The sequence below is a fragment of the Cucurbita pepo genome, chromosome 17, assembly GCF_057944985.1.
Source record: "Cucurbita pepo subsp. pepo isolate OVF chromosome 17, ASM5794498v1, whole genome shotgun sequence".
Lineage (NCBI taxonomy): Eukaryota > Viridiplantae > Streptophyta > Magnoliopsida > Cucurbitales > Cucurbitaceae > Cucurbita > Cucurbita pepo.
The window spans coordinates 9,704,303-9,774,039 of NC_141814.1; the positions used below are offsets into that span (position 1 = coordinate 9,704,303).

The 69,737-nt window shown below is 39.3% G+C and overlaps 31 non-coding genes and 1 pseudogene across 31 annotated transcripts; all 32 read left to right on the forward strand.

Annotated features, from left to right (window-relative positions):
- Window positions 1-9,596: 9,596 nt before the first annotated feature.
- On the forward strand, window positions 9,597-10,235 carry LOC147787543 (uncharacterized; annotated as a pseudogene).
- Window positions 10,236-14,448: 4,213 nt separating this feature from the next.
- On the forward strand, window positions 14,449-14,520 carry TRNAD-GUC (transfer RNA aspartic acid (anticodon GUC)). The gene has a single exon. It is a non-coding gene; the product is annotated as a tRNA-Asp (tRNA).
- A 941-nt stretch (window positions 14,521-15,461) lies between these two features.
- TRNAD-GUC (transfer RNA aspartic acid (anticodon GUC)) lies at window positions 15,462-15,533 on the forward strand. The gene has a single exon. It is a non-coding gene; the product is annotated as a tRNA-Asp (tRNA).
- A 1,953-nt stretch (window positions 15,534-17,486) lies between these two features.
- Window positions 17,487-17,558, forward strand: TRNAD-GUC (transfer RNA aspartic acid (anticodon GUC)). Its single transcript has one exon. It is a non-coding gene; the product is annotated as a tRNA-Asp (tRNA).
- Window positions 17,559-18,499: 941 nt separating this feature from the next.
- Window positions 18,500-18,571, forward strand: TRNAD-GUC (transfer RNA aspartic acid (anticodon GUC)). Its single transcript has one exon. It is a non-coding gene; the product is annotated as a tRNA-Asp (tRNA).
- Window positions 18,572-19,512: 941 nt separating this feature from the next.
- TRNAD-GUC (transfer RNA aspartic acid (anticodon GUC)) lies at window positions 19,513-19,584 on the forward strand. Its single transcript has one exon. It is a non-coding gene; the product is annotated as a tRNA-Asp (tRNA).
- A 1,954-nt stretch (window positions 19,585-21,538) lies between these two features.
- Window positions 21,539-21,610, forward strand: TRNAD-GUC (transfer RNA aspartic acid (anticodon GUC)). Its single transcript has one exon. It is a non-coding gene; the product is annotated as a tRNA-Asp (tRNA).
- A 941-nt stretch (window positions 21,611-22,551) lies between these two features.
- Window positions 22,552-22,623, forward strand: TRNAD-GUC (transfer RNA aspartic acid (anticodon GUC)). The gene has a single exon. It is a non-coding gene; the product is annotated as a tRNA-Asp (tRNA).
- A 941-nt stretch (window positions 22,624-23,564) lies between these two features.
- Window positions 23,565-23,636, forward strand: TRNAD-GUC (transfer RNA aspartic acid (anticodon GUC)). Its single transcript has one exon. It is a non-coding gene; the product is annotated as a tRNA-Asp (tRNA).
- Window positions 23,637-25,590: 1,954 nt separating this feature from the next.
- On the forward strand, window positions 25,591-25,662 carry TRNAD-GUC (transfer RNA aspartic acid (anticodon GUC)). The gene has a single exon. It is a non-coding gene; the product is annotated as a tRNA-Asp (tRNA).
- A 941-nt stretch (window positions 25,663-26,603) lies between these two features.
- TRNAD-GUC (transfer RNA aspartic acid (anticodon GUC)) lies at window positions 26,604-26,675 on the forward strand. Its single transcript has one exon. It is a non-coding gene; the product is annotated as a tRNA-Asp (tRNA).
- A 941-nt stretch (window positions 26,676-27,616) lies between these two features.
- Window positions 27,617-27,688, forward strand: TRNAD-GUC (transfer RNA aspartic acid (anticodon GUC)). The gene has a single exon. It is a non-coding gene; the product is annotated as a tRNA-Asp (tRNA).
- Window positions 27,689-28,629: 941 nt separating this feature from the next.
- Window positions 28,630-28,701, forward strand: TRNAD-GUC (transfer RNA aspartic acid (anticodon GUC)). Its single transcript has one exon. It is a non-coding gene; the product is annotated as a tRNA-Asp (tRNA).
- Window positions 28,702-29,642: 941 nt separating this feature from the next.
- Window positions 29,643-29,714, forward strand: TRNAD-GUC (transfer RNA aspartic acid (anticodon GUC)). Its single transcript has one exon. It is a non-coding gene; the product is annotated as a tRNA-Asp (tRNA).
- Window positions 29,715-30,655: 941 nt separating this feature from the next.
- TRNAD-GUC (transfer RNA aspartic acid (anticodon GUC)) lies at window positions 30,656-30,727 on the forward strand. The gene has a single exon. It is a non-coding gene; the product is annotated as a tRNA-Asp (tRNA).
- Window positions 30,728-31,668: 941 nt separating this feature from the next.
- TRNAD-GUC (transfer RNA aspartic acid (anticodon GUC)) lies at window positions 31,669-31,740 on the forward strand. The gene has a single exon. It is a non-coding gene; the product is annotated as a tRNA-Asp (tRNA).
- A 941-nt stretch (window positions 31,741-32,681) lies between these two features.
- Window positions 32,682-32,753, forward strand: TRNAD-GUC (transfer RNA aspartic acid (anticodon GUC)). The gene has a single exon. It is a non-coding gene; the product is annotated as a tRNA-Asp (tRNA).
- Window positions 32,754-33,694: 941 nt separating this feature from the next.
- TRNAD-GUC (transfer RNA aspartic acid (anticodon GUC)) lies at window positions 33,695-33,766 on the forward strand. The gene has a single exon. It is a non-coding gene; the product is annotated as a tRNA-Asp (tRNA).
- Window positions 33,767-34,707: 941 nt separating this feature from the next.
- Window positions 34,708-34,779, forward strand: TRNAD-GUC (transfer RNA aspartic acid (anticodon GUC)). The gene has a single exon. It is a non-coding gene; the product is annotated as a tRNA-Asp (tRNA).
- A 941-nt stretch (window positions 34,780-35,720) lies between these two features.
- On the forward strand, window positions 35,721-35,792 carry TRNAD-GUC (transfer RNA aspartic acid (anticodon GUC)). The gene has a single exon. It is a non-coding gene; the product is annotated as a tRNA-Asp (tRNA).
- Window positions 35,793-36,733: 941 nt separating this feature from the next.
- Window positions 36,734-36,805, forward strand: TRNAD-GUC (transfer RNA aspartic acid (anticodon GUC)). The gene has a single exon. It is a non-coding gene; the product is annotated as a tRNA-Asp (tRNA).
- A 941-nt stretch (window positions 36,806-37,746) lies between these two features.
- TRNAD-GUC (transfer RNA aspartic acid (anticodon GUC)) lies at window positions 37,747-37,818 on the forward strand. The gene has a single exon. It is a non-coding gene; the product is annotated as a tRNA-Asp (tRNA).
- A 941-nt stretch (window positions 37,819-38,759) lies between these two features.
- TRNAD-GUC (transfer RNA aspartic acid (anticodon GUC)) lies at window positions 38,760-38,831 on the forward strand. The gene has a single exon. It is a non-coding gene; the product is annotated as a tRNA-Asp (tRNA).
- Window positions 38,832-39,772: 941 nt separating this feature from the next.
- On the forward strand, window positions 39,773-39,844 carry TRNAD-GUC (transfer RNA aspartic acid (anticodon GUC)). The gene has a single exon. It is a non-coding gene; the product is annotated as a tRNA-Asp (tRNA).
- A 941-nt stretch (window positions 39,845-40,785) lies between these two features.
- Window positions 40,786-40,857, forward strand: TRNAD-GUC (transfer RNA aspartic acid (anticodon GUC)). The gene has a single exon. It is a non-coding gene; the product is annotated as a tRNA-Asp (tRNA).
- Window positions 40,858-41,798: 941 nt separating this feature from the next.
- On the forward strand, window positions 41,799-41,870 carry TRNAD-GUC (transfer RNA aspartic acid (anticodon GUC)). The gene has a single exon. It is a non-coding gene; the product is annotated as a tRNA-Asp (tRNA).
- A 941-nt stretch (window positions 41,871-42,811) lies between these two features.
- On the forward strand, window positions 42,812-42,883 carry TRNAD-GUC (transfer RNA aspartic acid (anticodon GUC)). Its single transcript has one exon. It is a non-coding gene; the product is annotated as a tRNA-Asp (tRNA).
- A 941-nt stretch (window positions 42,884-43,824) lies between these two features.
- On the forward strand, window positions 43,825-43,896 carry TRNAD-GUC (transfer RNA aspartic acid (anticodon GUC)). Its single transcript has one exon. It is a non-coding gene; the product is annotated as a tRNA-Asp (tRNA).
- A 941-nt stretch (window positions 43,897-44,837) lies between these two features.
- Window positions 44,838-44,909, forward strand: TRNAD-GUC (transfer RNA aspartic acid (anticodon GUC)). Its single transcript has one exon. It is a non-coding gene; the product is annotated as a tRNA-Asp (tRNA).
- Window positions 44,910-45,850: 941 nt separating this feature from the next.
- Window positions 45,851-45,922, forward strand: TRNAD-GUC (transfer RNA aspartic acid (anticodon GUC)). Its single transcript has one exon. It is a non-coding gene; the product is annotated as a tRNA-Asp (tRNA).
- A 941-nt stretch (window positions 45,923-46,863) lies between these two features.
- TRNAD-GUC (transfer RNA aspartic acid (anticodon GUC)) lies at window positions 46,864-46,935 on the forward strand. The gene has a single exon. It is a non-coding gene; the product is annotated as a tRNA-Asp (tRNA).
- A 941-nt stretch (window positions 46,936-47,876) lies between these two features.
- On the forward strand, window positions 47,877-47,948 carry TRNAD-GUC (transfer RNA aspartic acid (anticodon GUC)). The gene has a single exon. It is a non-coding gene; the product is annotated as a tRNA-Asp (tRNA).
- Window positions 47,949-69,737: the final 21,789 nt, after the last annotated feature.

Genomic DNA, 69,737 nt, shown 5'->3' on the forward strand with positions numbered 1-69,737 from the left:
ACTAACAAATAAGACATGCAAAGTTCTGACTCAAACCTTGCCTGACTAACAAACAATATAGATATAAATGAATCCGTAAATCCTTAATCAAATAAAGTTAGGGTAAAACGCCCCAAGACAAATAATGTACTTGTCACCACTGTGTTAGAGTTTTCAACGTTTCTATTGGTGAAAGTGTTGCCTGGGAACGAGTCTATATAGGCCTTCCTATACTACTTGGGCCTCATGTCGGGTTAACCAAGTTTTCAGTGTTCTTTTCTAGACAGTTCATAGCCATGTGACCCTCTTGGCCGTACCTGAAGCATGCTTTAACCTGGACTAGGCACCATCTCCAATGTTTCCTTCCACACTTGCTGGATCGAGGTCTCTCGTCTCCTCTGACTCCCTATTGACTCGAATGCTCACCGTCCCTAGGTCCCTATGGTTACTGTCTTCCTTTTGTAGTTGGTACACAAGTGGTTGACGGTGCAGTTCTCTGATTATACCTTCAGTTTTGTCCAATGGTGATTGACGGTGTTGTTGGCCCTTGGTGTTTTTTTTACTGCTCTCTCCATAGCCTTAAATGCTCTCATAATAGTAGCATAGGTGGTAGGAGCTATGATGTCCAGGCTTAGAAAAAACCTCTAAGCCATCTTCAACTCTATGTCAACCAAATCAAGGGCAAACTACTTCAATCTCATGAACTCTCTTCGGTAGCCAACAAAAGATGTCTATTTTGTGTTAGCTACGTGATTTCTTATCGTATTCAAAGTTGGGCTACATCCGAATAATATTCCCCCAAAAAGCCTCCTTGAATTAGGTCCATGGTACTACAACTTTGTCGGGGATAAGGATCTCTCAAGTGTTCTCCCAAAATATCTCTGCATCGTGCTGATGCACAAATGATGCACATGACATTCGGGTAGTTCATTAACCAAAATATTGTCTCCATCAATGACAACCATAGTTGTGCCACCATCGGATCCTCTGAGGTCCAATTAAAAGTACGAGGGTTGTACCTCCTAATATCCTGCAGGTACCTCGCCTCTCTTATTGACATTGCATTGTTGGCCTGTTGAATGGTCACCATTGTTTGCATCATGACTTGAATGACTCTCACATCAAAGTTACTGTGGGGTCCACTCCATTCATAGGCACCATAGGAGGTGCCACTACTACTTTTGTTTGAGTCATAGATCCCTCGCGAGCTGGACTTTTTCTACTTGCAAGGTGTTGTCCTCCTCTACATCCTATAGGTGACATGATCTAGGACAAACAGACATATAACTCATGAACATACTATACAAAACATTATATCACACATATAACTCAATTATTAATAACATTCGACATAATCATTTATTATCTTTCGTATGACATACCTGATGGCGACGGAACATCAGTGGTAAGGTCATGGAACAAGTTTAGCCTATCTCATAGGCTAGTCTATAGAATCTATAGCCTTCGAGCTCTCTTACTAACTGTAATAACTCTATTTTTCTACTACAATAAAGTCGTTACTAAATGCATGACACGATTATTAAATTCAGAAACATTCATTTAAAATAATTCAAGAATGATTTCATGAACTTGAACATTCGTAGTAAAATCTTTAAAACGATGAAGAAAACAATAAAGAAAAAAATAAATAACAACACATTTGAAATAGATAAGAAAAATAAAACAATGCCCTGGTCTATCCTAAGGGCTACAAAATACACAAAATGCAACTATTGTAGCACTGCTTCTATGCCTTCCATCATGATGCCATCATTTGTATGTGAGTGCCTTACCTTTACCTAAAAATAAGAGTAGCAAGTGTCTTGAGTATTTTAAGAAATACTCAATAAGTGTTCCTAATGTTGGTATCGGGGAATGGAAACACATGGCATATGGTGAGACCTATCATTTTAAAAATATCATGGCTGGTCTTAGACAGCTTTCTAGTCGAGGCAAGGTTTGATGTGTAGTACTTCTCTACACACGGCCCACACACGCGAACATTGTCCTACGGGTAGACTCGCATACCCTTAAGTTAGGCTCGTCGGGCTAGCACTTGTTAATGGGATGCCATAAATAACGAAGAGAAAGGGTCTGCATAACATCATAGAGAGAACAAATATCGCAAGTCGTAAAGTACACATTTGTAATAATCATAACAGGATAGTATCCCGATGCATATGACTTAAAAAAATGCATGAGGTCCCCATGGTTTAAAATCATGGCATAAATTTATTATGCAAATCAAACCTCCATTTATCTATAGCATAGTTAATCAAATTATGCATATACAATTCCTATCAAATCTTAAATACATAGCATAACATACATGGACGGAGCTGATCGCTTGAAGCCGTCAGAGATGCCATAACGACCACAAGAAGAGCACAGAGATCGAGCCAAGGCACGAGTTGGACGAAGCTGATCTGATATGATAAGGAATCACTATAAGGGGAGTAAGATTCGGATTATCTTGTTGATCGAATATCTCAAGACAAGAACATTGTTTGAAATTCGAATCACTCCACAAGCAAGATCGAATAACATACATGGACGGAGCTGATCGCTTGAAGCCGTCAGAGATGCCATAACGACCACAAGAAGAGCACAGAGATCGAGCCAAGGCACGAGTTGGACGAAGCTGATCTGATATGATAAGGAATCACTATAAGGGGAGTAAGATTCGGATTACCTTGTTGATCGAATATCTCAAGACAAGAACATTGTTTGAAATTCGAATCACTCCACAAGCAAGATCGATCATGTCTAACTTGAATGATTCTTGTTGATCAAATATCTCAAGACAAGAACACTTGATTGAGATTCGAATCACTCCACAAGCAAGATTGATCATGTCGAGCTTGAATGATTCTACATGCAACCTAAACTACATAGAATTGCAAAGAAACTTAGTCATTGGCTAAAGAAAAGCACAAATGCTTCTTTTAATATGTTTTCCAAGTCTTCTTACAAATACAACATACATGGCTTTATATAGCCTCAAAATGAAACTATTAAAGACATTCCAAGAGTTGTAACATTCATACTTAATGGCCATAATTAACCATTATGTAATTATAACAAGTAAATAAAAACTCTTAAAATACATTAATGAAATACAATAACTCTAAATTCTAATCCACTCAAAATTTATCACATGAAACTCCATTCTTCCTCAATGTGGTATGAATTGAAATATCTTTTGATAATTTCAACAATATTTTCTTCACATCTTCATTGAATCATATTGTATGATTGATGTCTCTTGGTTCATATCACGATCATTTGTCGTTGAGCCACAGTGGGCCAAGTACCAAAGATGGCTCGTCACGCACATTTCACGTGGCAGGAAGGGACAGTCAAATTCTTGAGTCAACGCACGGGTAATGGGTCAACACATGGGTCTTGGGTCGCCCTACTATAATCACAAGGTGGGTCATGCCACACTGGTGTACTACGTTTGGGGAATGGGGATGTATGGGCTATGTTTTAGACTTGGGCCGCACAAGAACGGGATAACTTCTCTTTATCCTGCATCTAGATCCAACCCGAAATTTGACCTGCAGATTCCTTCTCTTTATCCTGACTTTGGGGGTTTTGTTTTCCTCCCCAGATTTCTCTCTCTCTCTTCCTCCACGCCTTTTGTGTTTTTCTATGGCCTAGGTGCACATCTTACTCACTACTTGCTCCAGTGATCTTTCTCTTGTGGTCGTGACTTTACGGAACTTATACACATTGGTAATTTTGAGAAAAGACAAGAACCTAAAATTCTTTTCTTAAAATTGAAATCAGATAACTTAAGAGAACAAGTTCTTACTAATCGTTTGCGTGTCTTTGTCGACTGTCTCCACCACTGTGACTTCCCTCTCGGTTAGTAATGTCCATGACGCTAACGAGTTGCAGGGAAAGGAAAGAAAAACAAAACAAATCTATTGGAGTTCCTTCTTTTGAGCATGTATGTGTTGTAGGGTGGGAATAGAGGGTAAGTTGGGTGGTTGAGGTAGTGAATGGTAACGGGCTTAAGAGGAGGGAGCGTGGGTAGTTCCATCGCAAGATCTCCGCTGTCTCGCTGGAAATCTCATGGTTTTCCAGATATGCTTGTGAATACCTAATTATTGGACATTGATTGAAGATCTCCTATTGAAAGTCAAAAGTATTGTGGATGTTATTCTTCCTCGTCAATTTCCTTGACAATAAGTTCTGTTCAAATTCGTTCGAATACGATCACTTATTCGAAAATCTATGTGCCACAAAGAAGAAAGAAAATACCACAAGATTGAAGATGGAAGTTCACTTACAAGATATTTTTTTTTGTTTTTTACCTTTGTGAAATATGAAAGCCGAGTAGATACAAAACTGTTATTTATTCTCTTTTTCATATTATTAAAATTTCACCAAGTGGATAAATTTGTAAAATCACGTCTATCATTGTCACAATTTAGATTTGAGAAATCTCACCCAACCTTCTTATAACAATAAAGAAAATTTTATTTGATGGATAAGATGTGGGACAAAGTAGAAGAAGACTACACAACAATGTGGTATTTGCTACCTACTTTTCCATTCAAAAGAAAGTTGGGATTGATAGATGTCAAATTTAATTTGAATCCTAATCTGTGTCCTGGACATGGGACGTTATGACCATATCATAGGGGATGCAAGGAAATGTTAGAGCAATTATGGACTAAATATGGGTTCCAAAGCCTAATCCCAATCATGGACACAGGTTTTACTAGGTTAAGGAAGTTAGTATTGACCACCTGACCTAGTAGTCTATCGATCATGAGATTTCTAGTTAAGACTAGAACTATGTCTTGCATGTGAAAAAGGAGGTGGACAGGCTCATAGGATCTAGTCTCTTTGAAAACGCCTTGAGAAGGATGAAAGACCACGTAAGTACACAAGTCAAGGCTTAGGCTAAATAGACTAATTAAAGCCTCAAAATTTAGACCCTTATAATACAACCCATATTACCATTTTAGGCAATTGATTAGGCGGTAATCAACCTCGAGAGTGGTGTGGAGGAGACGACATAGAGATAAACTTAGGTTCAAGAGTCTCCTTGTATTTTGTACAAACACTTTTGTCCCGATCTTGTCTTTTGTATTTAAACTCAAACTCTGTTTTGTATAGTCTAGATATATATTATAGGTACATTTGTCCCAACGTGGGACAACTTCCTTTTTTTTTTTTTTTTTTTTACTATTAATCTCCTCCTAAATTTTTATTGAATCTCCTCCATAAAATCTTCTTAGCTAAGACTCAATATAAAATCAAGAAAATAAAATCCCTTAAGTGATTTGGAGGAATAGAGTTTTAGAGAGAATTCCACATCAGAGAAAGCGTGGAAAACATTTTAACTCACTCCAACATTTATATTTATAATATATATAAATATATTAAGTGAATTCCATCTAATAATATATTTGAATATTTAATATATTAGGATATGATATATTATTCAAATTATATTTAAATGTTATAAGATATTATATATATATGTATACTATCTATCTTTCTCACCTGTCAATACCCATCATGATTTTTGCGATTCCCTTTATCTCCCGTGACGTGTCTTGCCTTCTATTCCACAATTAACACGATGAAGGTTCCTCTTGTGAACGATTATAATTACTTCCTCATTGAGGCTGACTGAGAGAGGAAGAGGTTGGAGTCGTCTGTTGAGATCTGCGGTGAGTAAGTTTTCCTTCTCTCTGTCTTTCTCTATCTATCTCTTACTCTCACGGTGCTGTGTATTACTGGCAAAAATGAGAGTTAAAATAGTTGTGTGAATGAGGGGTATGAGATGTACGTTTTAAGGGGAAGTGGGGTTGGTTACTGACGCAAATCTCGCCTCACTAAAAACCTCGAGATATATTGTGCAATATCCGGTGAGTTTTTAAAATTTCTTCCTTTTTTTTTTTAAGAGAACCATTATAGGATATATTGTTCAGGAAATTCAACTAAACTATCAATCACACAATCTTAACTGACCTAGGCCTTGCTCGACGGCATTGGTATTGAAGTGGAAGCTCTTTTGACAACGTATGAACTGCTAACGGCCTGGAGGCTACCTTTGTCTCACTGAGTTGATACAATCTTTTCACTCTTTGACCTTGGCAGTTTACTTTGCTTACGTAGTGAATGTTCGACGATGTGAATTGAGGCGAGGCCTCATAAAATTATGTTGAGACAATATAGTGATTTCTAGTCTTAACATCATCCAAGGTAGGTTGGTTGACCCATCCCTCGGGACCATAGAGTCACCTAAGCTTGGGGGATGCGATCCTTGTGTCCTAGCCAACTACTAGGCTATTTGTCATGGTCCCACGCTCCCCTATCACGAATGGGTTTACGACACAATGATCCTGTTTTGGAGACCACTGGTCATTCCATGAAACTTAAGTTCACACTACCCTAGCCAGTTTATGCCTAGCTCATTACTAGAGTGGAAAGGGTAGTGGAGGGTCTGAAGACTCCCTCATACTACTATTAGCCTAAAGAACTACCCTGGTCGTCCTTAGTTTCCATGGAGGCCTACTAGGTGCTTAGGAGCTTCTAGATGGTTTAATCTCATCTCTCATTTTCAAAACACTCAGTGTTAGTTCATCGAGGCTAATCCAAGTCTCTAGGTGCACTTAGATATAGACCTCTGATCGTTGGCTCACGATCTTGGGGTATAGGGTTTACAAAAAATATTTTAACCTAGGTGAACATGTAAAACACACTAGTTGTAGTGCTCTAATCTTAACTGAGTTCTCTCTTGTATGTTTGCTAGATAGATATACCTATTAATCACCTAAGCTTGTAAGCCATAATTTAAACTTCGTCTTGGTCATATCGGTGGGTTGAAGAAGTCTATTGGGTTCTAGGGTGGCTAGGTGACTTAATGCAGACTTCTGACTCCAGGCTGTTCTATTTTGACTCATTGGGTTTTTCTTAGTTTCGGAGCACTAGGGTTTGGACCCTCTAACCGTGACCCATGATCCTAAAGTGCTTAGTCTACTGGAGATGTCCTGACCTAGCGCATCATCTAGCAAACCTAAATTTAAGGCCCTAGCTTTGTGTAGATAAACACGCAACACATGAAGAACATACAATCAAACACTCGAAGCTAACACATACTATATCATGCACACATACAAGTAAAACAAGCTCAATGGGGGAGATAACATCTATTAATCACTCAGAGCACAAATCAAAATAGCCCATCCTTCTTTCTACACAACGGAAAACATTTAAAACATCATTCATCACAAATCTCATCATTGGGGCATTTTTGTATTTTCTTATATCATGCATACCACACTCATTCATGTACCCCAACTCATATACTAATCAAGCATATTTTCTTTCTAGCCTTATATAATACATAAAACATCATGGTCCTCGAAAATCTTAACAAATGGAGCATAATGGTAATCTACCATAACAGATTATATTTTTCGAAAGTCATCGTTCTATAGTGGTGAGTATTTTCTTTTGGATAGTTTTAATCACCCGCAGCGACGATTTTTCTTTTCTTTTGGATAGTTTTAATTGAATTCGAAATTTAGTTGTGGTGAACCGGATGATTTGGGTTTGTTCTCCAACAACGAAATTCGAAATTAGATTCCTTTTTCTCTCGTGTGTTAACAAATAATATATTTTTCAGAGGTCGATATCATACAGTAGTGAGTATTCCCACTCGCCACTCAAGAGACCTGAGTTTGAACCCCGACAATAATAAGTTTAATTTTCTTTTGACAATTTTCACTGAATTTGAAATTGGATTACTTGTTCTGAATCTTCTATTGATAAAATCTAGAGCGTTAACAATGGATCACTTTTTCTAAAGACGATTGATAAAATCTGGAGTGTTAACAAATAATTATTTTTTTATGAGTTGTTGTAGTATATTGGTGAGTATTCTTGCATGTCATGTAAGTGACTCGGGTTCGATCCTTGGCAACGGCGATTTTAATTTTATTTTGGTAGTTTTAACGGAATTCGAAATTGGACAGTGGTGAACCTCTCATGCCGATAGTTTGGGTTCAATCCCCATGTGACGAAAGTCGGAATTGGATTGCTTTTCCTAAAAAAAATGGTTTATAAAATCTTGTGTGTTAACAAATAATATGTTTTCAGAGGTCGTTGTAGTGGTACAGTGGTGAGTATTTTCACCTGTCACTCGAGTTATTATATAACAAAGATCATCGTAGTACAAGGGTGACCATTCTTGCTTGTCACTCGAGTGACTTGAGTTTGATCCCCAACAATAACAAGTTTAATCTTGTTTTGACAATTTTAATCGGATCGGATTCAAAATTGGATTACTTTTTGTAACAACGATTGATAAAATCTAATGTGTTAACAAATATTATATTTTTCGAAAGTCGTCATTGTAGAATGGTGAGTATTCCCGCCTGTCATGCGGGTCTGTAGGTTTTCGGGTCAGTTCAGTCTTTCCTTTCAGTTTCAGAATCAAGAGCAGTCAGACCTACAGGTTCAGTAGTTAAAGATAATGAATAAGGAGGTAATCCAAGCCTAGTTACCGAGTCTTTGAAGGTTCAGTAGTTCAAGTTAATTAATAATGTAATCTTTCGTCTTGACTTTGAGTTTCAGGCCAAACACCTATTTACCTTGTTCACGAATAAATAGGAAAAGAAAAGGGCGAGACCGAAGGGAGAGGGTTGAGGGTTCTTCTTCTTCTCATTTACCTTTGTGTTTTAAGGAAAAGGTGAAGGCAGACTAAAAGAGTGAAATCTGCTTCAGGAGAAAGAACCAAACAAATAGTAAACCTTGTCTTTGAGTTCAAGAAAAGGTTTAAGGTTGAGTCTTAGTTTACAGTTAAAGAAGAAATAGGTTCCGGCTCTCACAATTTGAAAGTAGTAGGTCCAGCAAAAAAAGCACTTTTCATTAATCAAAGAAAGGCCCAACAGATCCACACGTCTCTATTGTAAATATGATGCGGTCACAAATAATCCAGCCAAAGGAATAGGAATTAGACCTAATACGATTCCAAATAGAAAAACAGAAATCATTTCCATTTAGTTGAACGAGGAACAAGGAGATGGGAGAGGGAAAGGGAATATCTATCCCGCCGCAAAATCTTAATCGTGCCCATGAATCTCACCCGGAATTGGAAATTCAATTGACAAGGTAAGGTAAAGAACTCCACAATATATAGAATATATGGAATACCACGGAAACCTTTCCTCCCTCTTTTGAACATTCAATTAATTGAAAGAAAAGAAAATAAGTCGTATCTTATTCAGACCGATAAATAGAGCTGAGGTTAGGGGGAAATCAAACTGCTAGTAGAAAACCGAAATAACTAGTTATAGTGGGTAGGCATGACGAGGCTAAATGAAATACGTTCTTTTTATCCATATGTTTATAAAGCAATCTACTACTTCCCTAAGTTTCTATTTTTGAAAGATATGCCGATGGATAAGTCAAAATACCAATTTCACTTGTGGACTATGAGAATCCCTTTCCTCAATTATTAGAAACCAAAACCAGTCTCACATTTGACCCAATCTTCGCTGTCTAGCCCGAAGCCAATAACCGAGAGAACTCTGACTACTACATAATAGTACATACTGGAATTTGCATCATTTTCTATTTCATGGTACATGATTCTACATCGACAAGCAAGAAGAAAAGAAGAAGAAAGAAATTCTCTAGCGCTGAATTTAGAGACGGATTGTGAAATTGCTTTATTGTCTCAAAGAAGGATACTATACTCGGTATACTCTCTCTGAATCAAGACGCTCTGGGTACTAGATTGACGATCACCCAAAGATGCCATTTTTCGTTCATTTTCATTTACTTATCTCATCCTTTATGGAATCCCTCTTTTAACTGTACAAGAATATGTAGAGGCATGTCTGGAAGCACAGGAGAACGTTCTTTCTATTATTTATTATCAGTAGAAGAAAGAGAGAGACTGCGTCATTCATTGCATTACTATACTTGTTCTATTCATTGCAGGTTGGTTATTCGTCAACACGGGGTTAGCTTACGATGTCTTTTTCAGCTCTCGTCCAAACAAACAAGTATTTTATAGAGGGGCGACTAAGGAATTCCATTAATCATTGGCCGGAACAACTCGATGAATTTAGTAGATCTTGTTAGGAGGAACAAATGATGATAGAGAAAACCTATCCCATTTTGACAGGGCGTTGGCTGTTCACGGACTAGCTGTACCTACACCTACCTTTTCCTTTTTGGGGTCAATATAAGCAATGCAGTTCACGAAAAACCTAATCTGAATGAGAGAGCTACGACACAATCAAGCCCTCCACGAACAAAATGGTGAATTGAATCCCTTTTGGATAGTTTTAATTGAATTCTAAATTCGGTAGTGGTGAACGAGATGATTTGGTAATAAGTTTAATTTTCTTTTGACAATTTGAAATTGGATTACTTGTTCCAAATTTAGATCCATAAAATCTAGAGCGTTAACCAGATCACTTTTTCTAAAGACGATAGGTAAAATATGTTCCGTTAACAAATAATTTAGTTTTTATGAGTCGTTGTAGTATAGTAGTGCGTATTCCTGCCTGTCACCTAGGTGACCTAGGTTTGATCCACAATGGCAATTTTAATTTTATTTTCGTAGTTTTAACGGAATTTGAAATTGGGAAGCGGTGAACAACCTGGGTTCGATCCCTGACAACGACAATTTTAATTTTATTTTGATAGTTTTAACAAAATTCGAAATTGGACAGCGGTGAACTTGTCATGTCGGTAGTTTGGGTTCGATCCCCAACAACAGTAGTTTAACGAAAGTCGAAACTGGATTGCTTTTCCTAAAAAGTGGTTTAAAAAATCTTGTGCGTTAACAAATAATATGTTTTCAGAGGTCGTTATAGTGTTTTCCTAAAAAGTGTTTTCAGAGGTCGTTATAGTGTTTTCCTAAAAAGTGGTTTAAGAAATCTTGTGGTGGTTTAAGAAATCTTGTGTGTTAACAAATAATATGTTTTCAGAGGTCGTTCTAGTGGTACAGTGGTGAGTATTTCTGCTTGTCACTCATGTTATTATGTTCCAGAGGTCGTTGTAGTGCAAAGGTGATCATTCCTGCTTGTCACTCGAGTGACTTGAGTTTGATCCCCAACAATTAACAAGTTTAATCTTGTTTTGACAATTTTAATCAGATCGGATTCAAAATTGGATTACTTTTTGTAACGGCGATTGATAAAATCTAGTGTGTTAACAAATATAATATTTTTTGAAAGTCGTCATTGTAGAGTGGCGAGTATTCCCGCCTATCACGCAGGTGACCCGAGTTTGATCTCCCGTAGCGACGATTTTAATTTTCTTCTGGATAGTTTTAATGAATTCGAAATTTGGTACTGGTGAAGCGGATGATTTTGGTTTGTTCCCCAACAACGAAATTCAGAATTAGATTCCTTTTTCAATTCGGAATTGGATTCCCTTTTCTCTCGTGTTTTAACAAATAATATATTTTTCAGAGGTCGATGTAATACAGTAGTGAGTATTCCCGCTTGTCACTCGAGAGACCTGAGTTTGAACCCCGACAATAATAATTTTAATTTTCTTTTGACAATTTCCACCGGATTTGAAATTGGATTACTTGTTTCAAATCTTCGATCGATCAAATCTTGAACGTTAACAATGGATCACTTTTTCTAAAAACATTGGTAAAATCTGGAGCCTTACCAAATAATTTATTTTTTATGAGTCCTTGTAGTATAGTGGTGAGTATTCTTGCCTTTTACGCAGGTGAATCGGGTTCGATCCCTGGCAACAGCGATTTTAACTTTATTTTTATAGTTTTAACGAAATTCAAAATTGGACAGCGGTGAACCCGTCATGCCGGTTGTTTGGGTTTGATCCCCAAGAATGGTAGTTTGACGAGGATTACTTTTCCTAAAAAGTGGTTTATGAAATCTTGTGTGTTAACAAATAATATGTGAGGTCGTTGTAGTGGTACAATGGTGAGTATTTCCACTTGTCACTCGAGTTATTATGTTCCAGAGGTTGTTGTAGTACAAGGGTGAGCACTCTTGCTTGTCACTCGAGTGCCGTAAGTTTGATCCCCAACAATAACAAGTTTAATCTTGTTTTGACAATTTTAATCGGATCGGATTCAAAATTCGATTACATTTTGTAACGACGATTGATAAAATCTTGTGTGTTAACAAATATTATATTTTTCGAAAGTTGTCGTTCGATCCCCAGCAACAGCGATTTTAATTTTATTTCTATAGTTTTAACGAAATTCGAAATTGGACAGCGGTGAACCTGTCATGCTGGTTGTTGGGTTCGATCCCCGGCAACACTAGTTTGACGTGGATTGCTTTTCCTAAAAAGTGGTTTATGAAATCTTGTGTGTTAACAAATAATATGTTTTCAAAGGTCATTGTAGTGGTACAGTGGTGAGTATTTTCGATTGTCACTCGAGTTATTATGTTCCAGAGGTCCTTGTAGTACAAGGGTGAGCATTCCTGCTTGTCACTCGAGTGACCTGAATATGTTTTCAAAGGTCATTGTAGTGGTACAGTGGTGATTATTTCCGCTTGTCACTCAAGTTATTATGTTCCAGAGGTCCTTGTAGTACAAGGGTGAGCATTCCTGCTTGTCACTTGAGTGACCTGAGTTTGATCCCCGACAATAACAAGTTTAATCTTGTTTTGACAATTTTAATACGATCATATTCAAAATTGGATTACTTTTTTGTAACGGCGATTGATAAAATCTGGTGTGTTAACAAATAATATATTTTTTGAAAGTTATTGTTGTAGAGTGGTGAGTATTCCCTCCTGTCACGCGGGTGACCCGAGTTTGATCCCCCACAACGACGATTTTAATTTTCTTTTGGATAGTTTTAATTGAATTCAAAATTCGGTAGTGGTGAACTGGATGAGACCTGAGTTTGAACCCTGACAATAATAAGTTTAATTTTCTTTTGACAATTTTCACCGGATTTGAAATTGGATTACTTGTTCCAAATTTTCGATTGGTAAAATCTAGAGCGTTAACAATGGATCACTTTTTCCAAAGACGATTGGTAAAGTCTGGAGCGTTAACAAATAATTTATTTATTATGAGTCGTTATAGTGGTGAGTATTCCTGCGATGACCCGGGTTTGATCCCCGACAATGACGATTTTAATTTTATTTTGGTAGTTTTAACAAAATTCGAAATTAGACAACGGTGAACCTGTCATGCCGGTAGTTTGGGTGAACTGGATTGCTTTTCCTAAAAAATGGTTTATGAAATCTTGTGTGTTAACAAATAATATGTTTTCAGAGGTCGTTGTAGTGGTATAGTGGTGAGTATTTCCGCTTGTCACTCGAGTTATTATGTTCTAGAGGTCGTTGTAGTACAAGGGTGAGAATTTCTGCTTGTCACTCGAGTGACCAGAGTTTGATCCCCAACAATAACAAGTTTAATCTTGTTTTGACAATTTTAATCGGATCCGATTCAAAATTGAATTACTTTTTGTAACGGCGGTTGATAAAATCTGATGTGTTAACAAATATTATATTTTTTGAAAGTTGTCATTGTAGAGTGGTGAGTATTCCTGCCTGTCATGCGGGTGACCCGAGTGTGATCCCTCGCAGCGACGATTTTAATTTTCTTTTGGATAGTTTTAATTGAATTCGAAATTCGGTAGTGGTGAACCCGATGATTTGGGTTTGTTCTCCAACAACGAAATTTGGAATTGGATTCTTTTTTCTCTCATGTGTTAACAAATAATATATATTTCAGAGGTTGATGTAATACAGTAGTTAGTATTCCCGCTTGTCACTCGAGAGACCTGAGTTTGAACCCCGACAATAATAAGTTTAATTTTCTTTTGACAATTTTCACCGTATTTGAAATTGGATTACTTGTGTTCCGAATCTTCGATTGATAAAATCTAGAGCGTTAACAATGGATCACTTTTTCTAAAGACGATTGATAAAATCTGGAGTGTTAACAAAGAATTTTTTTTTTATGAGTCATTTTAGAATAGTGGTGAGTATTCCTACCTGTCACGTAGGTGACTCGGGGTTCGATCTTCGAAAACGGCGATTTTAATTTTATTTCCGTAGTTTTAACGAAATTTGAAATTGGACACCATTTCAAGCCCTTAGTTGTAACACCATCTTCAAGTTTCATGTAGAAATCGAGGGGAGAAATCCCGTGATCGGATTTGTGGAGGAGAATTTTCAAGTGGCTGCATTATGCGTTGCGCGCGTCTTCTTGAACATTCGTGTGTGTTAGCGAATAATATATTTTACAGAGGTCGATGCAATACAGTAGTGAGTATTCCGGCTTGTCACTCGAGACACCTGAGTTTGAACCCCGACAATAATAAGTTTAATTTTCTTTTGACAATTTTCACCGGATTTGAAACTGGATTGCTTGTTCCGAATCTTCGACTGATAAAATCTAGAGCGTTAACGACGGATCACTCTTTCTAAAGACGATTGGTAAAATCTGGAGCGTTAACAAACAATTTATCTTTTATGAGTCGTTGTAGTATAGTGGTGAGTATTCCTGCCTGTCACGCAGGTGACCCGGGTTCGATCCCCGGCAACGGCGCGCGATTTTCATTTTATTTTCCGTAGTTTTGACGGAATTCGAAATTGGACAGCGGTGAACCTGGGTTCGGTCCCCGGCAACGGCGATTTTAATTTTATTTCCGTAGTTTTGACGGAACTCGAAATTGGACAGCGGTGAACCTGTCATGCCGGCAGTTTGGGTTCGATCCCCAACAACGGTAGTTGGACGAAAGTCGGAACTGGATTGCTGTTCCTAGCCTAAAAAATGGTTTATGAAATCTCGTGTGTTAACAAATAATATGTGTTCAGAGGTCGTTGCAGTGGTACAGTGGTGAGTATTTCCGCTTGTCGCTCGAGTTATTATGTTCCAGAGGTCGTTGCAGTACAAGGGTGAGCATTCCTGCTTGTCGCTCGAGTGACCCGACTTTGATCCCCGACAATAACAAGTTTAATCTTGTTTTGACAATTTTAATCGGATTCAAAATTGGACTACTCTCTGTAACGGCGATGGATGAAATCTGGTGTGTTAACAAATATTATAATTTTTCGAAAGTCGTCGTTGTAGAGTGGTGAGTACTCCCGCGAGTTTGATCCCCCGCAGCGACGATTTTAATTTTCTTCTGGTTTGTTTTAATTGAATTCGAAATTCGGCAGTGGTGAACCGGATGATTTGGGTTTGTTCCCCAACAACGAAATTCGGAATTGGATTCCTTTTTCTCTCGTGTGTGTTAGCGAATAATATATTTTACAGAGGTCGATGCAATACAGTAGTGAGTATTCCGGCTTGTCACTCGAGACACCTGAGTTTGAACCCCGACAATAATAAGTTTAATTTTCTTTTGACAATTTTCACCGGATTTGAAACTGGATTGCTTGTTCCGAATCTTCGACTGATAAAATCTAGAGCGTTAACGACGGATCACTCTTTCTAAAGACGATTGGTAAAATCTGGAGCGTTAACAAACAATTTATCTTTTATGAGTCGTTGTAGTATAGTGGTGAGTATTCCTGCCTGTCACGCAGGTGACCCGGGTTCGATCCCCGGCAACGGCGCGCGATTTTCATTTTATTTTCCGTAGTTTTGACGGAATTCGAAATTGGACAGCGGTGAACCTGGGTTCGGTCCCCGGCAACGGCGATTTTAATTTTATTTCCGTAGTTTTGACGGAACTCGAAATTGGACAGCGGTGAACCTGTCATGCCGGCAGTTTGGGTTCGATCCCCAACAACGGTAGTTGGACGAAAGTCGGAACTGGATTGCTGTTCCTAGCCTAAAAAATGGTTTATGAAATCTCGTGTGTTAACAAATAATATGTGTTCAGAGGTCGTTGCAGTGGTACAGTGGTGAGTATTTCCGCTTGTCGCTCGAGTTATTATGTTCCAGAGGTCGTTGCAGTACAAGGGTGAGCATTCCTGCTTGTCGCTCGAGTGACCCGACTTTGATCCCCGACAATAACAAGTTTAATCTTGTTTTGACAATTTTAATCGGATTCAAAATTGGACTACTCTCTGTAACGGCGATGGATGAAATCTGGTGTGTTAACAAATATTATAATTTTTCGAAAGTCGTCGTTGTAGAGTGGTGAGTACTCCCGCGAGTTTGATCCCCCGCAGCGACGATTTTAATTTTCTTCTGGTTTGTTTTAATTGAATTCGAAATTCGGCAGTGGTGAACCGGATGATTTGGGTTTGTTCCCCAACAACGAAATTCGGAATTGGATTCCTTTTTCTCTCGTGTGTGTTAGCGAATAATATATTTTACAGAGGTCGATGCAATACAGTAGTGAGTATTCCGGCTTGTCACTCGAGACACCTGAGTTTGAACCCCGACAATAATAAGTTTAATTTTCTTTTGACAATTTTCACCGGATTTGAAACTGGATTGCTTGTTCCGAATCTTCGACTGATAAAATCTAGAGCGTTAACGACGGATCACTCTTTCTAAAGACGATTGGTAAAATCTGGAGCGTTAACAAACAATTTATCTTTTATGAGTCGTTGTAGTATAGTGGTGAGTATTCCTGCCTGTCACGCAGGTGACCCGGGTTCGATCCCCGGCAATGGCGCGCGATTTTCATTTTATTTTCCGAGTTTTGACGGAATTCGAAATTGGACAGCGGTGAACCTGGGTTCGGTCCCCGGCAACGGCGATTTTAATTTTATTTCCGTAGTTTTGACGGAACTCGAAATTGGACAGCGGTGAACCTGTCATGCCGGCAGTTTGGGTTCGATCCCCAACAACGGTAGTTGGACGAAAGTCGGAACTGGATTGCTGTTCCTAGCCCAAAAAATGGTTTATGAAATCTCGTGTGTTAACAAATAATATGTGTTCAGAGGTCGTTGCAGTGGTACAGTGGTGAGTATTTCCGCTTGTCGCTCGAGTTATTATGTTCCAGAGGTCGTTGCAGTACAAGAGTGAGCATTCCTGCTTGTCGCTCGAGTGACCCGACTTTGATCCCCGACAATAACAAGTTTAATCTTGTTTTGACAATTTTAATCGGATTCAAAATTGGACTACTCTCTGTAACGGCGATGGATGAAATCTGGTGTGTTAACAAATATTATAATTTTTCGAAAGTCGTCGTTGTAGAGTGGTGAGTACTCCCGCGAGTTTGATCCCACGCAGCGACGATTTTAATTTTCTTCTGGTTTGTTTTAATTGAATTCGAAATTCGGCAGTGGTGAACCGGATGATTTGGGTTTGTTCCCCAACAACGAAATTCGGAATTGGATTCCTTTTTCTCTCGTGTGTGTTAGCGAATAATATATTTTACAGAGGTCGATGCAATACAGTAGTGAGTATTCCGGCTTGTCACTCGAGACACCTGAGTTTGAACCCCGACAATAATAAGTTTAATTTTCTTTTGACAATTTTCACCGGATTTGAAACTGGATTGCTTGTTCCGAATCTTCGACTGATAAAATCTAGAGCGTTAACGACGGATCACTCTTTCTAAAGACGATTGGTAAAATCTGGAGCGTTAACAAACAATTTATCTTTTATGAGTCGTTGTAGTATAGTGGTGAGTATTCCTGCCTGTCACGCAGGTGACCCGGGTTCGATCCCCGGCAACGGCGCGCGATTTTCATTTTATTTTCCGTAGTTTTGACGGAATTCGAAATTGGACAGCGGTGAACCTGGGTTCGGTCCCCGGCAACGGCGATTTTAATTTTATTTCCGTAGTTTTGACGGAACTCGAAATTGGACAGCGGTGAACCTGTCATGCCGGCAGTTTGGGTTCGATCCCCAACAACGGTAGTTGGACGAAAGTCGGAACTGGATTGCTGTTCCTAGCCTAAAAAATGGTTTATGAAATCTCGTGTGTTAACAAATAATATGTGTTCAGAGGTCGTTGCAGTGGTACAGTGGTGAGTATTTCCGCTTGTCGCTCGAGTTATTATGTTCCAGAGGTCGTTGCAGTACAAGGGTGAGCATTCCTGCTTGTCGCTCGAGTGACCCGACTTTGATCCCCGACAATAACAAGTTTAATCTTGTTTTGACAATTTTAATCGGATTCAAAATTGGACTACTCTCTGTAACGGCGATGGATGAAATCTGGTGTGTTAACAAATATTATAATTTTTCGAAAGTCGTCGTTGTAGAGTGGTGAGTACTCCCGCGAGTTTGATCCCCCGCAGCGACGATTTTAATTTTCTTCTGGTTTGTTTTAATTGAATTCGAAATTCGGCAGTGGTGAACCGGATGATTTGGGTTTGTTCCCCAACAACGAAATTCGGAATTGGATTCCTTTTTCTCTCGTGTGTGTTAGCGAATAATATATTTTACAGAGGTCGATGCAATACAGTAGTGAGTATTCCGGCTTGTCACTCGAGACACCTGAGTTTGAACCCCGACAATAATAAGTTTAATTTTCTTTTGACAATTTTCACCGGATTTGAAACTGGATTGCTTGTTCCGAATCTTCGACTGATAAAATCTAGAGCGTTAACGACGGATCACTCTTTCTAAAGACGATTGGTAAAATCTGGAGCGTTAACAAACAATTTATCTTTTATGAGTCGTTGTAGTATAGTGGTGAGTATTCCTGCCTGTCACGCAGGTGACCCGGGTTCGATCCCCGGCAACGGCGCGCGATTTTCATTTTATTTTCCGTAGTTTTGACGGAATTCGAAATTGGACAGCGGTGAACCTGGGTTCGGTCCCCGGCAACGGCGATTTTAATTTTATTTCCGTAGTTTTGACGGAACTCGAAATTGGACAGCGGTGAACCTGTCATGCCGGCAGTTTGGGTTCGATCCCCAACAACGGTAGTTGGACGAAAGTCGGAACTGGATTGCTGTTCCTAGCCCAAAAAATGGTTTATGAAATCTCGTGTGTTAACAAATAATATGTGTTCAGAGGTCGTTGCAGTGGTACAGTGGTGAGTATTTCCGCTTGTCGCTCGAGTTATTATGTTCCAGAGGTCGTTGCAGTACAAGGGTGAGCATTCCTGCTTGTCGCTCGAGTGACCCGACTTTGATCCCCGACAATAACAAGTTTAATCTTGTTTTGACAATTTTAATCGGATTCAAAATTGGACTACTCTCTGTAACGGCGATGGATGAAATCTGGTGTGTTAACAAATATTATAATTTTTCGAAAGTCGTCGTTGTAGAGTGGTGAGTACTCCCGCGAGTTTGATCCCCCGCAGCGACGATTTTAATTTTCTTCTGGTTTGTTTTAATTGAATTCGAAATTCGGCAGTGGTGAACCGGATGATTTGGGTTTGTTCCCCAACAACGAAATTCGGAATTGGATTCCTTTTTCTCTCGTGTGTGTTAGCGAATAATATATTTTACAGAGGTCGATGCAATACAGTAGTGAGTATTCCGGCTTGTCACTCGAGACACCTGAGTTTGAACCCCGACAATAATAAGTTTAATTTTCTTTTGACAATTTTCACCGGATTTGAAACTGGATTGCTTGTTCCGAATCTTCGACTGATAAAATCTAGAGCGTTAACGACGGATCACTCTTTCTAAAGACGATTGGTAAAATCTGGAGCGTTAACAAACAATTTATCTTTTATGAGTCGTTGTAGTATAGTGGTGAGTATTCCTGCCTGTCACGCAGGTGACCCGGGTTCGATCCCCGGCAACGGCGCGCGATTTTCATTTTATTTTCCGTAGTTTTGACGGAATTCGAAATTGGACAGCGGTGAACCTGGGTTCGGTCCCCGGCAACGGCGATTTTAATTTTATTTCCGTAGTTTTGACGGAACTCGAAATTGGACAGCGGTGAACCTGTCATGCCGGCAGTTTGGGTTCGATCCCCAACAACGGTAGTTGGACGAAAGTCGGAACTGGATTGCTGTTCCTAGCCCAAAAAATGGTTTATGAAATCTCGTGTGTTAACAAATAATATGTGTTCAGAGGTCGTTGCAGTGGTACAGTGGTGAGTATTTCCGCTTGTCGCTCGAGTTATTATGTTCCAGAGGTCGTTGCAGTACAAGGGTGAGCATTCCTGCTTGTCGCTCGAGTGACCCGACTTTGATCCCCGACAATAACAAGTTTAATCTTGTTTTGACAATTTTAATCGGATTCAAAATTGGACTACTCTCTGTAACGGCGATGGATGAAATCTGGTGTGTTAACAAATATTATAATTTTTCGAAAGTCGTCGTTGTAGAGTGGTGAGTACTCCCGCGAGTTTGATCCCCCGCAGCGACGATTTTAATTTTCTTTTGGTTTGTTTTAATTGAATTCGAAATTCGGCAGTGGTGAACCGGATGATTTGGGTTTGTTCCCCAACAACGAAATTCGGAATTGGATTCCTTTTTCTCTCGTGTGTGTTAGCGAATAATATATTTTACAGAGGTCGATGCAATACAGTAGTGAGTATTCCGGCTTGTCACTCGAGACACCTGAGTTTGAACCCCGACAATAATAAGTTTAATTTTCTTTTGACAATTTTCACCGGATTTGAAACTGGATTGCTTGTTCCGAATCTTCGACTGATAAAATCTAGAGCGTTAACGACGGATCACTCTTTCTAAAGACGATTGGTAAAATCTGGAGCGTTAACAAACAATTTATCTTTTATGAGTCGTTGTAGTATAGTGGTGAGTATTCCTGCCTGTCACGCAGGTGACTCGGGTTCGATCCCCGGCAACGGCGCGCGATTTTCATTTTATTTTCCGTAGTTTTGACGGAATTCGAAATTGGACAGCGGTGAACCTAGGTTCGGTCCCCGGCAACGGCGATTTTAATTTTATTTCCGTAGTTTTGACGGAACTCGAAATTGGACAGCGGTGAACCTGTCATGCCGGCAGTTTGGGTTCGATCCCCAACAACGGTAGTTGGACGAAAGTCGGAACTGGATTGCTGTTCCTAGCCCAAAAAATGGTTTATGAAATCTCGTGTGTTAACAAATAATATGTGTTCAGAGGTCGTTGCAGTGGTACAGTGGTGAGTATTTCCGCTTGTCGCTCGAGTTATTATGTTCCAGAGGTCGTTGCAGTACAAGGGTGAGCATTCCTGCTTGTCGCTCGAGTGACCCGACTTTGATCCCCGACAATAACAAGTTTAATCTTGTTTTGACAATTTTAATCGGATTCAAAATTGGACTACTCTCTGTAACGGCGATGGATGAAATCTGGTGTGTTAACAAATATTATAATTTTTCGAAAGTCGTCGTTGTAGAGTGGTGAGTACTCCCGCGAGTTTGATCCCCCGCAGCGACGATTTTAATTTTCTTCTGGTTTGTTTTAATTGAATTCGAAATTCGGCAGTGGTGAACCGGATGATTTGGGTTTGTTCCCCAACAACGAAATTCGGAATTGGATTCCTTTTTCTCTCGTGTGTGTTAGCGAATAATATATTTTACAGAGGTCGATGCAATACAGTAGTGAGTATTCCGGCTTGTCACTCGAGACACCTGAGTTTGAACCCCGACAATAATAAGTTTAATTTTCTTTTGACAATTTTCACCGGATTTGAAACTGGATTGCTTGTTCCGAATCTTCGACTGATAAAATCTAGAGCGTTAACGACGGATCACTCTTTCTAAAGACGATTGGTAAAATCTGGAGCGTTAACAAACAATTTATCTTTTATGAGTCGTTGTAGTATAGTGGTGAGTATTCCTGCCTGTCACGCAGGTGACCCGGGTTCGATCCCCGGCAACGGCGCGCGATTTTCATTTTATTTTCCGTAGTTTTGACGGAATTCGAAATTGGACAGCGGTGAACCTGGGTTCGGTCCCCGGCAACGGCGATTTTAATTTTATTTCCGTAGTTTTGACGGAACTCGAAATTGGACAGCGGTGAACCTGTCATGCCGGCAGTTTGGGTTCGATCCCCAACAACGGTAGTTGGACGAAAGTCGGAACTGGATTGCTGTTCCTAGCCCAAAAAATGGTTTATGAAATCTCGTGTGTTAACAAATAATATGTGTTCAGAGGTCGTTGCAGTGGTACAGTGGTGAGTATTTCCGCTTGTCGCTCGAGTTATTATGTTCCAGAGGTCGTTGCAGTACAAGGGTGAGCATTCCTGCTTGTCGCTCGAGTGACCCGACTTTGATCCCCGACAATAACAAGTTTAATCTTGTTTTGACAATTTTAATCGGATTCAAAATTGGACTACTCTCTGTAACGGCGATGGATGAAATCTGGTGTGTTAACAAATATTATAATTTTTCGAAAGTCGTCGTTGTAGAGTGGTGAGTACTCCCGCGAGTTTGATCCCCCGCAGCGACGATTTTAATTTTCTTCTGGTTTGTTTTAATTGAATTCGAAATTCGGCAGTGGTGAACCGGATGATTTGGGTTTGTTCCCCAACAACGAAATTCGGAATTGGATTCCTTTTTCTCTCGTGTGTGTTAGCGAATAATATATTTTACAGAGGTCGATGCAATACAGTAGTGAGTATTCCGGCTTGTCACTCGAGACACCTGAGTTTGAACCCCGACAATAATAAGTTTAATTTTCTTTTGACAATTTTCACCGGATTTGAAACTGGATTGCTTGTTCCGAATCTTCGACTGATAAAATCTAGAGCGTTAACGACGGATCACTCTTTCTAAAGACGATTGGTAAAATCTGGAGCGTTAACAAACAATTTATCTTTTATGAGTCGTTGTAGTATAGTGGTGAGTATTCCTGCCTGTCACGCAGGTGACCCGGGTTCGATCCCCGGCAACGGCGCGCGATTTTCATTTTATTTTCCGTAGTTTTGACGGAATTCGAAATTGGACAGCGGTGAACCTGGGTTCGGTCCCCGGCAACGGCGATTTTAATTTTATTTCCGTAGTTTTGACGGAACTCGAAATTGGACAGCGGTGAACCTGTCATGCCGGCAGTTTGGGTTCGATCCCCAACAACGGTAGTTGGACGAAAGTCGGAACTGGATTGCTGTTCCTAGCCCAAAAAATGGTTTATGAAATCTCGTGTGTTAACAAATAATATGTGTTCAGAGGTCGTTGCAGTGGTACAGTGGTGAGTATTTCCGCTTGTCGCTCGAGTTATTATGTTCCAGAGGTCGTTGCAGTACAAGGGTGAGCATTCCTGCTTGTCGCTCGAGTGACCCGACTTTGATCCCCGACAATAACAAGTTTAATCTTGTTTTGACAATTTTAATCGGATTCAAAATTGGACTACTCTCTGTAACGGCGATGGATGAAATCTGGTGTGTTAACAAATATTATAATTTTTCGAAAGTCGTCGTTGTAGAGTGGTGAGTACTCCCGCGAGTTTGATCCCCCGCAGCGACGATTTTAATTTTCTTCTGGTTTGTTTTAATTGAATTCGAAATTCGGCAGTGGTGAACCGGATGATTTGGGTTTGTTCCCCAACAACGAAATTCGGAATTGGATTCCTTTTTCTCTCGTGTGTGTTAGCGAATAATATATTTTACAGAGGTCGATGCAATACAGTAGTGAGTATTCCGGCTTGTCACTCGAGACACCTGAGTTTGAACCCCGACAATAATAAGTTTAATTTTCTTTTGACAATTTTCACCGGATTTGAAACTGGATTGCTTGTTCCGAATCTTCGACTGATAAAATCTAGAGCGTTAACGACGGATCACTCTTTCTAAAGACGATTGGTAAAATCTGGAGCGTTAACAAACAATTTATCTTTTATGAGTCGTTGTAGTATAGTGGTGAGTATTCCTGCCTGTCACGCAGGTGACCCGGGTTCGATCCCCGGCAACGGCGCGCGATTTTCATTTTATTTTCCGTAGTTTTGACGGAATTCGAAATTGGACAGCGGTGAACCTGGGTTCGGTCCCCGGCAACGGCGATTTTAATTTTATTTCCGTAGTTTTGACGGAACTCGAAATTGGACAGCGGTGAACCTGTCATGCCGGCAGTTTGGGTTCGATCCCCAACAACGGTAGTTGGACGAAAGTCGGAACTGGATTGCTGTTCCTAGCCCAAAAAATGGTTTATGAAATCTCGTGTGTTAACAAATAATATGTGTTCAGAGGTCGTTGCAGTGGTACAGTGGTGAGTATTTCCGCTTGTCGCTCGAGTTATTATGTTCCAGAGGTCGTTGCAGTACAAGGGTGAGCATTCCTGCTTGTCGCTCGAGTGACCCGACTTTGATCCCCGACAATAACAAGTTTAATCTTGTTTTGACAATTTTAATCGGATTCAAAATTGGACTACTCTCTGTAACGGCGATGGATGAAATCTGGTGTGTTAACAAATATTATAATTTTTCGAAAGTCGTCGTTGTAGAGTGGTGAGTACTCCCGCGAGTTTGATCCCCCGCAGCGACGATTTTAATTTTCTTTTGGTTTGTTTTAATTGAATTCGAAATTCGGCAGTGGTGAACCGGATGATTTGGGTTTGTTCCCCAACAACGAAATTCGGAATTGGATTCCTTTTTCTCTCGTGTGTGTTAGCGAATAATATATTTTACAGAGGTCGATGCAATACAGTAGTGAGTATTCCGGCTTGTCACTCGAGACACCTGAGTTTGAACCCCGACAATAATAAGTTTAATTTTCTTTTGACAATTTTCACCGGATTTGAAACTGGATTGCTTGTTCCGAATCTTCGACTGATAAAATCTAGAGCGTTAACGACGGATCACTCTTTCTAAAGACGATTGGTAAAATCTGGAGCGTTAACAAACAATTTATCTTTTATGAGTCGTTGTAGTATAGTGGTGAGTATTCCTGCCTGTCACGCAGGTGACTCGGGTTCGATCCCCGGCAACGGCGCGCGATTTTCATTTTATTTTCCGTAGTTTTGACGGAATTCGAAATTGGACAGCGGTGAACCTAGGTTCGGTCCCCGGCAACGGCGATTTTAATTTTATTTCCATAGTTTTGACGGAACTCGAAATTGGACAGCGGTGAACCTGTCATGCCGGCAGTTTGGGTTCGATCCCCAACAACGGTAGTTGGACGAAAGTCGGAACTGGATTGCTGTTCCTAGCCCAAAAAATGGTTTATGAAATCTCGTGTGTTAACAAATAATATGTGTTCAGAGGTCGTTGCAGTGGTACAGTGGTGAGTATTTCCGCTTGTCGCTCGAGTTATTATGTTCCAGAGGTCGTTGCAGTACAAGGGTGAGCATTCCTGCTTGTCGCTCGAGTGACCCGACTTTGATCCCCGACAATAACAAGTTTAATCTTGTTTTGACAATTTTAATCGGATTCAAAATTGGACTACTCTCTGTAACGGCGATGGATGAAATCTGGTGTGTTAACAAATATTATAATTTTTCGAAAGTCGTCGTTGTAGAGTGGTGAGTACTCCCGCGAGTTTGATCCCCCGCAGCGACGATTTTAATTTTCTTCTGGTTTGTTTTAATTGAATTCGAAATTCGGCAGTGGTGAACCGGATGATTTGGGTTTGTTCCCCAACAACGAAATTCGGAATTGGATTCCTTTTTCTCTCGTGTGTGTTAGCGAATAATATATTTTACAGAGGTCGATGCAATACAGTAGTGAGTATTCCGGCTTGTCACTCGAGACACCTGAGTTTGAACCCCGACAATAATAAGTTTAATTTTCTTTTGACAATTTTCACCGGATTTGAAACTGGATTGCTTGTTCCGAATCTTCGACTGATAAAATCTAGAGCGTTAACGACGGATCACTCTTTCTAAAGACGATTGGTAAAATCTGGAGCGTTAACAAACAATTTATCTTTTATGAGTCGTTGTAGTATAGTGGTGAGTATTCCTGCCTGTCACGCAGGTGACCCGGGTTCGATCCCCGGCAACGGCGCGCGATTTTCATTTTATTTTCCGTAGTTTTGACGGAATTCGAAATTGGACAGCGGTGAACCTGGGTTCGGTCCCCGGCAACGGCGATTTTAATTTTATTTCCGTAGTTTTGACGGAACTCGAAATTGGACAGCGGTGAACCTGTCATGCCGGCAGTTTGGGTTCGATCCCCAACAACGGTAGTTGGACGAAAGTCGGAACTGGATTGCTGTTCCTAGCCCAAAAAATGGTTTATGAAATCTCGTGTGTTAACAAATAATATGTGTTCAGAGGTCGTTGCAGTGGTACAGTGGTGAGTATTTCCGCTTGTCGCTCGAGTTATTATGTTCCAGAGGTCGTTGCAGTACAAGGGTGAGCATTCCTGCTTGTCGCTCGAGTGACCCGACTTTGATCCCCGACAATAACAAGTTTAATCTTGTTTTGACAATTTTAATCGGATTCAAAATTGGACTACTCTCTGTAACGGCGATGGATGAAATCTGGTGTGTTAACAAATATTATAATTTTTCGAAAGTCGTCGTTGTAGAGTGGTGAGTACTCCCGCGAGTTTGATCCCCCGCAGCGACGATTTTAATTTTCTTCTGGTTTGTTTTAATTGAATTCGAAATTCGGCAGTGGTGAACCGGATGATTTGGGTTTGTTCCCCAACAACGAAATTCGGAATTGGATTCCTTTTTCTCTCGTGTGTGTTAGCGAATAATATATTTTACAGAGGTCGATGCAATACAGTAGTGAGTATTCCGGCTTGTCACTCGAGACACCTGAGTTTGAACCCCGACAATAATAAGTTTAATTTTCTTTTGACAATTTTCACCGGATTTGAAACTGGATTGCTTGTTCCGAATCTTCGACTGATAAAATCTAGAGCGTTAACGACGGATCACTCTTTCTAAAGACGATTGGTAAAATCTGGAGCGTTAACAAACAATTTATCTTTTATGAGTCGTTGTAGTATAGTGGTGAGTATTCCTGCCTGTCACGCAGGTGACCCGGGTTCGATCCCCGGCAACGGCGCGCGATTTTCATTTTATTTTCCGTAGTTTTGACGGAATTCGAAATTGGACAGCGGTGAACCTGGGTTCGGTCCCCGGCAACGGCGATTTTAATTTTATTTCCGTAGTTTTGACGGAACTCGAAATTGGACAGCGGTGAACCTGTCATGCCGGCAGTTTGGGTTCGATCCCCAACAACGGTAGTTGGACGAAAGTCGGAACTGGATTGCTGTTCCTAGCCCAAAAAATGGTTTATGAAATCTCGTGTGTTAACAAATAATATGTGTTCAGAGGTCGTTGCAGTGGTACAGTGGTGAGTATTTCCGCTTGTCGCTCGAGTTATTATGTTCCAGAGGTCGTTGCAGTACAAGGGTGAGCATTCCTGCTTGTCGCTCGAGTGACCCGACTTTGATCCCCGACAATAACAAGTTTAATCTTGTTTTGACAATTTTAATCGGATTCAAAATTGGACTACTCTCTGTAACGGCGATGGATGAAATCTGGTGTGTTAACAAATATTATAATTTTTCGAAAGTCGTCGTTGTAGAGTGGTGAGTACTCCCGCGAGTTTGATCCCCCGCAGCGACGATTTTAATTTTCTTTTGGTTTGTTTTAATTGAATTCGAAATTCGGCAGTGGTGAACCGGATGATTTGGGTTTGTTCCCCAACAACGAAATTCGGAATTGGATTCCTTTTTCTCTCGTGTGTGTTAGCGAATAATATATTTTACAGAGGTCGATGCAATACAGTAGTGAGTATTCCGGCTTGTCACTCGAGACACCTGAGTTTGAACCCCGACAATAATAAGTTTAATTTTCTTTTGACAATTTTCACCGGATTTGAAACTGGATTGCTTGTTCCGAATCTTCGACTGATAAAATCTAGAGCGTTAACGACGGATCACTCTTTCTAAAGACGATTGGTAAAATCTGGAGCGTTAACAAACAATTTATCTTTTATGAGTCGTTGTAGTATAGTGGTGAGTATTCCTGCCTGTCACGCAGGTGACCCGGGTTCGATCCCCGGCAACGGCGCGCGATTTTCATTTTATTTTCCGTAGTTTTGACGGAATTCGAAATTGGACAGCGGTGAACCTGGGTTCGGTCCCCGGCAACGGCGATTTTAATTTTATTTCCGTAGTTTTGACGGAACTCGAAATTGGACAGCGGTGAACCTGTCATGCCGGCAGTTTGGGTTCGATCCCCAACAACGGTAGTTGGACGAAAGTCGGAACTGGATTGCTGTTCCTAGCCCAAAAAATGGTTTATGAAATCTCGTGTGTTAACAAATAATATGTGTTCAGAGGTCGTTGCAGTGGTACAGTGGTGAGTATTTCCGCTTGTCGCTCGAGTTATTATGTTCCAGAGGTCGTTGCAGTACAAGGGTGAGCATTCCTGCTTGTCGCTCGAGTGACCCGACTTTGATCCCCGACAATAACAAGTTTAATCTTGTTTTGACAATTTTAATCGGATTCAAAATTGGACTACTCTCTGTAACGGCGATGGATGAAATCTGGTGTGTTAACAAATATTATAATTTTTCGAAAGTCGTCGTTGTAGAGTGGTGAGTACTCCCGCGAGTTTGATCCCCCGCAGCGACGATTTTAATTTTCTTTTGGTTTGTTTTAATTGAATTCGAAATTCGGCAGTGGTGAACCGGATGATTTGGGTTTGTTCCCCAACAACGAAATTCGGAATTGGATTCCTTTTTCTCTCGTGTGTGTTAGCGAATAATATATTTTACAGAGGTCGATGCAATACAGTAGTGAGTATTCCGGCTTGTCACTCGAGACACCTGAGTTTGAACCCCGACAATAATAAGTTTAATTTTCTTTTGACAATTTTCACCGGATTTGAAACTGGATTGCTTGTTCCGAATCTTCGACTGATAAAATCTAGAGCGTTAACGACGGATCACTCTTTCTAAAGACGATTGGTAAAATCTGGAGCGTTAACAAACAATTTATCTTTTATGAGTCGTTGTAGTATAGTGGTGAGTATTCCTGCCTGTCACGCAGGTGACCCGGGTTCGATCCCCGGCAACGGCGCGCGATTTTCATTTTATTTTCCGTAGTTTTGACGGAATTCGAAATTGGACAGCGGTGAACCTGGGTTCGGTCCCCGGCAACGGCGATTTTAATTTTATTTCCGAAGTTTTGACGGAACTCGAAATTGGACAGCGGTGAACCTGTCATGCCGGCAGTTTGGGTTCGATCCCCAACAACGGTAGTTGGACGAAAGTCGGAACTGGATTGCTGTTCCTAGCCCAAAAAATGGTTTATGAAATCTCGTGTGTTAACAAATAATATGTGTTCAGAGGTCGTTGCAGTGGTACAGTGGTGAGTATTTCCGCTTGTCGCTCGAGTTATTATGTTCCAGAGGTCGTTGCAGTACAAGGGTGAGCATTCCTGCTTGTCGCTCGAGTGACCCGACTTTGATCCCCGACAATAACAAGTTTAATCTTGTTTTGACAATTTTAATCGGATTCAAAATTGGACTACTCTCTGTAACGGCGATGGATGAAATCTGGTGTGTTAACAAATATTATAATTTTTCGAAAGTCGTCGTTGTAGAGTGGTGAGTACTCCCGCGAGTTTGATCCCCCGCAGCGACGATTTTAATTTTCTTTTGGTTTGTTTTAATTGAATTCGAAATTCGGCAGTGGTGAACCGGATGATTTGGGTTTGTTCCCCAACAACGAAATTCGGAATTGGATTCCTTTTTCTCTCGTGTGTGTTAGCGAATAATATATTTTACAGAGGTCGATGCAATACAGTAGTGAGTATTCCGGCTTGTCACTCGAGACACCTGAGTTTGAACCCCGACAATAATAAGTTTAATTTTCTTTTGACAATTTTCACCGGATTTGAAACTGGATTGCTTGTTCCGAATCTTCGACTGATAAAATCTAGAGCGTTAACGACGGATCACTCTTTCTAAAGACGATTGGTAAAATCTGGAGCGTTAACAAACAATTTATCTTTTATGAGTCGTTGTAGTATAGTGGTGAGTATTCCTGCCTGTCACGCAGGTGACCCGGGTTCGATCCCCGGCAACGGCGCGCGATTTTCATTTTATTTTCCGTAGTTTTGACGGAATTCGAAATTGGACAGCGGTGAACCTGGGTTCGGTCCCCGGCAACGGCGATTTTAATTTTATTTCCGTAGTTTTGACGGAACTCGAAATTGGACAGCGGTGAACCTGTCATGCCGGCAGTTTGGGTTCGATCCCCAACAACGGTAGTTGGACGAAAGTCGGAACTGGATTGCTGTTCCTAGCCCAAAAAATGGTTTATGAAATCTCGTGTGTTAACAAATAATATGTGTTCAGAGGTCGTTGCAGTGGTACAGTGGTGAGTATTTCCGCTTGTCGCTCGAGTTATTATGTTCCAGAGGTCGTTGCAGTACAAGGGTGAGCATTCCTGCTTGTCGCTCGAGTGACCCGACTTTGATCCCCGACAATAACAAGTTTAATCTTGTTTTGACAATTTTAATCGGATTCAAAATTGGACTACTCTCTGTAACGGCGATGGATGAAATCTGGTGTGTTAACAAATATTATAATTTTTCGAAAGTCGTCGTTGTAGAGTGGTGAGTACTCCCGCGAGTTTGATCCCCCGCAGCGACGATTTTAATTTTCTTTTGGTTTGTTTTAATTGAATTCGAAATTCGGCAGTGGTGAACCGGATGATTTGGGTTTGTTCCCCAACAACGAAATTCGGAATTGGATTCCTTTTTCTCTCGTGTGTGTTAGCGAATAATATATTTTACAGAGGTCGATGCAATACAGTAGTGAGTATTCCGGCTTGTCACTCGAGACACCTGAGTTTGAACCCCGACAATAATAAGTTTAATTTTCTTTTGACAATTTTCACCGGATTTGAAACTGGATTGCTTGTTCCGAATCTTCGACTGATAAAATCTAGAGCGTTAACGACGGATCACTCTTTCTAAAGACGATTGGTAAAATCTGGAGCGTTAACAAACAATTTATCTTTTATGAGTCGTTGTAGTATAGTGGTGAGTATTCCTGCCTGTCACGCAGGTGACCCGGGTTCGATCCCCGGCAACGGCGCGCGATTTTCATTTTATTTTCCGTAGTTTTGACGGAATTCGAAATTGGACAGCGGTGAACCTGGGTTCGGTCCCCGGCAACGGCGATTTTAATTTTATTTCCGTAGTTTTGACGGAACTCGAAATTGGACAGCGGTGAACCTGTCATGCCGGCAGTTTGGGTTCGATCCCCAACAACGGTAGTTGGACGAAAGTCGGAACTGGATTGCTGTTCCTAGCCCAAAAAATGGTTTATGAAATCTCGTGTGTTAACAAATAATATGTGTTCAGAGGTCGTTGCAGTGGTACAGTGGTGAGTATTTCCGCTTGTCGCTCGAGTTATTATGTTCCAGAGGTCGTTGCAGTACAAGGGTGAGCATTCCTGCTTGTCGCTCGAGTGACCCGACTTTGATCCCCGACAATAACAAGTTTAATCTTGTTTTGACAATTTTAATCGGATTCAAAATTGGACTACTCTCTGTAACGGCGATGGATGAAATCTGGTGTGTTAACAAATATTATAATTTTTCGAAAGTCGTCGTTGTAGAGTGGTGAGTACTCCCGCGAGTTTGATCCCCCGCAGCGACGATTTTAATTTTCTTTTGGTTTGTTTTAATTGAATTCGAAATTCGGCAGTGGTGAACCGGATGATTTGGGTTTGTTCCCCAACAACGAAATTCGGAATTGGATTCCTTTTTCTCTCGTGTGTGTTAGCGAATAATATATTTTACAGAGGTCGATGCAATACAGTAGTGAGTATTCCGGCTTGTCACTCGAGACACCTGAGTTTGAACCCCGACAATAATAAGTTTAATTTTCTTTTGACAATTTTCACCGGATTTGAAACTGGATTGCTTGTTCCGAATCTTCGACTGATAAAATCTAGAGCGTTAACGACGGATCACTCTTTCTAAAGACGATTGGTAAAATCTGGAGCGTTAACAAACAATTTATCTTTTATGAGTCGTTGTAGTATAGTGGTGAGTATTCCTGCCTGTCACGCAGGTGACCCGGGTTCGATCCCCGGCAACGGCGCGCGATTTTCATTTTATTTTCCGTAGTTTTGACGGAATTCGAAATTGGACAGCGGTGAACCTGGGTTCGGTCCCCGGCAACGGCGATTTTAATTTTATTTCCGTAGTTTTGACGGAACTCGAAATTGGACAGCGGTGAACCTGTCATGCCGGCAGTTTGGGTTCGATCCCCAACAACGGTAGTTGGACGAAAGTCGGAACTGGATTGCTGTTCCTAGCCCAAAAAATGGTTTATGAAATCTCGTGTGTTAACAAATAATATGTGTTCAGAGGTCGTTGCAGTGGTACAGTGGTGAGTATTTCCGCTTGTCGCTCGAGTTATTATGTTCCAGAGGTCGTTGCAGTACAAGGGTGAGCATTCCTGCTTGTCGCTCGAGTGACCCGACTTTGATCCCCGACAATAACAAGTTTAATCTTGTTTTGACAATTTTAATCGGATTCAAAATTGGACTACTCTCTGTAACGGCGATGGATGAAATCTGGTGTGTTAACAAATATTATAATTTTTCGAAAGTCGTCGTTGTAGAGTGGTGAGTACTCCCGCGAGTTTGATCCCCCGCAGCGACGATTTTAATTTTCTTTTGGTTTGTTTTAATTGAATTCGAAATTCGGCAGTGGTGAACCGGATGATTTGGGTTTGTTCCCCAACAACGAAATTCGGAATTGGATTCCTTTTTCTCTCGTGTGTGTTAGCGAATAATATATTTTACAGAGGTCGATGCAATACAGTAGTGAGTATTCCGGCTTGTCACTCGAGACACCTGAGTTTGAACCCCGACAATAATAAGTTTAATTTTCTTTTGACAATTTTCACCGGATTTGAAACTGGATTGCTTGTTCCGAATCTTCGACTGATAAAATCTAGAGCGTTAACGACGGATCACTCTTTCTAAAGACGATTGGTAAAATCTGGAGCGTTAACAAACAATTTATCTTTTATGAGTCGTTGTAGTATAGTGGTGAGTATTCCTGCCTGTCACGCAGGTGACCCGGGTTCGATCCCCGGCAACGGCGCACGATTTTCATTTTATTTTCCGTAGTTTTGACGGAATTCGAAATTGGACAGCGGTGAACCTGGGTTCGGTCCCCGGCAACGGCGATTTTAATTTTATTTCCGTAGTTTTGACGGAACTCGAAATTGGACAGCGGTGAACCTGTCATGCCGGCAGTTTGGGTTCGATCCCCAACAACGGTAGTTGGACGAAAGTCGGAACTGGATTGCTGTTCCTAGCCCAAAAAATGGTTTATGAAATCTCGTGTGTTAACAAATAATATGTGTTCAGAGGTCGTTGCAGTGGTACAGTGGTGAGTATTTCCGCTTGTCGCTCGAGTTATTATGTTCCAGAGGTCGTTGCAGTACAAGGGTGAGCATTCCTGCTTGTCGCTCGAGTGACCCGACTTTGATCCCCGACAATAACAAGTTTAATCTTGTTTTGACAATTTTAATCGGATTCAAAATTGGACTACTCTCTGTAACGGCGATGGATGAAATCTGGTGTGTTAACAAATATTATAATTTTTCGAAAGTCGTCGTTGTAGAGTGGTGAGTACTCCCGCGAGTTTGATCCCCCGCAGCGACGATTTTAATTTTCTTTTGGTTTGTTTTAATTGAATTCGAAATTCGGCAGTGGTGAACCGGATGATTTGGGTTTGTTCCCCAACAACGAAATTCGGAATTGGATTCCTTTTTCTCTCGTGTGTGTTAGCGAATAATATATTTTACAGAGGTCGATGCAATACAGTAGTGAGTATTCCGGCTTGTCACTCGAGACACCTGAGTTTGAACCCCGACAATAATAAGTTTAATTTTCTTTTGACAATTTTCACCGGATTTGAAACTGGATTGCTTGTTCCGAATCTTCGACTGATAAAATCTAGAGCGTTAACGACGGATCACTCTTTCTAAAGACGATTGGTAAAATCTGGAGCGTTAACAAACAATTTATCTTTTATGAGTCGTTGTAGTATAGTGGTGAGTATTCCTGCCTGTCACGCAGGTGACCCGGGTTCGATCCCCGGCAACGGCGCGCGATTTTCATTTTATTTTCCGTAGTTTTGACGGAATTCGAAATTGGACAGCGGTGAACCTGGGTTCGGTCCCCGGCAACGGCGATTTTAATTTTATTTCCGTAGTTTTGACGGAACTCGAAATTGGACAGCGGTGAACCTGTCATGCCGGCAGTTTGGGTTCGATCCCCAACAACGGTAGTTGGACGAAAGTCGGAACTGGATTGCTGTTCCTAGCCCAAAAAATGGTTTATGAAATCTCGTGTGTTAACAAATAATATGTGTTCAGAGGTCGTTGCAGTGGTACAGTGGTGAGTATTTCCGCTTGTCGCTCGAGTTATTATGTTCCAGAGGTCGTTGCAGTACAAGGGTGAGCATTCCTGCTTGTCGCTCGAGTGACCCGACTTTGATCCCCGACAATAACAAGTTTAATCTTGTTTTGACAATTTTAATCGGATTCAAAATTGGACTACTCTCTGTAACGGCGATGGATGAAATCTGGTGTGTTAACAAATATTATAATTTTTCGAAAGTCGTCGTTGTAGAGTGGTGAGTACTCCCGCGAGTTTGATCCCCCGCAGCGACGATTTTAATTTTCTTTTGGTTTGTTTTAATTGAATTCGAAATTCGGCAGTGGTGAACCGGATGATTTGGGTTTGTTCCCCAACAACGAAATTCGGAATTGGATTCCTTTTTCTCTCGTGTGTGTTAGCGAATAATATATTTTACAGAGGTCGATGCAATACAGTAGTGAGTATTCCGGCTTGTCACTCGAGACACCTGAGTTTGAACCCCGACAATAATAAGTTTAATTTTCTTTTGACAATTTTCACCGGATTTGAAACTGGATTGCTTGTTCCGAATCTTCGACTGATAAAATCTAGAGCGTTAACGACGGATCACTCTTTCTAAAGACGATTGGTAAAATCTGGAGCGTTAACAAACAATTTATCTTTTATGAGTCGTTGTAGTATAGTGGTGAGTATTCCTGCCTGTCACGCAGGTGACCCGGGTTCGATCCCCGGCAACGGCGCGCGATTTTCATTTTATTTTCCGTAGTTTTGACGGAATTCGAAATTGGACAGCGGTGAACCTGGGTTCGGTCCCCGGCAACGGCGATTTTAATTTTATTTCCGTAGTTTTGACGGAACTCGAAATTGGACAGCGGTGAACCTGTCATGCCGGCAGTTTGGGTTCGATCCCCAACAACGGTAGTTGGACGAAAGTCGGAACTGGATTGCTGTTCCTAGCCCAAAAAATGGTTTATGAAATCTCGTGTGTTAACAAATAATATGTGTTCAGAGGTCGTTGCAGTGGTACAGTGGTGAGTATTTCCGCTTGTCGCTCGAGTTATTATGTTCCAGAGGTCGTTGCAGTACAAGGGTGAGCATTCCTGCTTGTCGCTCGAGTGACCCGACTTTGATCCCCGACAATAACAAGTTTAATCTTGTTTTGACAATTTTAATCGGATTCAAAATTGGACTACTCTCTGTAACGGCGATGGATGAAATCTGGTGTGTTAACAAATATTATAATTTTTCGAAAGTCGTCGTTGTAGAGTGGTGAGTACTCCCGCGAGTTTGATCCCCCGCAGCGACGATTTTAATTTTCTTTTGGTTTGTTTTAATTGAATTCGAAATTCGGCAGTGGTGAACCGGATGATTTGGGTTTGTTCCCCAACAACGAAATTCGGAATTGGATTCCTTTTTCTCTCGTGTGTGTTAGCGAATAATATATTTTACAGAGGTCGATGCAATACAGTAGTGAGTATTCCGGCTTGTCACTCGAGACACCTGAGTTTGAACCCCGACAATAATAAGTTTAATTTTCTTTTGACAATTTTCACCGGATTTGAAACTGGATTGCTTGTTCCGAATCTTCGACTGATAAAATCTAGAGCGTTAACGACGGATCACTCTTTCTAAAGACGATTGGTAAAATCTGGAGCGTTAACAAACAATTTATCTTTTATGAGTCGTTGTAGTATAGTGGTGAGTATTCCTGCCTGTCACGCAGGTGACCCGGGTTCGATCCCCGGCAACGGCGCGCGATTTTCATTTTATTTTCCGTAGTTTTGACGGAATTCGAAATTGGACAGCGGTGAACCTGGGTTCGGTCCCCGGCAACGGCGATTTTAATTTTATTTCCGTAGTTTTGACGGAACTCGAAATTGGACAGCGGTGAACCTGTCATGCCGGCAGTTTGGGTTCGATCCCCAACAACGGTAGTTGGACGAAAGTCGGAACTGGATTGCTGTTCCTAGCCCAAAAAATGGTTTATGAAATCTCGTGTGTTAACAAATAATATGTGTTCAGAGGTCGTTGCAGTGGTACAGTGGTGAGTATTTCCGCTTGTCGCTCGAGTTATTATGTTCCAGAGGTCGTTGCAGTACAAGGGTGAGCATTCCTGCTTGTCGCTCGAGTGACCCGACTTTGATCCCCGACAATAACAAGTTTAATCTTGTTTTGACAATTTTAATCGGATTCAAAATTGGACTACTCTCTGTAACGGCGATGGATGAAATCTGGTGTGTTAACAAATATTATAATTTTTCGAAAGTCGTCGTTGTAGAGTGGTGAGTACTCCCGCGAGTTTGATCCCCCGCAGCGACGATTTTAATTTTCTTTTGGTTTGTTTTAATTGAATTCGAAATTCGGCAGTGGTGAACCGGATGATTTGGGTTTGTTCCCCAACAACGAAATTCGGAATTGGATTCCTTTTTCTCTCGTGTGTGTTAGCGAATAATATATTTTACAGAGGTCGATGCAATACAGTAGTGAGTATTCCGGCTTGTCACTCGAGACACCTGAGTTTGAACCCCGACAATAATAAGTTTAATTTTCTTTTGACAATTTTCACCGGATTTGAAACTGGATTGCTTGTTCCGAATCTTCGACTGATAAAATCTAGAGCGTTAACGACGGATCACTCTTTCTAAAGACGATTGGTAAAATCTGGAGCGTTAACAAACAATTTATCTTTTATGAGTCGTTGTAGTATAGTGGTGAGTATTCCTGCCTGTCACGCAGGTGACCCGGGTTCGATCCCCGGCAACGGCGCGCGATTTTCATTTTATTTTCCGTAGTTTTGACGGAATTCGAAATTGGACAGCGGTGAACCTGGGTTCGGTCCCCGGCAACGGCGATTTTAATTTTATTTCCATAGTTTTGACGGAACTCGAAATTGGACAGCGGTGAACCTGTCATGCCGGCAGTTTGGGTTCGATCCCCAACAACGGTAGTTGGACGAAAGTCGGAACTGGATTGCTGTTCCTAGCCCAAAAAATGGTTTATGAAATCTCGTGTGTTAACAAATAATATGTGTTCAGAGGTCGTTGCAGTGGTACAGTGGTGAGTATTTCCGCTTGTCGCTCGAGTTATTATGTTCCAGAGGTCGTTGCAGTACAAGGGTGAGCATTCCTGCTTGTCGCTCGAGTGACCCGACTTTGATCCCCGACAATAACAAGTTTAATCTTGTTTTGACAATTTTAATCGGATTCAAAATTGGACTACTCTCTGTAACGGCGATGGATGAAATCTGGTGTGTTAACAAATATTATAATTTTTCGAAAGTCGTCGTTGTAGAGTGGTGAGTACTCCCGCGAGTTTGATCCCCCGCAGCGACGATTTTAATTTTCTTTTGGTTTGTTTTAATTGAATTCGAAATTCGGCAGTGGTGAACCGGATGATTTGGGTTTGTTCCCCAACAACGAAATTCGGAATTGGATTCCTTTTTCTCTCGTGTGTGTTAGCGAATAATATATTTTACAGAGGTCGATGCAATACAGTAGTGAGTATTCCGGCTTGTCACTCGAGACACCTGAGTTTGAACCCCGACAATAATAAGTTTAATTTTCTTTTGACAATTTTCACCGGATTTGAAACTGGATTGCTTGTTCCGAATCTTCGACTGATAAAATCTAGAGCGTTAACGACGGATCACTCTTTCTAAAGACGATTGGTAAAATCTGGAGCGTTAACAAACAATTTATCTTTTATGAGTCGTTGTAGTATAGTGGTGAGTATTCCTGCCTGTCACGCAGGTGACCCGGGTTCGATCCCCGGCAACGGCGCGCGATTTTCATTTTATTTTCCGTAGTTTTGACGGAATTCGAAATTGGACAGCGGTGAACCTGGGTTCGGTCCCCGGCAACGGCGATTTTAATTTTATTTCCGTAGTTTTGACGGAACTCGAAATTGGACAGCGGTGAACCTGTCATGCCGGCAGTTTGGGTTCGATCCCCAACAACGGTAGTTGGACGAAAGTCGGAACTGGATTGCTATTCCTAGCCCAAAAAATGGTTTATGAAATCTCGTGTGTTAACAAATAATATGTGTTCAGAGGTCGTTGCAGTGGTACAGTGGTGAGTATTTCCGCTTGTCGCTCGAGTTATTATGTTCCAGAGGTCGTTGCAGTACAAGGGTGAGCATTCCTGCTTGTCGCTCGAGTGACCCGACTTTGATCCCCGACAATAACAAGTTTAATCTTGTTTTGACAATTTTAATCGGATTCAAAATTGGACTACTCTCTGTAACGGCGATGGATGAAATCTGGTGTGTTAACAAATATTATAATTTTTCGAAAGTCGTCGTTGTAGAGTGGTGAGTACTCCCGCGAGTTTGATCCCCCGCAGCGACGATTTTAATTTTCTTTTGGTTTGTTTTAATTGAATTCGAAATTCGGCAGTGGTGAACCGGATGATTTGGGTTTGTTCCCCAACAACGAAATTCGGAATTGGATTCCTTTTTCTCTCGTGTGTGTTAGCGAATAATATATTTTACAGAGGTCGATGCAATACAGTAGTGAGTATTCCGGCTTGTCACTCGAGACACCTGAGTTTGAACCCCGACAATAATAAGTTTAATTTTCTTTTGACAATTTTCACCGGATTTGAAACTGGATTGCTTGTTCCGAATCTTCGACTGATAAAATCTAGAGCGTTAACGACGGATCACTCTTTCTAAAGACGATTGGTAAAATCTGGAGCGTTAACAAACAATTTATCTTTTATGAGTCGTTGTAGTATAGTGGTGAGTATTCCTGCCTGTCACGCAGGTGACCCGGGTTCGATCCCCGGCAACGGCGCGCGATTTTCATTTTATTTTCCGTAGTTTTGACGGAATTCGAAATTGGACAGCGGTGAACCTGGGTTCGGTCCCCGGCAACGGCGATTTTAATTTTATTTCCGTAGTTTTGACGGAACTCGAAATTGGACAGCGGTGAACCTGTCATGCCGGCAGTTTGGGTTCGATCCCCAACAACGGTAGTTGGACGAAAGTCGGAACTGGATTGCTGTTCCTAGCCCAAAAAATGGTTTATGAAATCTCGTGTGTTAACAAATAATATGTGTTCAGAGGTCGTTGCAGTGGTACAGTGGTGAGTATTTCCGCTTGTCGCTCGAGTTATTATGTTCCAGAGGTCGTTGCAGTACAAGGGTGAGCATTCCTGCTTGTCGCTCGAGTGACCCGACTTTGATCCCCGACAATAACAAGTTTAATCTTGTTTTGACAATTTTAATCGGATTCAAAATTGGACTACTCTCTGTAACGGCGATGGATGAAATCTGGTGTGTTAACAAATATTATAATTTTTCGAAAGTCGTCGTTGTAGAGTGGTGAGTACTCCCGCGAGTTTGATCCCCCGCAGCGACGATTTTAATTTTCTTTTGGTTTGTTTTAATTGAATTCGAAATTCGGCAGTGGTGAACCGGATGATTTGGGTTTGTTCCCCAACAACGAAATTCGGAATTGGATTCCTTTTTCTCTCGTGTGTGTTAGCGAATAATATATTTTACAGAGGTCGATGCAATACAGTAGTGAGTATTCCGGCTTGTCACTCGAGACACCTGAGTTTGAACCCCGACAATAATAAGTTTAATTTTCTTTTGACAATTTTCACCGGATTTGAAACTGGATTGCTTGTTCCGAATCTTCGACTGATAAAATCTAGAGCGTTAACGACGGATCACTCTTTCTAAAGACGATTGGTAAAATCTGGAGCGTTAACAAACAATTTATCTTTTATGAGTCGTTGTAGTATAGTGGTGAGTATTCCTGCCTGTCACGCAGGTGACCCGGGTTCGATCCCCGGCAACGGCGCGCGATTTTCATTTTATTTTCCGTAGTTTTGACGGAATTCGAAATTGGACAGCGGTGAACCTGGGTTCGGTCCCCGGCAACGGCGATTTTAATTTTATTTCCGTAGTTTTGACGGAACTCGAAATTGGACAGCGGTGAACCTGTCATGCCGGCAGTTTGGGTTCGATCCCCAACAACGGTAGTTGGACGAAAGTCGGAACTGGATTGCTGTTCCTAGCCCAAAAAATGGTTTATGAAATCTCGTGTGTTAACAAATAATATGTGTTCAGAGGTCGTTGCAGTGGTACAGTGGTGAGTATTTCCGCTTGTCGCTCGAGTTATTATGTTCCAGAGGTCGTTGCAGTACAAGGGTGAGCATTCCTGCTTGTCGCTCGAGTGACCCGACTTTGATCCCCGACAATAACAAGTTTAATCTTGTTTTGACAATTTTAATCGGATTCAAAATTGGACTACTCTCTGTAACGGCGATGGATGAAATCTGGTGTGTTAACAAATATTATAATTTTTCGAAAGTCGTCGTTGTAGAGTGGTGAGTACTCCCGCGAGTTTGATCCCCCGCAGCGACGATTTTAATTTTCTTTTGGTTTGTTTTAATTGAATTCGAAATTCGGCAGTGGTGAACCGGATGATTTGGGTTTGTTCCCCAACAACGAAATTCGGAATTGGATTCCTTTTTCTCTCGTGTGTGTTAGCGAATAATATATTTTACAGAGGTCGATGCAATACAGTAGTGAGTATTCCGGCTTGTCACTCGAGACACCTGAGTTTGAACCCCGACAATAATAAGTTTAATTTTCTTTTGACAATTTTCACCGGATTTGAAACTGGATTGCTTGTTCCGAATCTTCGACTGATAAAATCTAGAGCGTTAACGACGGATCACTCTTTCTAAAGACGATTGGTAAAATCTAGAGCGTTAACAAACAATTTATCTTTTATGAGTCGTTGTAGTATAGTGGTGAGTATTCCTGCCTGTCACGCAGGTGACCCGGGTTCGATCCCCGGCAACGGCGCGCGATTTTCATTTTATTTTCCGTAGTTTTGACGGAGTTCGAAATTGGACAGCGGTGAACCTGGGTTCGGTCCCCGGCAACGGCGATTTTAATTTTATTTCCGTAGTTTTGACGGAACTCGAAATTGGACAGCGGTGAACCTGTCATGCCGGCAGTTTGGGTTCGATCCCCAACAACGGTAGTTGGACGAAAGTCGGAACTGGATTGCTGTTCCTAGCCCAAAAAATGGTTTATGAAATCTCGTGTGTTAACAAATAATATGTGTTCAGAGGTCGTTGCAGTGGTACAGTGGTGAGTATTTCCGCTTGTCGCTCGAGTTATTATGTTCCAGAGGTCGTTGCAGTACAAGGGTGAGCATTCCTGCTTGTCGCTCGAGTGACCCGACTTTGATCCCCGACAATAACAAGTTTAATCTTGTTTTGACAATTTTAATCGGATTCAAAATTGGACTACTCTCTGTAACGGCGATGGATGAAATCTGGTGTGTTAACAAATATTATAATTTTTCGAAAGTCGTCGTTGTAGAGTGGTGAGTACTCCCGCGAGTTTGATCCCCCGCAGCGACGATTTTAATTTTCTTTTGGTTTGTTTTAATTGAATTCGAAATTCGGCAGTGGTGAACCGGATGATTTGGGTTTGTTCCCCAACAACGAAATTCGGAATTGGATTCCTTTTTCTCTCGTGTGTGTTAGCGAATAATATATTTTACAGAGGTCGATGCAATACAGTAGTGAGTATTCCGGCTTGTCACTCGAGACACCTGAGTTTGAACCCCGACAATAATAAGTTTAATTTTCTTTTGACAATTTTCACCGGATTTGAAACTGGATTGCTTGTTCCGAATCTTCGACTGATAAAATCTAGAGCGTTAACGACGGATCACTCTTTCTAAAGACGATTGGTAAAATCTGGAGCGTTAACAAACAATTTATCTTTTATGAGTCGTTGTAGTATAGTGGTGAGTATTCCTGCCTGTCACGCAGGTGACCCGGGTTCGATCCCCGGCAACGGCGCGCGATTTTCATTTTATTTTCCGTAGTTTTGACGGAGTTCGAAATTGGACAGCGGTGAACCTGGGTTCGGTCCCCGGCAACGGCGATTTTAATTTTATTTCCGTAGTTTTGACGGAACTCGAAATTGGACAGCGGTGAACCTGTCATGCCGGCAGTTTGGGTTCGATCCCCAACAACGGTAGTTGGACGAAAGTCGGAACTGGATTGCTGTTCCTAGCCCAAAAAATGGTTTATGAAATCTCGTGTGTTAACAAATAATATGTGTTCAGAGGTCGTTGCAGTGGTACAGTGGTGAGTATTTCCGCTTGTCGCTCGAGTTATTATGTTCCAGAGGTCGTTGCAGTACAAGGGTGAGCATTCCTGCTTGTCGCTCGAGTGACCCGACTTTGATCCCCGACAATAACAAGTTTAATCTTGTTTTGACAATTTTAATCGGATTCAAAATTGGACTACTCTCTGTAACGGCGATGGATGAAATCTGGTGTGTTAACAAATATTATAATTTTTCGAAAGTCGTCGTTGTAGAGTGGTGAGTACTCCCGCGAGTTTGATCCCCCGCAGCGACGATTTTAATTTTCTTTTGGTTTGTTTTAATTGAATTCGAAATTCGGCAGTGGTGAACCGGATGATTTGGGTTTGTTCCCCAACAACGAAATTCGGAATTGGATTCCTTTTTCTCTCGTGTGTGTTAGCGAATAATATATTTTACAGAGGTCGATGCAATACAGTAGTGAGTATTCCGGCTTGTCACTCGAGACACCTGAGTTTGAACCCCGACAATAATAAGTTTAATTTTCTTTTGACAATTTTCACCGGATTTGAAACTGGATTGCTTGTTCCGAATCTTCGACTGATAAAATCTAGAGCGTTAACGACGGATCACTCTTTCTAAAGACGATTGGTAAAATCTGGAGCGTTAACAAACAATTTATCTTTTATGAGTCGTTGTAGTATAGTGGTGAGTATTCCTGCCTGTCACGCAGGTGACCCGGGTTCGATCCCCGGCAACGGCGCGCGATTTTCATTTTATTTTCCGTAGTTTTGACGGAATTCGAAATTGGACAGCGGTGAACCTGGGTTCGGTCCCCGGCAACGGCGATTTTAATTTTATTTCCGTAGTTTTGACGGAACTCGAAATTGGACAGCGGTGAACCTGTCATGCCGGCAGTTTGGGTTCGATCCCCAACAACGGTAGTTGGACGAAAGTCGGAACTGGATTGCTGTTCCTAGCCCAAAAAATGGTTTATGAAATCTCGTGTGTTAACAAATAATATGTGTTCAGAGGTCGTTGCAGTGGTACAGTGGTGAGTATTTCCGCTTGTCGCTCGAGTTATTATGTTCCAGAGGTCGTTGCAGTACAAGGGTGAGCATTCCTGCTTGTCGCTCGAGTGACCCGACTTTGATCCCCGACAATAACAAGTTTAATCTTGTTTTGACAATTTTAATCGGATTCAAAATTGGACTACTCTCTGTAACGGCGATGGATGAAATCTGGTGTGTTAACAAATATTATAATTTTTCGAAAGTCGTCGTTGTAGAGTGGTGAGTACTCCCGCGAGTTTGATCCCCCGCAGCGACGATTTTAATTTTCTTTTGGTTTGTTTTAATTGAATTCGAAATTCGGCAGTGGTGAACCGGATGATTTGGGTTTGTTCCCCAACAACAAAATTCGGAATTGGATTCCTTTTTCTCTCGTGTGTGTTAGCGAATAATATATTTTACAGAGGTCGATGCAATACAGTAGTGAGTATTCCGGCTTGTCACTCGAGACACCTGAGTTTGAACCCCGACAATAATAAGTTTAATTTTCTTTTGACAATTTTCACCGGATTTGAAACTGGATTGCTTGTTCCGAATCTTCGACTGATAAAATCTAGAGCGTTAACGACGGATCACTCTTTCTAAAGACGATTGGTAAAATCTGGAGCGTTAACAAACAATTTATCTTTTATGAGTCGTTGTAGTATAGTGGTGAGTATTCCTGCCTGTCACGCAGGTGACCCGGGTTCGATCCCCGGCAACGGCGCGTGATTTTCATTTTATTTTCCGTAGTTTTGACGGAGTTCGAAATTGGACAGCGGTGAACCTGGGTTCGGTCCCCGGCAACGGCGATTTTAATTTTATTTCCGTAGTTTTGACGGAACTCGAAATTGGACAGCGGTGAACCTGTCATGCCGGCAGTTTGGGTTCGATCCCCAACAACGGTAGTTGGACGAAAGTCGGAACTGGATTGCTGTTCCTAGCCCAAAAAATGGTTTATGAAATCTCGTGTGTTAACAAATAATATGTGTTCAGAGGTCGTTGCAGTGGTACAGTGGTGAGTATTTCCGCTTGTCGCTCGAGTTATTATGTTCCAGAGGTCGTTGCAGTACAAGGGTGAGCATTCCTGCTTGTCGCTCGAGTGACCCGACTTTGATCCCCGACAATAACAAGTTTAATCTTGTTTTGACAATTTTAATCGGATTCAAAATTGGACTACTCTCTGTAACGGCGATGGATGAAATCTGGTGTGTTAACAAATATTATAATTTTTCGAAAGTCGTCGTTGTAGAGTGGTGAGTACTCCCGCGAGTTTGATCCCCCGCAGCGACGATTTTAATTTTCTTTTGGTTTGTTTTAATTGAATTCGAAATTCGGCAGTGGTGAACCGGATGATTTGGGTTTGTTCCCCAACAACGAAATTCGGAATTGGATTCCTTTTTCTCTCGTGTGTGTTAGCGAATAATATATTTTACAGAGGTCGATGCAATACAGTAGTGAGTATTCCGGCTTGTCACTCGAGACACCTGAGTTTGAACCCCGACAATAATAAGTTTAATTTTCTTTTGACAATTTTCACCGGATTTGAAACTGGATTGCTTGTTCCGAATCTTCGACTGATAAAATCTAGAGCGTTAACGACGGATCACTCTTTCTAAAGACGATTGGTAAAATCTGGAGCGTTAACAAACAATTTATCTTTTATGAGTCGTTGTAGTATAGTGGTGAGTATTCCTGCCTGTCACGCAGGTGACCCGGGTTCGATCCCCGGCAACGGCGCGCGATTTTCATTTTATTTTCCGTAGTTTTGACGGAATTCGAAATTGGACAGCGGTGAACCTGGGTTCGGTCCCCGGCAACGGCGATTTTAATTTTATTTCCGTAGTTTTGACGGAACTCGAAATTGGACAGCGGTGAACCTGTCATGCCGGCAGTTTGGGTTCGATCCCCAACAACGGTAGTTGGACGAAAGTCGGAACTGGATTGCTGTTCCTAGCCCAAAAAATGGTTTATGAAATCTCGTGTGTTAACAAATAATATGTGTTCAGAGGTCGTTGCAGTGGTACAGTGGTGAGTATTTCCGCTTGTCGCTCGAGTTATTATGTTCCAGAGGTCGTTGCAGTACAAGGGTGAGCATTCCTGCTTGTCGCTCGAGTGACCCGACTTTGATCCCCGACAATAACAAGTTTAATCTTGTTTTGACAATTTTAATCGGATTCAAAATTGGACTACTCTCTGTAACGGCGATGGATGAAATCTGGTGTGTTAACAAATATTATAATTTTTCGAAAGTCGTCGTTGTAGAGTGGTGAGTACTCCCGCGAGTTTGATCCCCCGCAGCGACGATTTTAATTTTCTTTTGGTTTGTTTTAATTGAATTCGAAATTCGGCAGTGGTGAACCGGATGATTTGGGTTTGTTCCCCAACAACGAAATTCGGAATTGGATTCCTTTTTCTCTCGTGTGTGTTAGCGAATAATATATTTTACAGAGGTCGATGCAATACAGTAGTGAGTATTCCGGCTTGTCACTCGAGACACCTGAGTTTGAACCCCGACAATAATAAGTTTAATTTTCTTTTGACAATTTTCACCGGATTTGAAACTGGATTGCTTGTTCCGAATCTTCGACTGATAAAATCTAGAGCGTTAACGACGGATCACTCTTTCTAAAGACGATTGGTAAAATCTGGAGCGTTAACAAACAATTTATCTTTTATGAGTCGTTGTAGTATAGTGGTGAGTATTCCTGCCTGTCACGCAGGTGACCCGGGTTCGATCCCCGGCAACGGCGCGCGATTTTCATTTTATTTTCCGTAGTTTTGACGGAATTCGAAATTGGACAGCGGTGAACCTGGGTTCGGTCCCCGGCAACGGCGATTTTAATTTTATTTCCGAAGTTTTGACGGAACTCGAAATTGGACAGCGGTGAACCTGTCATGCCGGCAGTTTGGGTTCGATCCCCAACAACGGTAGTTGGACGAAAGTCGGAACTGGATTGCTGTTCCTAGCCCAAAAAATGGTTTATGAAATCTCGTGTGTTAACAAATAATATGTGTTCAGAGGTCGTTGCAGTGGTACAGTGGTGAGTATTTCCGCTTGTCGCTCGAGTTATTATGTTCCAGAGGTCGTTGCAGTACAAGGGTGAGCATTCCTGCTTGTCGCTCGAGTGACCCGACTTTGATCCCCGACAATAACAAGTTTAATCTTGTTTTGACAATTTTAATCGGATTCAAAATTGGACTACTCTCTGTAACGGCGATGGATGAAATCTGGTGTGTTAACAAATATTATAATTTTTCGAAAGTCGTCGTTGTAGAGTGGTGAGTACTCCCGCGAGTTTGATCCCCCGCAGCGACGATTTTAATTTTCTTTTGGTTTGTTTTAATTGAATTCGAAATTCGGCAGTGGTGAACCGGATGATTTGGGTTTGTTCCCCAACAACGAAATTCGGAATTGGATTCCTTTTTCTCTCGTGTGTGTTAGCGAATAATATATTTTACAGAGGTCGATGCAATACAGTAGTGAGTATTCCGGCTTGTCACTCGAGACACCTGAGTTTGAACCCCGACAATAATAAGTTTAATTTTCTTTTGACAATTTTCACCGGATTTGAAACTGGATTGCTTGTTCCGAATCTTCGACTGATAAAATCTAGAGCGTTAACGACGGATCACTCTTTCTAAAGACGATTGGTAAAATCTGGAGCGTTAACAAACAATTTATCTTTTATGAGTCGTTGTAGTATAGTGGTGAGTATTCCTGCCTGTCACGCAGGTGACCCGGGTTCGATCCCCGGCAACGGCGCGCGATTTTCATTTTATTTTCCGTAGTTTTGACGGAATTCGAAATTGGACAGCGGTGAACCTGGGTTCGGTCCCCGGCAACGGCGATTTTAATTTTATTTCCGTAGTTTTGACGGAACTCGAAATTGGACAGCGGTGAACCTGTCATGCCGGCAGTTTGGGTTCGATCCCCAACAACGGTAGTTGGACGAAAGTCGGAACTGGATTGCTGTTCCTAGCCCAAAAAATGGTTTATGAAATCTCGTGTGTTAACAAATAATATGTGTTCAGAGGTCGTTGCAGTGGTACAGTGGTGAGTATTTCCGCTTGTCGCTCGAGTTATTATGTTCCAGAGGTCGTTGCAGTACAAGGGTGAGCATTCCTGCTTGTCGCTCGAGTGACCCGACTTTGATCCCCGACAATAACAAGTTTAATCTTGTTTTGACAATTTTAATCGGATTCAAAATTGGACTACTCTCTGTAACGGCGATGGATGAAATCTGGTGTGTTAACAAATATTATAATTTTTCGAAAGTCGTCGTTGTAGAGTGGTGAGTACTCCCGCGAGTTTGATCCCCCGCAGCGACGATTTTAATTTTCTTTTGGTTTGTTTTAATTGAATTCGAAATTCGGCAGTGGTGAACCGGATGATTTGGGTTTGTTCCCCAACAACGAAATTCGGAATTGGATTCCTTTTTCTCTCGTGTGTGTTAGCGAATAATATATTTTACAGAGGTCGATGCAATACAGTAGTGAGTATTCCGGCTTGTCACTCGAGACACCTGAGTTTGAACCCCGACAATAATAAGTTTAATTTTCTTTTGACAATTTTCACCGGATTTGAAACTGGATTGCTTGTTCCGAATCTTCGACTGATAAAATCTAGAGCGTTAACGACGGATCACTCTTTCTAAAGACGATTGGTAAAATCTGGAGCGTTAACAAACAATTTATCTTTTATGAGTCGTTGTAGTATAGTGGTGAGTATTCCTGCCTGTCACGCAGGTGACCCGGGTTCGATCCCCGGCAACGGCGCGCGATTTTCATTTTATTTTCCGTAGTTTTGACGGAATTCGAAATTGGACAGCGGTGAACCTGGGTTCGGTCCCCGGCAACGGCGATTTTAATTTTATTTCCGTAGTTTTGACGGAACTCGAAATTGGACAGCGGTGAACCTGTCATGCCGGCAGTTTGGGTTCGATCCCCAACAACGGTAGTTGGACGAAAGTCGGAACTGGATTGCTGTTCCTAGCCCAAAAAATGGTTTATGAAATCTCGTGTGTTAACAAATAATATGTGTTCAGAGGTCGTTGCAGTGGTACAGTGGTGAGTATTTCCGCTTGTCGCTCGAGTTATTATGTTCCAGAGGTCGTTGCAGTACAAGGGTGAGCATTCCTGCTTGTCGCTCGAGTGACCCGACTTTGATCCCCGACAATAACAAGTTTAATCTTGTTTTGACAATTTTAATCGGATTCAAAATTGGACTACTCTCTGTAACGGCGATGGATGAAATCTGGTGTGTTAACAAATATTATAATTTTTCGAAAGTCGTCGTTGTAGAGTGGTGAGTACTCCCGCGAGTTTGATCCCCCGCAGCGACGATTTTAATTTTCTTTTGGTTTGTTTTAATTGAATTCGAAATTCGGCAGTGGTGAACCGGATGATTTGGGTTTGTTCCCCAACAACGAAATTCGGAATTGGATTCCTTTTTCTCTCGTGTGTGTTAGCGAATAATATATTTTACAGAGGTCGATGCAATACAGTAGTGAGTATTCCGGCTTGTCACTCGAGACACCTGAGTTTGAACCCCGACAATAATAAGTTTAATTTTCTTTTGACAATTTTCACCGGATTTGAAACTGGATTGCTTGTTCCGAATCTTCGACTGATAAAATCTAGAGCGTTAACGACGGATCACTCTTTCTAAAGACGATTGGTAAAATCTGGAGCGTTAACAAACAATTTATCTTTTATGAGTCGTTGTAGTATAGTGGTGAGTATTCTTGCCTGTCACGCAGGTGACCTGGGTTCGATCCCCGTCAACGGCGCGCGATTTTCATTTTATTTTCTCGACTCTAATTTCTTCGTTTTAGCTCTGATTTGAGTAATTGAAAAGTCGTTGTAATCGTTATTCCCGACCTTATAATGTGGACAGTTCAAAATACTAAAAAATAGTTAATAATTAAAAGTAGGTTTGTTATAATTAAAAGTAGGTTTGTTATCATCAAAATATCAATAAAAAATTAATTAAAGTGAGATCAAGGGCCAAAAAGCCAATAATCTCCCTCTTTTTTATGATGACAAACCATTTCAAGAAAATTCATAAAAACCAAGAAAATTATCATAAATTTCATTCAAGAGCATATTCTCCCCCTATATTAATGCCTCAAGAAATTATGAAACATCACATCAAGTAAATGATTCATAAATTATAAAACAACAAACTCATATTTTTTTTTAATTTTCTCCCCTTTGTAATCATAAAAATAACTATTGAAAAAGAATATATTTAAGAACATGCATTCAAAAATTATAAATAAGATTATAAAATTCAAGATATATCACAACCAATAATACCAAACTCAAGCTAGTTGATTATTAGAGTTTACAAAATCAAGAATAATATGTCCATTTTGCACCTGATCTCTAATAAAATCATGTCTAATATCAATATGTTTAGTTCTAGAATGATGAATAGGATTTTTGGTTAAATTAATAGCACTCGTATTATCACAAAATATAAGCACACTATCAAACTTTAATCCAAAATCACAAAGAATTTGTTTCATCGAAAGAATTTGAGCACAACAACTAGCAACCGCAATATATTCCGCTTCTGTAGTAGATAAGGCAACCGAATTTTGCTTTTTACTAAACCAAGAAACTAAGGAACTACCAAGAAATTGACAAGTTCCACTAGTACTTTTACGATCAAGTAAGCTTCCAGCAAAATCCCCATCAGAATATCCTACCAATTTAAATTCAACATTTCTAGGATACCACAATCTTAAATCAATAGCTCCAAGCAAATATTTAAATATTCTTTTAACGGCATGTAAATGAGATTCCTTAGGACAAGATTGAAACCTAGCACAAAAACATACACTAAACATAATATCGGGTCTACTAGCGGTCAAATAAAGTAAAGATCCAATCATACCTCGATAAGCTTTAATATCCACATTTTTACCTTTTTCATCCTTGTCAAGCTTAGTGGATGTGCTCATCGGTGTTTTTGCAATCTTACCTCCATTGAACTTGAACCTTTTGAGCAAATCTTTCTGTATTTCTCTTGATTGATGAAGATACCATCCTTGAGTTGTTTCATTTGAAATCCAAGAAAGAAACTAAGTTCTCCCATCATACTCATCTCAAACTCACTGTGCATACATTTAGAAAATTCTTCACATAAAGAAGGATTAGTAGAACCAAATATGATATCATCCACATATATTTGCACTAATAGCATATCGTTTTCTTTAATCTTAATAAAGAGTGTAGTGTCGTTTACCCATTTTAAAATCATTCCTGATAAGAAAATTTCTAAGTCTATCATACCAAGCTCTTGGAGCTTGTTTTAAGCCATAAAGAGCCTTTTTCAGCTTAAAGACATGATGAGGAAATTCAACATTTTCAAATTCGGGAGGTTGTTCTACATAAACTTCCTCTATAATATAACCATTCAAGAATGCACTTTTCACATCCATTTGATACAATACAAAATTTTTGTAAGAAGCAAAAGCAAGTAATATTCTAATAGCTTCTAATCTAGCAACGGGTGCAAAAGTTTCTTCATAATCTATGCCTTCCTCTTGACAATAACCTTGAGCTACAAGCCTACCTTTATTTCTAATGATATTCCCATTTTCATCCATTTTATTTCTAAAAACCCATTTGGTTTCAATAATAGAAGTATTAGATGGCCTCGGATCTAATTCCCAAACTTTGTTCCTTTCAAATTGATTTAATTCTTCTTGCATAGCTAAAATCCAAAACTCATCATTTTCGGCATCCTTAAGACTTTTTGGTTCAATTTGAGAAACAAAAGCAAGATTATTAAATAAATTAACAGAAGAACGAGTTTTCACACCTTGTTCGAGATCACCAAGAATCAAGTCCTTGGGATGAGATAAGGCATACCTCCATTCTTTTGGCATTGACGAAGAACCTTCTTCCTTTAAGCTCACCTCTATTCTCACTAACGAGTAAATCTCCCAAATTTCTTTCTAAATCATCCCTACAAATAGACTCATTAGAAATGTTATTGTAAGATTCATCAAATACCACACGCATAGATTCTTCAATAACTAAAGTTCTCTTATTGAAAACTCTATAAGCTTTACTAGTAGATGAATAACCAAGAAAAATACCAATATCCGTTTTTGAATCAAACTTTCCAAGCTTTTCTTTATGGTTCAAAATAAAACATTTACCACCAAAAACTTTGAAATACCCAACATTTGAAATTTTGTTATGTCAAAGTTCATAAGGAGTTTTATTTAATGAAGGTCTACTTAAAACTCTATTTAAAATATAACAAGCGGTATTAACGGCTTCCGCCCAAAAGTATTTATGTAAATCATACTCATTTAACATTGATCTAGCAAATTCTTGTAAAGTACGATTTTTCCTTTCAACCACACCGTTTTGTTGAGGAGTCCTTGGAGAGTAAAAGTCTAGAAAAACCATTATCTTCACAAAAAATTTCACAGGCAATATATTAAATTCTCCTCTATGGCCACTCCTAATTTTAGTAATTAAAAGAACTTTTTAATTTTGAACTCTTTTTACAAAACTAGCAAATCTTTTCAAAACATCATCCTTATGATTTATTATCAAAACCTAAGTAAATCTTGAAAAATCATCAACTATTACAAAAGCATAATAATTTCCGCCATAGCCAAGAGTTATCAAGCAAAACCGAAAGACATTTATCATTTGTAGAACAATAATTTAAATCAATAGTATACACATTATCATCTCTATTTCCTACCAACAAAACTTTTCTATATCACTAGCATTTTCAATTATGCAATTATTCTTATCAAACACAACTCTAAAACCTTTATCACATAATTGACTAATGCTAAGTAAGTCATGCTTCAAACCATCAACTAAAAGTACATCTTCAATGAGACTACAAGAATCATTACCTATAGTACCCTTACCAATTATTTTACCCTTCTTGTTATCACCAAAGGTTACTAAGCCACCATCCTTCTTTGAAAGATTCACAAACTTGGATTGATTTTCCGTCATGTGTCTTGAGCAACCACTATCCAAGTACCACTTTTTTTTTTTTTTTTGAGGCTTTCAAACAAACCTAAAAATAAAAATATTCAAGATTGACCTTTTGGTACCCATACTTGTTTGGGTCGTTAGTCTTCACAAATTTAGGAATCCATTTCATGTTTGCATTCATATTAAAGACATTGTATTTGGATAAGTAACAAGAATAATCTTTATGTCCAAACTTACCACACGAGAAACAAACAACATTATGCAAGAATTTATTTCTTCGACTAAATTTGTGTATTCTATTTTTATTCGAAAAATTATTTTTAAAGCATTGTTAAACTTTGTATTTTGAGAAACTTTTCTTCCTAAATGAATATTTTGAGAATTTTTCAATTTAAAGCACTTAGGTCTAATATGACCTTCAACACCGCAATAATGACATACAAGCACAAATCTAGATTTATCATACTTAGATACAAATTTACATGTGTTAGATTTAGACATGATAGGGGATGCTTTAACAAATATTGTTTTAGAACTTGAAGGTGTAGAACATTCATCAATATAGCCTAATCCTTCTTTATCACCATATAACTTACCTCCTTCAAGTATTTTATCTAATTTTTGAGCACCTATTGTTAACTTTTTAATAGACTCCTTAGCCCTACCAAGTCCTTGTAAATTATTTGATTCATTTTATTTGAGCAATTTAATTAATTTATCTTTTTCACAACAATCATGTTCAAGAGACTTGACTTTATCAATTAATGCATTTTTCTCATAACAATCAAATACATGCTTTTCACAAGGTACATCAATTTTAACAATATTATGATCCTTCTCTTTTAAGCAAGAAATTTCATTTAATAAAGACTTTTAAGCAAGAAATTTCATTTAATAAAGACTTATATTTAATGATTGAAGTCTTATATTTCTTTTTGTGCTGTTGTACTTAGTTTTTCTAAATCACTTTGCATCTCATCAACAAGTTTAAATAATTCATGATGAGAAAGAGATTCAAAAGTTACCTCATCTTCTTGTTCATCTTCTTGTTCATCCTCTTTGTCACTATGAGCTCTGAAGCAAAAATTTGCCACTTCTTCATCACTTCCACTTGCACTTTCATCACTATCATCCCAAGTAGCCTTCATTGCCTTCTTATTGGATTTCTTAGATGATTTGAGGAGAGGACAATCCGTTCTTATATGACCCAGCTTTTTACATTCATAACATATTACCTCATCGTTTTTTCTCTTTTCACCTTTTGACTCTTTTTGATTGGTGAAATGTTTCTTAAATTGTTTCATTCTTTTAATAAAATTTTTATACTTACGTGTGAAGTAGGCGACATCATCTTCATCAAGGACGTCCTCATCTTCAGAGTCAACTTTGATAGACTTTAGGACTATACTTTTCTTCTTTTTGGATTCTTCTTCCATGTGACCCTTCATGGTAATCTCATGTGTCATGAGAGAACCAACAAGTTCATCCAAAGGAAGCTTTGTGAGATCCTTTGCTTCTTGAATCACCGTCACTTTTGCCTCCCAACTTTTAGGACCTAAGAATTTTTCTTACATTTTCGGAAGTAGAATATACTTTTCCAAAATTTTTCAAAGCATTTAGAATATTAGTAAATCTAGTAAACATATCACCAATAGGTTCATTTTCCTCAATTTTAAATAGTTCATAATTATGAACTAACATGCTAATTTTTGTTTCTTTAACTTGATTTGTTCCCTCCTGAGTTACTTCAAGAGTTTTCCAAATTTCATATGCCGAAGAACACATACATACTCTATTAAATTCATCATTACTTAAGGCACAATAAAGACAACTGATAGCACTAGCATTCAAAGAACATTTTTTCATATCATGCTCATCAAATTCCTTTCTAATTTAGGCACCTCAACATTATTAACAATTTTTATTGGAATGTAAGGACCATTACTAACATTTAACCACAATTGATAATCAATCGATTGTAAATAAATTTTCATTCTAGCTTTCCAACATGTATAATTTGTTCCATTAAAATAAGGGGGTCTAGAGGTTGATTGTCCTTCACTAAAACCATTTTTAACATGTAGGTTGGCCATAAGCTCGAACAATAAAGTTTATATAAAAAATCTATAAGAGCAACCCGCTCTGATACCAATTGTTGGATCGGTATGGCAACCATAGAGGGGTGGGGGGGGATGAATAGGGTTTTAACGATAAAAGTGTTCAAACGTGATTAATTTTTCTAACGATGAAACTTTTTACAAATAAGTAGAAGATGATACTAGAACAAAATAATTCAAGTCAAAACAATAATCAAGTAGAACATGCAATAAATCACAATAATAATTTTGAAATTAAATAGGAAGGAGTTAGAGAAAATGACACCGTAGTTTTATAGAGGTTCGGTCAAACTCGACCTACTCCACTCCCCAAGCGCCTCTTGGGAATTTGAATAAAGAACTTTCTCGACTTTCCACGGATTAGAGCCAAACCACTACACCGCTCTTTTTACGAGGTCAAGAGCAAACTCAATCCTTTCCACGACGCAGGATCAAACCGATACAATTATTTGAGTTTGATAATAACACACCACAAGTCTCTCAAAGAGTATATTTACAATTTGGGACACTCACAACTATTTCCTCACAATACAATAATAATCTCTCTCAAGAATAAGATGAAGAGAAATAAACTTGTAAGCTTGGAGAGAGCAAAAAAAAAAAAAACAATGGAGACTTTGAACAAATGATGATCGGAGAATTTATGAAAGTTGTGTATTTTAAAATGTGGGGGAAGATGAGTTTATATAGAGGAGAAAAGTGGCAAAATGTAGGAATTAATATTGACCATTGGATTGTGTTAGGAATAATAGAAGGTGGAGATTAAAAGTAAATAAATAAGAAAAATTTTCAAATTCATTTATTTAAAATTTTTAATATAATAATAATAAAAAGTTATGTGAGTAACCGTCAAATGAAAATTCAAAATTTATTATAAATATAATAATATAATAATATAATAATAATAAAAACTATGTGAGTAACTACCAAAATTTTAAAATATAATAATATAATATAGTAATAATAAAAATCGATACGAGTAACGGTTAGATTCAAATTTATATTTTATAAAAATAATTTTATTTAGAAATATAATAATAAGAAAAACTCCACAATTTGTTACTTTTCCAACCTTATAAATGTCATACTTTGATATATTTTGATTTGTCCATCATTTTGATTTTGCTGCCACATCATCACGTCGGGTATGTTGTCTCGACTCTATTTCTTCATTTTAGCTCTGATTTGAGTAATTGAAAAGTCGTTGTAATCGTTATTCCCGACCTTATACTGTGGACAGTTCAAAATAGAAAATAGTTAATAATTAAAAGTAGGTTTGTTATCATCAAAACATCAATCAATTAATTGATTGAAATTAATTAAAGTGAGATCAAGGGCCAAAAAGCCAACATGTACATGATTATAAATAGAGAACTTTCACCACCATTTAGGTGCGGTGGTTTCATTATAAATAGAGAACTTTCACCACCTTTTAGGTGTAGTAGTTTCAACGAACATTTTCAAGGTATCAGAGCCCTTTTGGTTTTACAACCCTTTTGGTGGTATCATCTTCTTCCTTTCAACACTCTAATCCATATGATCACCATCAAACTTTCTTCCTCCAATTATCTTCTTTGGAAAAGCCAACTTCACCCTCTCCTTGAGAGTCAAGACATGATAGGCTATGTTGATGGAACTATGGTTCCACCACCTTGCTTTGAACCAGAAATCTCCTCAACACTCAACCCCAAATATGTGGCTTGGAGAGTAGCCGATCAATGACTTCTCTGTCTCCTACTCTCCTCTCTCACCGAGGAAGCCATTGTTGTCGTCGTTGGTCTCTCCACTGCACGTGATGTTTGGCTTGCGTTGGAAACTACGTTCAGCCATCATTCGAAAGCTCGTGAACTGAGACTCAAGGATGACTTGCAGTTGATGAAACGTGGCACCAAACCTGTAGTTGAGTATGCCCGTGCCTTCAAAACAATTTGTGACCAAGTTCATGCCATTGGCACCCGTCGAGGACATTGATCAAGTGCACTGGTTCCTTTGTGGACTCGGCACCGATTTTTTAGCTTTTTGTATTGCTCAGATGGCTCTCACCCCTATCTCCTGTTTTGCAGATTTAGTCTCTAAAGCTGAAAGTTTTGAGCTATTTCAGTGCTCCCTTGAGTCCTCTGGCTCCACTCCTACAGCATTCACAGCCACTAATCGTGGTCGTACCCATGGAAGCCACCCTGCTTCCTCTAGCAACCAGCAAGGTCGTTCTTAATTCCATAAAAATAACTCTTCCAATCGAGGACGAACCCACTCAGGTCAGGGTCGTCGACAACCTCACTGCCAAATATCCCGCAAAGAGAGCCATTATGTTGACCGCTGCAACCAACGGTATGTTCGACCTGATTCTATTCATGCTCACCTTGCTGAAGCCTTCAACACATCCTGTTCTATTGCTGGACCCGATGTTGTTGATTGGTTTATGGATACTGGGGCTTCGATTATATGACCGCCGACCCATCTATTTTGGATCAGTCTAAAAATTACACGGGTAAGGACTCTGTGATCATAGGAAATGGTGCATCCCTACCCATTACCGACACTGGTACTCTTTCTCTTATTCTAAATATTTACTTATTAGATGTCTCGGTTGTCCCTCATATCACTAAAAATCTTCTTTCAATTAGTAACTTAACGTCTAATTTTTCTTTCTCCGTTACATTTACTAATAATCTTCTTACTATCCAGACTTGTCAAACAGGAAGGGTGGTGGCAATTGGTAAAAGAGATGGAGGGCTACATGTGCTGGAGCGTGACAACTCTGCTTTTATAAGTCCTTAGAAACAAATCTTTACATGTTTCATATGATTTATGGCATACTTGACTGGATCACGTGAATCATTCTGTTTTTTCTTTTTTAAATAGAAAAGGTACTCTTACGTCTTTATTGCCTTCTCCATCACTATGTAGTACTTGTCAGCTTGCGAAAAGTCATCGATTGCCTTATTTCCGCAATGAAAATAGGTCGTCTCATGTGTTAGATCTTATTCATTGTGATCTTTGGGGTCCTTCCCCCGTCAAATCAAATTTGGGTTTTCTTTACTATGTTATTTTTATTGATGATTATTCTCGATTCACTTGGCTTTACCCTAAATTTAAATCTGATTTCTTTGATATTTTTCTATAATTTCAAATTTTTTTTGGAAAATCAATATTCTTCTCTTATCAAGGTATTTCGAAGCGATGGAGGTACCGAATTTACTAGCACTTGTTTCTAAATTTATTTACGTACTTCTGGCATCCACCATCAACTCTCTTGTTCATATACACCTACTCAAAATGGTCGTGCTGAGAGAAAACACCGTCATGTGACTGAGACTGGCTTGGCTCTTCTCTTTCACTCCCATCTTTCTCCTCGTTTTTGGGTTGACGCCTTCAACACTGCAGCTTATATTATCAACTGGTTGCCTACTCCACTTTTTGGAGGTAAGTCACCCTTTGAACTCCTCTGTGGCTACTCTCCGCATTATGACAATTTTCATCTCTTTGGTTGTCGTGTTTATCCATATTTGCGTGATTATATGCCTAATAAGCTTTCTCCCTACAACATTTCTTGTATTTTTTTGGGTTATAATCCTGCTCATAAAGGGTTTTGCTATCTTGATCCCGCCACCACTAAGCTATATATCACCCACCATTCTCAATTTGATGAAACTCATTTTCCTGCTATCCCTAGCTCTCACGCCCAACCTCTTTCCTCTCTTCATATTTCAAATTTTTGAAACCACATCTTTATCATATTGATTCATCCCCCCTACCACTTCATCATCACACATTTCTCGATCAAGTTCATCCCAGTGTGATATTTGTTTTGATCTTGTGGATGAGTTTGTGCAGGTTGATACTTCTTGTGTAGGTTCCGCTTTACCACCCTCGACTTCTGATCCGGCCTCTATTGAACCTACTGTTGACTCCTCTTCTTTAGGCTCTCATCCTATGATAACATGAGTCAAAGCTGGTATATTCAAGACTTGTTATCCAGCAAATCTTGGTATTTTTGGCTCATCTGGACTTCTTTCTGCTCTTCTTGCATCCACTGGGCCAAAAGGATTCAAATTTGCGGCTAAGAATCCTGCTTGGGTTGCTACCATGGATGAAGAAATTTAAGCTTTACAACAAAATGATACTTGGACTTTGGTTCCTCGGGGCCAACACCAACATCATGGGCTCTAAATGGGTGTTTTGTATTAAATATTTTCTTGATGGATCCGTCGAGCGTTTCAAGGCTCGTCTTGTTGCCAAAGGTTATACTTAGATTCCTGGTCTTGACTACACTAACACTTTCAGTCCGGTTGTCAAAGTTACCACTGTCCCATGTTGTGCTTTCTATTGTAGTCACAAATAAATGGCCTCTTTGACAACTTGATGTCAAGAATGCTTTTCTTAATGGAACTCTTATTGAACGTGTTCATATGGAACAACCTCCTGGGCATATTGATCCTTGATTTTCCACTCATGTTTGTCTATTAAAGAAAGCCCTCTATGGCTTAAAGCATGCTCCTTGGGCCTGGTTTCAGCGTTTTAGCTCATTTCTTCTCACACTTGGTTTTTCTTCCAGTCGCGCTGACACGTCCCTTTTTGTCTTTCATTAGTAATCTAACCTTATCTATTTGCTTTTTTATGTTGATGACATTATTATTACCGACAACCACTCATCTCTTATTGATAGCTTTACTCGCAAGCTTCATTCTGAGTTTGCTACCAAAGATTTGGGTTCTCTCATTTACTTTCTTAGTCTTGAAGTTTCACCAACTCCTAGATGGTCTCTTTATTAGTCAGTTAAAATATGCTTGAGATATTCTTACTCGTGCTCAGTTGCTCGATAGCAAACTAGTCTACACTCCCATGGTTGTTTCTCAACACCTGACTGCTGATGGTTCTCCTTTCTCTTATCCTACTCTCTATAGATCTCTTGTTGACGCCCTTCAGTACTTAACTATTACGTGTCCAGATATTGCTTATGATGTCAATTCTGTCAGCCAATTCTTGCATGCCCTTACTGCAGATCATTTTCTTGCTGTCAAATGTATTCCTCGCTATGTCAAAGGAACACTCCACTTTGGTCTTACATTTCGTCCATTCAGTATTCCTAGTACGTTAGTCGCTTACTCGGCTGCTGACTGGGCTAGTTGTCCTGATACTCGTCGTTCTACATCCAGCTATTCTATTTATCTTGGTAACAATCACGTTTCTTGGAGTGCCAAAAAGCAACCTACTATCTCACGCTCCAGTTGTGAATCTGAGTATCGTTCTCTTGCCACGACTGGTGTTGAACTTCTTTGGGTTACGCATCTTTTCCATGATCTCAAGTTCCCTATTTCACAGCAGCCCTTACTCTAATGTGACAACAAAAGTGCTATTTTTTTTTAGCTCTAATTCCGTTTCTCACAAGCAGGCTAAACATGTTGAACTAGATTATCATTTCTCTCAAGAACTTGTTATCGCTGGCAAACTTCGCGCACAATATGTACCTTCCCATCTCCAAGTTGCTGACATCTTCACAAAACGTATTTCTCGACCTCTCTTCGAATTTTTCAGATCCAAGCTTCACGTTTGTTCAAATCCGATGCTCAGCTTGCGGGGGGTGTTAAGGATAGTTGACCATTTATTATAAGGCAAATATCTAGATATTTGCCTTACATTTCAGCTTACCATCTTTGCCGTTTTATTAAAGGCAAATATATTGTATTCATTTATTATTCTTTCCTTTTACTGCTCTTTCCATATTATTTTTAATGTACCGTATTTCTCTATTCTCTAAATGATTATAAATAGAGAACTTTCACCCCTATTTAGGTGGTGGTGGTTTTAGCAAACATTTTCAATAGTTTTTGAAAAAAAAAAAAAAAGAATTAAATAAATAAACCTCCTATCAACTACTAAATGAAAATCAATGCATACTATTGCCCTATCCTGATTTCCATGGCTGTTCCAGCATTCACCGTAAGTCATGTGGTGAAGAAACAAGTTTGAGGAGGAATGATAAACTGTAGCTCCCAAATTCGAGGAAAACCCAAGAACACGATACCCAAAATCGTAACTCACGATTGAGGTCTTGCTCTTATTAGTTGTCCCTACCTAATAATTTATAGATGGATGATCCTCAAACGTCTATATTTTCATTAATTCCATTCTTGATTTTTCTGGATCTTCCACTGAAAATACCTACTCCGATTAGAGCCTTTCCGACTTTAGTTTTGAATTCTAGCCATTGAATGAGATGATCTATGAATGTTCTAGATTGTGTCCAATTTTAGAGGAGATCCAATGGCTAGATTTTGAGATTAAATAGATTTTTGGTAGAGGATCGATGTGAAAGTTTTGATTCTAGCCAAAGGGTATTTTTGTAATTATCTATATTTTTCAGGGGCATTTTGGTAATTTGGCCATTTTTTACTATTTTAATATTATTTTCTCAAAAAAAAAATCTAGAATTTTTCCAAAACTTCTATACCCCTTAATGAGCACCTTGAGCACCTTGAATTCTTCCTCCGTAAGAATTTAAAATTTTTGGAACTTTCATAAAAATTGGAAAAAATTCCATTTTCTAAAATTTTCTCCAATTTTCGTGGTTATTTGCTTCCAAAACCTTGTACAACCTATTAGGAATTATGCATTATCTCTTATTAAAGGCCTTGGGTGTTACACACACCGAAAGAAGTTCCTCTAAACCAATTCCTTTAGCTTGAGGGAAGAATGAGGAAAAGGTTCCATGAAGAAATTGGGTCCTAATAACCTCTGGAAATGACTGTCTCATAAGTTTTTTTTGGTAGAGATCTGGTGAGGAAAAAGATTTCCGACAAACTTTAGAGATTAATAACTTAGGCTACGATCCACGAGAAGGTATGAAACCAATCTCAAGCCCTTCCTTGTAACATCATCTTCAAGTTTCATAAAGAAATCGAGGGGAGAAATCCCGTGATCGGAGTTGTGGAGGAGAATTTTCAAGTGGTGGCATTATGTGTTGCGCGCGTCTTCTTCCTATCTAGACGATGTCATATAAAAAAAATGACTCTCCATTGATTTTTCTCATTTTTAACTCTCTTACAGACCATTTCTCATGAAATATTTTATGGTTCCAGAAACTAGAACATCGACGACGACGGAGGTCCCGAACATCGACGACAAGGTAAGTACCCATCATGGACTTTTCTTAAAAAATACTTGTAGGAATTACTTGAATCTTTGTATGAACCTTAAACTAAGTATGATTTAAAGGATTATGAAAGAAAAATACCAAGAACCGATAATTAAGGCTCTGAACCGATCAAATTGCTCGGGGTTGAAGTAACATTAAAATAACCCATTAAATGAATTCTGTTGCCTATAAAAATTTAATTATGAGCATATTATGATATGTTAACATTATATATGAAATTTAGCTGTGATTGGATAAGGTTAAGTAGCTAAACCAAGAAACGGTGTAAAATTGGCATAATACCCTTAAGGTAAGTTATCTTTGGTTCATGCTCTAAATGACTTCAAAATATTATGAAACTTTGTAGTAGATCTTATTTTATGATGTTTAATGATGTGAAGTTTGAAAGTCATTAAAACATGTTAAGTAGCGAAACTAAATATTGGGGGTAAAATGATGAAAATGCCTCTCGGACTCTTTATGATATCAGGATCTAAACATACTCCAAATGACCTACTACTTTTTATATGATCTATTCCTAAGGACATGAAGGAACGTTCAAGATTTCATGTTGATTTGAGCAAGTTTGGAAGCTAAACCAAGTTAGGGCCTTATAAACACTTAAAGGAAAGTACTTCAAGGAATTCTTACCGAATATTCAAGATTCTTCTAGAACTCTATAAAGAATATATTATGACTCTATGAATTTTTAGAATAACTCAGGCATGTTACTATGCTTGGTTCACAAGCTTAAGATGGCATGTTACAATTTATGCCTCAAGAAATAAAGAAACTTAGAAACTTATAAGCTCTACCACTACCAATGTAACAAGAATGCTAGGTACTACTCAAGGGTAAGGGACCAAGGTCTTCAGACACAGAAACGCAAGAAACTCCTAAGACCTCCCACCGTACAGAATGTTCATGACTCAGACTATGCTGCTTAGAACGTATGAAACCTTGAGCGTAGGTATTCAGACTACGTTGCTTGGAATGTATGAAGCCTTGGACATAGATATTCAAGCTGTATCACATGGCAAACACTGGATGAAAGATTTTAGATTACGCTACTTGGAATGTATTAAACCTTGAGAGTAGGTATTTAGACTATGCCGCTTGGAATGCAGGAAGCCTTAGGCATAGGTATTCAGGTTGTATCACAAGGCAAGCCATGGATGCAGAATCAGACTACATCGCTTGGAACGTAAGAAGCTTTGGATGTAGGTTTTCAGATCGTATCACATAGCAAGCCCTAGATGCAGGTTCAAACTATGTTTCTTGGAACGTATGAAGCCTTGGACACAGGTTGTCAGGTTCATGACTGATAACATAAATCCTATGGGGAGTGTCTTGGAGAAAGAACTAAGAACCTAAAAAGTAACTGATATGAACCAAGAGACATCAATCATACAATATGCTTCAATGAAGATGTGAAGAAAATATTGTTGAAATTATTAAAAGATATTTCAACTCATGCCACATTGAAGTAGAATGAAGTTTCATGTTTTAAATTTTGGGTGGATTACAATTTAGAGTAATTTAGAGTTATTGTATTTCATTAATGTATTTTAAGACTTTTAATTTACTTTAGGTTACAATTACATAATGGTTAATTATGGCCATTAAGTATGAATGTTACAACTATTGGAATAACTTTAGTAGTTTCATTTTGAGGCTATATAAAGCCATATATGTTGTATTTTTAGGAAGACTTGGAAAATATAGTAAAAGAAGCATTTGTGCTCTTCTTTAGCCAGACTAAGTTTCTTTGTAATTCTATGTAGTTTAGGTTGCATGTAGAATCATTCAAGCTCGACATGATCAATCTTGCTTGTGGAGTGATTCGAATTTCAAACAATGTTCTTGCCTTGAGATATTCGATCAACAAGGTAATCCGAATCTTACACCCCTTGTAGTGATTCCTTATCTTATCAGTAACCATGAACAAAACAACGATCAAGGACTAGAACATGGATCAAGATCCAAATTTTGAAAACAAGAACCTAGAACCATAGTACTAAGGCCCTTAGATCAAGACCAAAGTTGAGACCAAAGTTGAGACCTCTGAATTCTAGGACCAAGGTCCTCAAGATAGATCACAATAAAAATTCACAAGTCAAGAACATAACTAAAGGGGCCTAAGTACTTACAACAAGAAAAGAAAGAGTATTATTGATAAGGCAACCCTAGTCCTCAGCCCAACGATCCAAGCTTTTGTTGAAGCAAGAACCCTTGAATCAAAGTAATTAACACCTTCTTATACAAAATTTGGATCAACCAAGAGATAATGCTAGAATTAGATTACCTCTTACGATCGAAGATCTAGAAGCAAGATTTGGAAACCTTGTTCTAAATTGAGTCACTCCACAAGCGAACTTGATCAAGGTTTGATTGAATGGCTCGGGTGCAATTCACAAGAATTGCTTGAAACTTAGAAATGACAAATATGATGCTCGGGTTTCTAGGTGAAACGTCTCAATTTGAGATCTGAATTACATTCATCCATGAATCTGACTTTTACATAACATATTGAGGGTATTTATAGTCTCCCAACAAAAGATGTTTATGGACGGGATTTATTCCCGATCCCCTTTAATCTCCACACAAGAATAAGTCAAATTGACCATTTGACTTTGACCTAATTTATGAAATTAAAAATAGTTCTTTCTAACAAATGTTGATATGTTTGAGTGGCTAATGCGACAGGTTTGAAATTAATTGAGCTCTTTGCGCGTAGGTTTGAATTCTGTTGTTGACATGTTTTTTTAATCTTCTTGGCAATAGGACTATTTGGAACACCGTGATTCTTATCAATTATACCCTAGCATACCAAGGACATGAGTAAGACCCTACAAGTAGGCTACTTATTGAGTCTACTATCAGCCTACATGCTATCTTGGAAATCACTGACAACCCGCACGATCAACATCCTCCTATAGGACAGAGCCATTGGGCAAGACAATCAAATAAACTATCAAGCGACACATCCATAACCAATCTCACGCCTAAGTCAAAGGTTCCATACTGGAGTTGAAAGAGAAGTTGAAGTTCTACAGACACTGTATCGACAACAATTACCAAAATGCTAACTTGAAAATAACATCAACGACTTTTTTTCTTAAGGCACTTGATTTAATTATTTTTTTCCCTAGAAACGACTCTACCCATTTTTATTGATGAGTAATGCATTTAATAAACAAGAACTATATGAATAAATATCTGATCTTATCCTTTACTAACAAAATGAGATTTTGATATGAACCAAGAGACATCAATCATACAATATGCTTCAATGAAGATGTGAAGAAAATATTGTTGAAATTATCAAAAGATATTTCAATTCATGCCACATTCAAGAAGAATGAAGTTTCATGTTATAAATTTTGGGTAGATTACAATTTTGAGTAATTTAGAATTATTGTATTTCATCAAAATATTTTAAGACTATTTATTTACTCTAGGTTACAATTACATAATGGTTAATTATGACCATTAAGTATGAATGTTACAACTCTTGGAATGCCTATAATAGTTTCATTTTGAGACTATATAAAGCCATGTATGATGTATTTGTAAGTAGACTTGGAAAATATATTAAAAGAAGCATTTGTTCTTTTCTTTAGCCAATGGCTAAGTTTCTTTGCAATTCAATGTAGTTTAGGTTGCATGTAGAATCATTCAAGCTCGACATGATCAATCTTGCTTGTGGAGTGATTCAAATCTCAATCAAGTGTTCTTGCATTGAGATATTTGATCAACAAGAATCATTCAAGCTAGACATGATCGATCTTGCTTGTGGAGTAATTCGAATCTCAAACAAGTGTTCTTGCCTTGAGATATTCGATCAACAAGGTAATCCGAATCTTACTCCCCTTGTAGTGATTCCTTATCTTATCATTTGGTATCAGAGCTTCAGGCTCAAGATCAGATATATGTTTCCTTTGCGTTTTTTTTTTCTCAATTTGATTTTTTATTTATTTTTAGTTTTTTAGTTTTTAATCGACCAAGAGTTTAAAATCGAATCTTGCTCTATTGAAAATTTTGAGAGGTGAGAATGAGAGCTTCATTTGTGTAAATGAGTGTAAAAAGAGTGGCCTAAATTTCCTTGAGTGTATACTTGTGAGAGAATGTTGTGAGGTCCTTTGTATTTCCATAACTTATTTTTTGCAGCAAAGTTTCACAAATAGATTCGAGGACGAATCCTCTCGAAGAAGTGGAGAATGATATGATCCAAGAGACATCAATCATACAATATGCTTCAATGAAGATGTGAAGAAAATATTGTTGAAATTATCAAAAGATATTTCAATTCATGCCACATTCAAGAAGAATGAAGTTTCAAGTTATAAATTTTTGGTAGATTACAATTTTGAGTAATTTAGAATTATTGTATTTCATCAATATATTTTAAGACTATTTATTTACTTTAGGTTACAATTACATAATGGTTAATTATGACCATTAAGTATGTATGTTACAACTCTTGGAATGTCTTTAATAGTTTCATTTTGAGACTATATAAAGCCATGTATGTTGTATTTATAAGTAGACTTGGAAAATATATTAAAAGAAGCATTTGTGCTTTTCTTTAGCCAAAGGCTAAGTTTATTTGCAATTCAATGTAGTTTAGGTTGCAAGTAGAATCATTCAAGCTCGACATGATCAATCTTGCTTGTGGATTGTTTTGAATCTCAATCAAGTGTTCTTGCCTTGAGATATTTGATCAACAAGAATCATTCAAGCTAGACATGATCGATCTTGCTTGTGGAGTGATTCGAATCTCAAACAAGTGTTCTTGCCTTGAGATATTCAATCAACAAGGTTATCCGAATCAACAAGGTAATCTGAATCTTATTCGATCAACCAGGATATTCGATCAACAATTGTCTACAAACGTCTTTTGTCGGGGGACTATAAATACCCCAATATGTTATGTAAAATTCAGATTTGTGGATGAATGTAATTCAGATCTCAAATTGAGACATTTTCCTTAGAAATTCGAGCATCATATTTGCCATTTCTAAGTTTCAAGCAATTCTTGTGGTAGAATTGCACCCGAGCCATTCAATCAAGCCTTGATCAAGTTAGATTGTGGAGTGACTCAATTTAGAACAAGGTTTCCAAATCTTGCTCCTAGATCTTCGATCATAAGAGGTAATCTAATTCTAGCCTTATCTCTTGGTTGATCCAAATTTCGTATAAAGAGGTGTTAATTACTTTGATTCAAAGGTTCTTGCTTCAACAAAATCTTGGATCGTTGGGCTGAGGATTAGGGTTGCCCTATCAGATTATATAGAAGTGTACACACCTGTGGCCAAAATAAATACTGTGAGAATTATCATTGCTTTTGCAGCCCAAAAAGGTTGGAAACTCTATCAGTTAGATGTCAAATCAGCTTTTTTATATGGCGGGTTAAAAGAAGATATTTTTGTTGAACAACCAAAAGGCTATGAAAAGAAGGGAAGTGAGGACACGGTGTCCAAACTCCAAAAGACTCTTTAAGGATTAAAATAAGCACCTAGAACCTGGTTTAGTCGAATAGAATCCTACTTCATCAAGGACTATGCCAGAGACATGGAAGATAGCAAGAGTACTTCAGGCTATGTGTTTATGATGAGTGGAGGAGCAGTAGCTTGGCCTTCTCATAAGCCGCCTATAGTCACCTTATCAACCACATAAGCTGAGTTTGTTGCTACTAGTGCCTGAACTGTTTGGATGAGGAGGATACTCAAAGAGAGTCGTCACTCTCAAATAGAAGAAACAAAGCTAATGTGGGATAATACTTCAACTATTAAGCTATCCAAAAATTCAGTTCTACATAGACGTTCCAAAGAGAGTCGTCACTCTCAAATAGAAGAAACAAAGCTAATGTGTGTGTCGAAAATAGTTAAATAAAGATGGTTTCTTTTTTAGTAGTTAAAGTATTTTTAGGTATTTAGTTTAACTATTTTGGAACCTTTGTCGTTGGTTTCTATTTGTGGTTATTTGTAAAGCTATAAAAATCAAGTTATTCTTCTGTTAAAACCTAACAAACACATGCAATCATGCTCTTCAGACCTATCTCTGTTTTTTAAGGGTGGCCTCCAATCCGAACTAATATGGATGTATAATACTTCCCTACACACGACCTACACGTGCAAGTGTGAACCTCCAGGGGGCTCGCACACCCCTGGACCCTCTCTGATTAAGCTAATCTATAGCGACGTCCGGAGGTCGACGGAAGCCCTTGGTGTCATGCTCTCCATGAATACCCTTATTATCAACCCTCTAGTCTCATCTCTTTGTTACATTAAGTAACACATGCTCATTGAATATTTATATTAATATCATTTTCATGCTCTTAGGTTTGTGTCCTATGTCGGTCTATCGACATGATGCAATATTATGCTCATTATCATATATCATGCTTAATATGAAAAATATCAACATATTAAGCCAAACGTCATGCAATCATCATAATCATCATATTGCCATAAACTGCATCAAGCATATCAAGTACGTCATTCATCGAAATATATATTACGCACATCATCAAGCATCATAACTCATACATCACCAGATACTCATACAGTATCATATACTAGTATATAGCATCCTACGATACAACTCATACATCATAATTGTAACACATACAATTTCTAGCTTTCTACTTCAAAGGTCGCCAGGGTTTGTTTCCAATCACACTGTTCGTCACTTCCTGTTAGTATTTCACAATTAAATTAAAAATAAAATTAATAATGTGAAATACGACTCTAAAACGACCTCAGTTACCTTAATCGGGGTTGAAAACAGGTTCGAGACAATCGAAACGGTGGAAATCTGGCAAAAATTGGAAAATCGAGCCGAATAGCCACCGCTGCGCCGTACACTCCGCTCAAGCTGAAGGGCTGCTTGCGCTGCAGCTTGACATGTGCCGACATCTGAGTAGGACACGACAACGCAAACATCTCGGCTCGTCGGCTGCAGGTGTAGGCTTCGGCTGCAGGTTGGATTGCATTTCTTGTTGGCTCGCGGCTCGTCGGCTGCAGGTGTGGGCTTTGCTTCGTGGGCTGGGCCGCAGATGAGTTTGGGTTACTAGGTTTATTATTGGGTTTTGGGTCGAGTTGGGATTGGGCCTCGGGTTTATAGGTTTGTTTCAGGTTGTAGAGCGGGTCGCAGGTTGTACGCAGGTCACAGGCTTGACCAGCCTCTGGCTGCTAGGCCAACGAATTTTTGGTCGCAGGCTTACTCGCTAGGCATCGAGTTTGGATCAAGTGCAAACTAGATTCGACAGATCTTTTCTTCTTCGCTCGACTCCTTGCACGATTTTCTCTCTCCTCTTCGCGACGTTTCTGACGCCTTTTCTCTTCCATTTTCTCTCCCTATCTCTCTATGGACCTCTCCTCTTCTCTTCCATGAATTTTCGTGGCTTGTAGCCACCTGTAATGACGGATCTTTGATATTTTTGAAACTCAATTTTGATCTCCTTTTTCATGACGATGACGACAAAAATACAGCGTGGAACATGTCCTAGACGGTTGACCTTCTCTTCACGACGTGTTTCAAGCATTTTAATGTCGGATCTGACAGTTTAAGGTCGTGGGTTTCATTTTTGGAACTTGTCGACGTTCTCGATAATTCCCTCTCTCTCTCAGTTCCTCACTTTCTTCTTCGTTGCAGGTGGTCTGAGTGTCTTGGAGGGGTTGCTGACGTTCGTGTGGCAATGGTTGAAGGTCGAGGGAGCCTTGTGAGGGGTTGGGGGAACACGACTTTCGTGTGTGTCACGAAATTTCCGGCGACTGAATATTTTTTTAAAAATTTCGATTCGTTACAGTGTTAGATTGACGTGATAACCAACTACACCACAATACCAGATGATTTACAAGTTTTGTTCTATATTATGATATAATGTTATAAGACTCCGAGCACGAGTAGAAAGAAAGATAAAATTAGAAATTCAAATCTTTTTTTTTATTTTTTATTTTAGAATTGATTGAATACTCTTTACATATTTGAATGTTTTCATTATTATTTTCAGTAGTACGTGAAGCTCTTTAATCTTAATATTGGCCACTAGAAAATTGACTACTTACTAATGACAACTATAGAACTTGGGAAAATGATGTTTGTACCCTTTCAATAGAAGCAAATTAGATAATTGAAAGACATTATGAATTTGAGAGTTCTGTATCGGAAAGAGGATAATCAAGAGTTAATAGCATAACTGGCATGATTATGTAGAAGATATTGACGATTGAAGAAATAGTTATGGTTATGTGTTTCAACTCAATGAAGAAGCTCTGTCTTGGTCCTCAAAAGAAAAAAAAAACATAGTTCCTTTGTTCTCTTTGC